General features: G+C 39.9%; 1 protein-coding gene and 2 long non-coding RNA genes across 5 annotated transcripts; 1 reads left to right on the top strand and 2 right to left on the bottom strand.

Annotated features, from left to right (window-relative positions):
- The first annotated feature begins 24,813 nt into the window (after positions 1 to 24,813).
- On the top strand, positions 24,814 to 67,722 carry LOC113078659 (membrane-spanning 4-domains subfamily A member 4A-like). 2 transcript variants are annotated; one of them, XM_026250993.1, is made up of 8 exons: positions 24,814 to 24,925; positions 47,216 to 47,402; positions 47,753 to 47,863; positions 47,955 to 48,023; positions 49,603 to 49,740; positions 59,661 to 59,777; positions 66,618 to 66,695; positions 66,892 to 67,722. In XM_026250993.1, exons 2-8 carry the CDS (start codon positions 47,241 to 47,243, stop codon positions 66,967 to 66,969), a joined length of 753 nt encoding a protein of 250 aa, XP_026106778.1. In that variant the 5' UTR covers positions 24,814 to 24,925; positions 47,216 to 47,240; the 3' UTR covers positions 66,970 to 67,722. The 2 variants fall into 2 exon arrangements, with proteins under 2 accessions (XP_026106778.1, XP_026106776.1); XM_026250991.1 differs by lacking the exon at positions 24,814 to 24,925 and adding an exon at positions 31,848 to 31,981.
- On the bottom strand, positions 33,947 to 35,480 carry LOC113078661 (uncharacterized). The gene is made up of 3 exons (XR_003281591.1): positions 35,458 to 35,480; positions 34,535 to 34,569; positions 33,947 to 34,113 (listed from the first exon to the last, which is right to left on the bottom strand). It is a non-coding gene; the product is annotated as an uncharacterized LOC113078661 (long non-coding RNA).
- On the bottom strand, positions 36,043 to 37,599 carry LOC113078660 (uncharacterized). 2 transcript variants are annotated; one of them, XR_003281589.1, is made up of 3 exons: positions 37,577 to 37,599; positions 36,656 to 36,690; positions 36,043 to 36,234 (listed from the first exon to the last, which is right to left on the bottom strand). It is a non-coding gene; the product is annotated as an uncharacterized LOC113078660 (long non-coding RNA). The 2 variants fall into 2 exon arrangements; XR_003281590.1 differs by lacking the exon at positions 37,577 to 37,599 and adding an exon at positions 37,399 to 37,415.
- Positions 67,723 to 72,089: the final 4,367 nt, after the last annotated feature.

Below are 72,089 nucleotides of genomic sequence, written 5' to 3'. Positions count from 1 at the left end.
GATAAATCTAAGACATATAAACTAATCTAACACATAAAAGCACGCACGCACACATTCACACAAGTTGCAGGAAGATCGGAAGTTAGGGAAAGATGAGTTTAAGAGAATGAAAATTTGGAATCCCAAATTTGCAGCAATACGTGAAATTGCATCGGCATGAACAGCCATTAATCAATTAATTTCTCAATGAGGTTAAAATTATATTAGATACACCAGTACAGATGAGAGTCTGGAGGTACTACTTGTGTCTCCTGTGTAAAGGGGTCCCCTGTTGTCGTTGAAAGGGGGTATCCCAAGGTAGTCGCTGAAGTGACGTCTTGGGAAGCCCGTGGTTGGGCGCTGGCTGACGATGTGGATTTGTGTGGGCTGGTTGAAATTGAACGGGCACTCGAGGTCAGACTCGGAAACACGGCATTACAAAACTTAACTCAAAACACACTCAGAAAACAGATTCAAACACATACATACAGTATTGTTCAAAATAATAGCAGTACAATGTGACTAACCAGAATAATCAAGGTTTTTAGAATATTTTTTATTGCTACGTGGCAAACAAGTTACCAGTAGGTTCAGTAGATTGTCAGAAAACAAACAAGACCCAGCATTCATGATATGCACGCTCTTAAGGCTGTGCAATTGGGCAATTAGTTGAAAGGGGTGTGTTCAAAAAAATAGCAGCGTCTACCTTTGACTGTACAAACTCAAAACTATTTTGTACAAACATTTTTTTTTTCTGGGATTTAGCAATCCTGTGAATCACTAAACTAATATTTAGTTGTATGACCACAGTTTTTTAAAACTGCTTGATATCTGTGTGGCATGGAGTCAACCAACTTGTGGCACCTCTCAGCTGTTATTCCACTCCATGATTCTTTAACAACATTCCACAATTCATTCACATTTCTTGGTTTTGCTTCAGAAACAGCATTTTTGATATCACCCCACAAGTTCTCAATTGGATTAAGGTCTGGAGATTGGGCTGGCCACTCCATAACATTAATTTTGTTGGTTTGGAACCAAGACTTTGCCCGTTTACTAGTGTGTTTTGGGTCATTGTCTTGTTGAAACAACCATTTCAAGGGCATGTCCTCTTCAGCATAGGGCAACATGACCTCTTCAAGTATTTTAACATATGCAAACTGATCCATGATCCCTGGTATGCGATAAATAGGCCCAACACCATAGTAGGAGAAACATGCCCATATCATGATGCTTGCACCTCCATGCTTCACTGTCTTCACTGTGTACTGTGGCTTGAATTCAGAGTTTGGGGGTCGTCTCACAAACTGCCTGTGGCCCTTGGACCCAAAAAGAACAATTTTACTCTCATCAGTCCACAAAATGTTCCTCCATTTCTCTTTAGGCCAGTTGATGTGTTCTTTGGCAAATTGTAACCTCTTCTGCACATGCCTTTTTTTTAACAGAGGGACTTTGCGGGGCATTCTTGAAAATAGATTAGCTTCACACAGACGTCTTCTAACTGTCACAGTACTTACAGGTAACTCCAGACTGTCTTTGATCATCCTGGAGGTGATCATTGGCTGAGCCTTTGCCATTCTGGTTATTCTTCTATCCATTTTGATGGTTGTCTTCCGTTTTCTTCCACGTCTCTCTGGTTTTGCTCTCCATTTTAAGGCATTGGAGATCATTTTAGCTGAACAGCCTATCATTTTTTGCACCTCTTTATAGGTTTTCCCCTCTCTAATCAACTTTTTAATCAAAGTACGCTGTTCTTCTGAACAATGTCTTGAACAACCCATTTTCCTCAGCTTTCAAATGCATGTTCAACAAGTGTTGGCTTCATCCTTAAATAGGGGCCACATGATTCACACCTGTTTCTTCACAAAATTGATGACCTCAGTGATTGAATGCCACACTGCTATTTTTTTGAACACACCCCTTTCAACTGAATCTACTGAACCTACTGGTAACTTGTTTGCCACGTAGCAATAAAAAAATATACGAAAAACCTTGATTATTCTGGTTAGTCACATTGTACTGCTATTATTTTGAACAATACTGTACAAAACACGAATATGTATCCTTAAGCTATCCAATAGTTATTAAAAGACATACACAATATATATATTTTTTTTTTTTGATTGATTGATTTGTTTATTTAAGTGTCAAACACCAAGGTGCCCAGCCCTCATGGGCTTATTAGACACTACAGTAATAATTTAACAATTATCTCCAGATACGTGACGATACGTGACGCCACGTGACGTAACACAGAACCCAACATAACATAACTAAACCAATAAAAATAAGTACACATACAAATAGAGATGGCTTGTCATATGGGATACAAAATACTTTGCCGCAAATACCAGGCCTTTTCTATAAATTTGGCCAAAGCAAAAACATCATTTTCAAACGGCCAAAACAAAATCTCCCCTTCATATTTCCAAAATATATCAGGATTTTTTAACTGAATTGATTCAAAAAGAGAGTTCCTTAAGTCACAATATAAAGGACAATAAAAAACAAAATGAAATTCATCTTCAACAACTTGGAGATCACAGAATTCACACAAACATAAATATTCTGGTGTACCTTTAAATCGACCCACTTCCACTGCCAGAGGTAAGGTACTAGTTCTCAATTGAGCACAGAGGGACCTCTGCCTTCTCTTTAGATTAAGGAAAATATAAGGTTCTGTAACATAATCATTCTTAAACTGAACATAATTTCTTAATTTTGGCTTCTTCCATATATCCTGTTTCCATTGATCTTCAAATTTACTTAACAATCCTTGTCTGACAACATTTATATTACATTGGAGATTATTTTGATACATTATATGCAAGTCAGACGCAAACAGTATTATTGAAACCTCTGCAGACCAGGGGTGAAGCTTTACTCTGTCCCAATTAAAAATTTTCCTAATTAGCCTTTCCTCTGGCAGACTGACAAGACGGTTCCACAATTGCACCATTTCACACCTTTGTTTTACAATACATGGATCCCATCCTGCATCCCCATTAACAGCTACCTTTGCTGCATATTTATGCACACCAAGAAAACACCTTAAAGCACCTTTGATTGAGTTACAATCAAAAACCTCTTCAAAACCCCAAACTCCTGCAGCATAAAACAAAACTGAGTCAACCAAAGATTTATACAATTGTGTAAATGTAGAAAAACCAAGATCTGTACATAGTTTCATTTTGCTCAACACGGAACCTAATGCTCTTCCCGCAGACTCTGCTAGTATTTTCCTTCCCTCTATAAACTTCATATTTTCATCAAAAACAAAACCGAGATATTTATAATGACGGGTATACTTTAAGGGCACAGGGCCAAACTGAAAATGTATGAATACTCTGTAATTCACCTTTTCCCTGAAAATGAACAACTTGTGTTTTTTCGCTATTAATAGTAAGACGCCATTTACTACACCATAAACTCATTATATTCAGCATATTTTGTAAATTCACTTCATTTTATGCTATCAAAACAATGTCATCTGCATAAAGCAGAATATTTAGATTCATGTCCTCAATTGGCACACCAAAATTACCCTGCATAATTTCTTGAGCTAGATCATTTATATAAAAAGCAAATAAGGAAGGGGAGAGTTAGTCTCCCTGTTTCACCCCAAAAGGCGTTGGGAACCAATCCATTCTTAAATTATTGATTTGTACACAAGCAATGGGGTCTTTATAAAGGGCTTTTATAGCATTATTAAATTTTCGGTAGCACTTTATTTTACAGTCCTGTTCCTCATGTACATACTATTTACTTATTATATTAATTACAATAACTATGTAATAACTAGGTACTAACCCTGAACCTACCCCTAAACCTAACCCTACCCCATGTAGTTACCTTGTATTACCAGAACTTTCTTAGATAAATACACTGTAAGTACATCATAAGTACATGTTAGTACATGTACTGTAAAATAAAGTGCAACCAAATTTTCCATTGATACCCGATGAAAGTAATTTAAACGGCAAAAGATCTCGGTTAACACAATCAAACGCCTTTTTGAAGTCAACAAAGACTGTGAGGTGTCACTATGTCATCAACAACAGCTTTGCCCCTTACAGAAATAGAAGTAAAGTTGTCATTTTCAGGATTTAACCTCCCTTTAAGTATACAACATCTAGAGTCCTTCAAAAAATTCCATTAAGGTATGACCATGCTTATTTACATTTGTGTCCAAAACTATTCAAGGAGCAAGGTCATCTCCTTCCACATAGTCCTTAAGCGCCCCGGTTCGGCTGTTAACATCCCCACATATATTAAATTGAATCCACCTGGTTGTAAACAGTACATAGCAATGCCAGTAAATGGCTCAAGTAGAAATCTGCATTCCTTCCCCAGACAGATGATTCTGGGGACAGGTAACATGAAATTAAAATAAAAGAATATTGCGATTCTCTATGCTCAAAGCGTAAACAAAATATTCCATCAAATGTTTTATCAACAATGTTAACTGAATACCGCTCCAACACAGCATTTTTAACCAAGAATCCAACTCCACCCGAGGCTTTAACAGCCCTCTTATGAGCAATACGATTATGTCCAAACCAAGTAAATCCAACAAAGTCCAGTGTATCATTGCATAAGTGAGTTTCATTAAGGGAAATAAAGTCAGGGTCTAAAGACTTAATTAGCAGTCTCCTGAGTTCACAGTTTGACAACGTCCACCCATTAACATTCCAGTGGGCTAACAAAAACTGTTCATTAACAAACCGGACGGGCTGGACAAGCCCTTCTCAAGCATGACCGCCATCAGCTGCCAATCCCTCTCTCGTCCCACGTCGAGGTAACTGCGTCCGCTTCGCCATGCATCCATTGGCTGCCAAGTAGAAGTCCTTCCCAACTGCATTTTCACGGATCAAAGTTCTAAAATTAAAGTCCATCATCCGTTCGGCATGTGATTTCGCTGAAGACAGGTATACGTCCTTAAAGCTGTCGTTATCTTTTAGCTCCGATTTTCTGCGCAACACGGCCACTTACTCCTGAAACAAGCTCAGCTCCACTTTAACAAGTCCCGGTCGGTCTCCACGCGCCCGCATCCGCTCCACCGCAGCGGGGCAGAGCGCAGTGTCACATCTAAGGCCAATGCGTAGCAGGTCATTCACTTTAGCCATTAAATCCTCTCCCTCTGAATGAGGAAGCCCCACAACAATCAGCAAAATATCTGGATCAAAACTCTTCTTCTTCGCCTCTTTCTTAGACATTTTCTGCTCGATATTTTCCATTCGTGCACACAGAATTCCCAGCTCAGTGTCAAGATTTGTCTTCATGTCTTTTATTGCGTCCTCTATCTCTTTCAGCACAACGTTCTGACTTTCAGAGATCATCTTCTCCATCGATTCACACAACTTAACAACTCTAGAATTGACTTGCTTTTCCATGCTATCAATTCTAGCGTTGGCTTTCTTTCCCATGTCAATCTGTATGAGGTCCAATCTTGAGTTAATTGCTTTCAGTTCTTTCATCACCGCAGCACTGCTGCAACACTCGGTGTGTCATTTTTGTTGCTGTTTCTGGAGGTTCGCCCTTGTTTGTCTTGATCCCCCATAATTTTGTCCAAAATTAGGCACTTCACCCCACAGAGCAAAGGTGTAAACTTTATAATTGCAATAATGATCAGTTTTAACCGATAAATCACGGATTTAGCTAAAGTTTATTCAAAAATTTGAAAGCATCAACACGCCAAAACGCTCAAGCGGCCATCTTGGCAAATCTCTATATTTATCACATGAAGTGATTATAAACATGATAGTCAAATGTGTGGATTACACATAAATGAATATGGAGTGAAGCGATGGACTGACATTCATTTATAAGTCTTTATGAGTTCATTAAAAGAGAGTTCTTGTGCCATACTCTGAAAAAAGATGTTCTGTGGGGACCAGAGGTTAAAAGGTCCCCTTAGGAATGTCAGTCTGGTTCTGCTGGGTGGGGGGAAGTGTTTATTACACTAATGGGTTTACATGTGATGTCCGGCGTTGCATCTTGATTACTTGCCCCAAATTTGACAATCTCTTCTCCGAATTGAAATTGCCAATAATTGTTCTAGTGAGGTTAATGTTGAAAGCTGTTCTGTGAAAGGGTTGGTTGGTTGGTTGGTTATCTTGCTTGAGACTTGTGACACGGAATGATTTACAACCTGTTGCCTTCCTTTTGGAATTTGGCTCAGATACGCTACACTGCGTATCTCCTCATATCTGTGTCAGTTCAAGTCACTTCAAGTCAAGTTGAGATTTACTGTCATTAAGCTACATGTGTGGATATAGAGTAGAACGAAATTTATTGTAGGAAAGGATCCTTGTTTCAGGAGCTAGGGTTTTGGATGAGGTTTCGGTGGGCGGTTAGGTGATTGAAATTGACTTCTTTCAAAGCCTAGGGGAAAAAGATGTTGAGAAGTCTTGCAGAGTGGACCCTGATGCTGTGTTACCGTCTTCCTGATGGCAAGAGCTAAAAGAGACTGTGCGAGGTATGGGCCAAGGTCCTTCACAATACTGTTGGCTTTTCTGGAACACTGTTTGCATCTGTGTTCACCGTCTGCAGGCAGGTCTTGATGGACTACAGTTCCCATACCAAACAGTGATGCAGCTGGTCAGCACGCTCTCAGTGGTGTCCCTATAGAATGTGGTGAGGATGGGTGGAAGGAAACTTGCTCTATTAAGTCAGTGCAGGAAATGGAGCCACTTTTGTGCCTTCATGGAGAGTGACATGGTGTCAGTGGTCTAGGTGAGGTCTTCAGTTATGTGCAAGCCCAGGAATTTAGCACTTCTTCTAAAGTAAATCACAAACTCTTTTGTCTTACTCACATTGAGGGACGGGTTGTTTGCACTACACCTTTCAACAAGTTGTGACACTTCCTTTCTGTAAGGTTTTTCAAGCAAACTTGATGGTGTGGTTGGAGGTAAACTTGGCATTGCGGTTGTGGGTCAGCAGCGTGAAGAGAAAAAAAAATCAAGTCCTCAAAGAGGTAAAGCTAATGAGATAATTAAGTGACTAATGAAATTAAGATTTGGCTTGATTACAAACAAATTAACTTTTCTTGTTTGTATGTTAGGATTTGTCATAATCAGCTCTGTGAAACTACAGCATGCAAGCACAGTGCTGCTCTAACTCTTGTCCAAATCATGCTGAACTTCTTCCTCTGACAAAGGACCAAGAACGTTGCATATGTGGCGGGGCGGTGTAATTTTTGGAACACAAGAGCGAATTTTTATTCCCTAATAAATAAAAGTCCGACTACGCCAGAATGTGGCGGGGTGGTGTAACTTTTGGAACACAAGAGCGAATTTTTATTCCCTAATAAATAAAAGTCCGACTACGCCACCCTAGGGGTTAGCCCCAGGGAAAATACTCAAACAATGAGCACAGCACACAGGTTCGATTTCCTCATAGAATTGAGCAAGAGACGGGAGTAATACAAAAATACAAATGTTTATTAATAAAGAAATACTTTAAAATGTTGAACACTGAAACCCACTTTTAAACTAAACAATAAGAGAAACCATGCAAAAAAACAGAAAATAAATACCGGCAGGCCTGGGGCTCCCAACGACAGGAACACTTCTACACGCACACACACCCCGTGTCACTTAATCACACAATCACACACTCAACAGTGTACACTGCACACGATAAAGGACGACCACCACCAGGAGGAGGAAGAGCAATCCACCCGTGGGACCCCAGCGTCTGCAAAATAAAGATAAGAAACTATAACAATGTTCATAAAAAAAAAAGAATAACCAGATGGACATCAATAAAGCAAATCCCCACAACAATAAATGTAAATGACAAAAAATAAAGAAAAACCATTCAAGCGCAGGAACATCAATTAGTTGGTCACCTAAATAATACAAGACAATTTTAGCTCAATAGAGGTTCACACACAAATAAAATTGTACTTATAGATGGTTGATCACATGAACCAAGCAATTAAATGGCTTAATTAAATATTACACGCCGTTTAATTGGCTTTACATAAATAAAGATGAAATAAAAATCAAGGTAACCAAACAAACTATACTTCCAAAAATTAGAGGTTAGTTAACAGAAAATAAACAAAAGAGGCTTCAAATCAAACAAAGACACAAAAGGGCAGCTAACTCCCCTAAAAGTGGAAGGAACCAAATAGTCCCCCACACAATCCAGGGTCAAATATAACGCCACAATAAGAACCAAACAAGCAGTCCCCGTCTCTTTAGTGATGATCGCGTCAGCGCGGCCGTATTAACCGCAGCACTTTAATAGGGTGAAGACAGTAGCAAAAAAATCACGGCATAGAACGAGAAGGAGAATCCATCAGGAGTTCACGCTAGATAGCACGCTTAAAACACCGATTGGTCAGTCATGCCCATCGGTTTTACAAGGGAATAGAGGGAATCACGCCTGTGAGATATCCGAAAGAATGTTAAACCCACACAGCCATTTCAGCACCATATCACGAGCTCTTAACAATAAACATTACCTGTGAGGTGAACAGTCATCAGACCCACTAAGCAGCACGGAGGGCACCGCACCAAAGCTGCACTAGTTGATAATGATTTAAAAAGTTATGCATAGGAAAACTCCAGAAAGAATCACCCATTAAACACCGCTCGCTTACCTACAACCACCGTCGACGCTAGCAAAACAAACGGGGAAATCGGACGTGACACATCCCAGGTAACAGCCAATCAGACTTAAATGCAAGGTACTACGTGCTGATAGGATGACACTGCTGTCAATCACCTGATACCGTTACACATATTATAACCTCAGATTTAGTGCGAGCAGAAGAAAATTTCGGATCATAAGATTTCTTAATTTTGCAGTGCAGTCAGCTGACCAAAAACTATGGCAATGAATAACAGAATGATATACAAAAAGTCCTTCACTTGCATGCATTTTATCAGATTTGCAACTTTGCTTCAAAAAAATTTGCTGACACTTGGAGTAGCACACTTAGTTTTAGCAGCATCCATGTGCTTTTTTGTGTGCATAAGCTGCGTAATGTCGCCTCGGCCTCCGTGAGCAATGGAAGAGCGAGTCCCGCAAATGTCGCATCCTAATTTAATTCCCTCTGATACTGACTCTCTTTTGAGAAATTTATTCTCTTTTTGAAGATCATCGTTAAATATACACGCATGCTTCTTTGACATCTTTGCACCTTAGGCAAGCTCATCAATCCTCTCATCTCATGTACTCTTAACTGTGACGTCAGATTCCGGCTTCATTAATGGTACGTTGATTATGGGAATTGTGATTGGATGGAATTGTCCTTCCGCCTTCTCTTATTGGATGAAATTTGTTTTTCTCTAAAATATACTATAAATATATAGAACATTTTTTTTTCATAATAAGTCGGGACACTAAAATTTGAGTTGAAATATGGGACTGTCTTGGGAAAAACGGGACGTCTGGTCACGCCCACATGGAAAAAACCTATATAAACAAATATGTTTCAATATGGGTATTTTATTATAATATATATTTTTTCGGCGCACAATTTTTTAGCGGATAGGGATTTTCATCCACGGATATGCCATTTTGGAAGAGTGAAACCGATGTTTTGAAACCGGGTCCCAGAGTAGATATATTTGAAGACGCTGCCTTTGCGTTTCGTCTGGACGGCGAATCTGTACATTTTCTGAAAATATAACATCATTAGCCCATGTCTCGCCCCTAGTCAAACACCACTACATCTCGTAACAGAAACAAAAACATGAACAAACACTGAACGGTTGTATTTTTTTAAACTAACATAAACACGGATTAATAAATGTATTGTTTCATGTTCGTTTGTGTACCATGCGCAAGGTTTATCAGCAAATCCATGTCTTCTCCGTTTTAAGTGTATCTCTGTGGCAGAATTAAAGCGCCACATGCTGGTCTGGCATGTATACTACATCGGTTTCGTGTGCACGTGGATATTTCTTGAGACGAGGGAAAAAAGATCGGGGGTCGGTCTCCGTGTGGATGGGCCGAAGAAGTAACAGGTACTTACGGTTATGGATAGAAATGTAGCGGAGTAATGAGTACAATATTTGCCCTTTAAATGTACTTGAGTAAAGTCATGAGTACTCCCCAAAAATTATACTCCAGTAAAGTACAGATCGCTCAAAATTTTACTTAAGTACTGTACTCAAGTAAATGTACTCTGTTACTGTCCGGCTCTGTATATCATGTTAATATATTGCCATAGAAGACATATCTTGTATGTATAGGGCTTATATGTGGATATGAAGAAGCAATACAGGAGACCTATATTTCCTGTATATGCACATATATGCACCTCAATTTTGCCTATATGTGGCATATATACGCATATATGCAGCATATATTGAGTATATATAAACATATATGCAGCATGTGACAGTCAAGTACGCCTCTGTGGACATTGAAGTCCACATATCAGTCGTAAGATTTTTCAAAGTTGCTTTAACTTTGTCTTTGCAGTCATCAAACATATCTAAAAAAGATGTTTCAGTCGTTTTCTTTCTATTAGAGAGTTTGTATCTTGGGTCAAGAGCTTTTACAAATGCCTGGAATCCCTCATCTTCTACTACATATATAGGATGGAGGTCCCTCACAATCATCTCTCCCAGGCTTCTTGTGAGTGCTGCTTCTCTTGGAAAATCATCTACAAACAACTCCGAAAAAGTTTGCACTCTGCAAGTGAACGATGTCTTGTGGTGCCATCCCATAGAAGTTCAAAGTCAGTCTCACGGACCTTTTCCTGGACTGTGCCCAGCTGGTGGAATGACCTCCCAATCTCAATTCTTACAGCTGAGTCTTTACACATTTTCAAGGAACATCTAAAGACTCATCTTTTTCGCCTGCACTCAACCAACTAACACTAGAACTTTTCCTTCTCTTGTCTTTTCATAAAAAAAATTAAATAAACAAAAATAAAACATGGCTATGCGTTCTATACTAGACTAACTGAGACTTGTCATGGCACTTGTATACTGTTGTTGTTCTATTGTTGACCTGACTGCTTCTATTGTTCTCATTTGTAAGTCGCTTTGGATAAAAGCGTCTGCTAAATGATTCAATGTAAATGTTAAATGTAAATAAACAGGGCAAACTGATTGATGAAGCCACACTACCCTGTATGATAAAGATAGATACATAAATATAGATAGACATAAACTTTATTTATCTAGAAGGAAATTCAAGCATCCAATAGCATATGAAACACAGATGTTAGTTAATTCTCAGCACATAGAGACTCTTTCACCTAGATATCATTCTATAGAGACTGTGTCTGTTCCCCAAACTAGAAAATACAAAAAACGTCTCAATTTAATTGAGGTTCAACAAATAAAAAACTTTTGGCTTATTGAATATCAGATCCCTTTCTACGAAAGCACTTTTTGTAAATAATATGATCACTGATCATAATATAGATGTGCTCTGTTTGACAGAAACCTGGTTAAAACCTGATGATTACATTACTTTAAATGAGTCCATCCCCCAAGATCACTGCTATAAACATGAGCCAAGTCCAAAAGGCAAACGGGGAGGTGTTGCTTCAATTTATAACGTTTCCAGGATTTCTCAAGTATAACTCGTTTAAAGTAATGGTGCTTCACTTAACATTTAAAACATGTAAAAAACGGTGGGAAGGCAGCGGGTCATTAAATGTGTATTTACAACACACTCTTCCAAGCGAGGTCCTTTTTATTCCTGAAATATGAACTTGTGTAAGATACTTGTTTCATATAGCTATGGTTGACTGCTCACTGACAAAATCAGTCGTTCCTCCATGTTGAATGAGTGAATCATACGTGAACTCACATCTACCGTGTCGCGATAAATGCCTCATTTGCACCACGAGACCTCAAGACGCGCGTAAATGCGTCTTTACATTAACTTAACATTGAAATCGTTTGTGCCAGATGCTCTGTTCGCGTTTGGTGTGAACACAGCATAAGACTTTTGAATCCATTGTTCTGAAGGTCGGCTCAAATTGTTCCCTCACAATTATTGATTTATATGATTTATAAACCTACTGAAAACCGCTCTCAAATCATGGTAAGCCTCTGGTACATCCACCAAGTTAATCAGCTCCTCCTGCAACACAGAATGAGACTAGACAGGGGGATAAGCAGCACCCAAACACTGAGCTAAACAGAAAGGGCTATAACCCAGAATAGTTCCCTTTTGAAAGCTTCAGTTAATTCTGCGCTGCTCAGTGTATTGGGAAACATCTTATTCGTGACAAGCTGTGAATAATGTGTGTAACACGTCGATAGAATTGACCTGATGGTGATATAGCCTTGGTTGTTGACTTCGTTGGGGCGCGTGCCCGCAACACGGGGTATAAATAGATACGCCACAGGTGCATCAACAGGTCTTTTTTCTTCAGATGTGCATATGTGTGTCAGGAAGATTCTTCTCGTCGGCTACAGATGTTCGTAGGATGAGTCAAAGAAATGCTAAGTGTTGTGTTCCTCCATGCTCTCATCCTATGTATGAGCTGGATACACGTTTACTGTTTTGTTTGTTTGGGGGAAGAGCACGCAATTCTGGCTTTAGAGACAGGCGAGTGCGAGCATTGTGAACTGCTCTCAGTGAAGATGCTTCATGCTCATCTGAAATATTTTCAGACTGCACCCACCTTTTCATCTCTCGTGCTGATTTGCGTTGCCCTTTCGCTTGCGGTGTTACCAGATCCGCGCATGCCCTCTTGTGATCTCTAAGTGCGCTCTGGTGCTTCTTCGGTTCACGAGGAGGATGATATATCTCTTGGTTCTTCGGGCCATGAGCAGCCTGCCTCTGGGCGTTCATCTCACGAGAGGAAATCGGCCGAGGAACTGCTTGAGGTGGTTACTCGCGCAGTGGACAGGTTGCAGCTTGACTGGCCACACGAACAAGAGATCCCCAAACGTAGTTTCTGTTTGGTGGTAGGAGAGAGAGACCACAACATCAGTCTCTCCCCTTTTTCGAGGACCTCCATGATGAGCTATCGAAGTCATGGAGCAAACCGTATACTTCCCGCGTACCAGGCTGACCTGTGGAAGGACTTGAGTGTCGGCGGTACAATCGACGGCTACAGATTTGTCTCTCCGTGCGACCAAGCAGACGGCTCGTGCCATTGGCCAATCGATGTCAGCTTTAGTCAGCATGGAGAGGCATCTGTGGCTTAATTTGACGGGCATTTAGGAGAGGGAACGTTTGTTTCTTTTAGACTCCATCGGGCCTGTTTGGCGACTCTGGTTAAAACGATTGTCAACAGGTTTAAGGAGGTGAAGAAACATGAAGAAGCATTCGTTCAGTTCCTTCCTCGCCGCACTCAAAGGAAGAGACTGTCAGCCACCCAGCCTCGCCCTGGTCCTTCAAAAACCAGGGAGGTTAAGAAGCAGAGCGTGACGAACCGTGCTCCCCCTTGTAGGGATTGGGGACAGGTTCGCCGTCCTCAGCAACCTCCCAAGCCAGACATTAGGGCTGTCCTTGATAAGAAAAGGAAGTTCTGATGCTCTGGCACCCTTGCTGGTGGGGGTAGTCCCTCACGGGATGGTGCGCGCTCGAGAGCTTTTCGCCCAGCCCCCTGTACCCTCACAAAACTCCTCCATCCCCGCCACTTTGTGTGATTCGGGGGGAGGCGGTTGCCAGCGAGGTATTAGATGTTCCAGTGTTTTCTGACGTCATTCAGGACATGGAACATCTAACATCCCCTCAAAAGGAAGTATTAAAATTGGTACCACTCTCAGAGAGTCTGGCGGCTTGGAAACTTCTGCCAGGCATTTCTGCATGGGTGCTGGGCATAGTACAGATAGGATACAGGATCCAATTTATTCATCATCCTCCACGTTTCATCGGCGTGGTCTCCACTTCCGTGAAGCCAGAGCTGATGCAGGTACTGTCTCAGGAGCTACAAACTCTTGTGGGCAAAGAGGCCATAGAACATGTTCCTCTTCCAAGGAGAGTCGGGCTATTACAGCAGATACTTCCTGGTTCCCAAAAAGGGTGGGGGACTGCGTCCAATCTTGGATCTTCAATGCTTGAACCGTACAGTCAAAGTGATCAAGTTCAAGATGTTAACCATCAAGATTAAATTCGGCATTACAATTGGTTCATCACGATCGATCTTAAGGACACATATTTTCATTTAGAAATGTTGCCACAACACAGGAAATTCCTAAAGGTTCGCTTTCGAGGGCGAAGCGTACCAATTTTGGGTTCTTCCATTTGGCCAAGCCTTATTACCCCGCATTAACACAAAATGCATGGATGCAGCACTGGCTCCATTACGACTCCAGGGCATTCGCATTTTTTTTGAATTACATCACAGATTGGCTAATACTAGCACAATCACAGGAGATGGCGCTACAACACAGAGACATCGTTTTAGCTCATCTAATTTCTCTGTGAGACTCAGCACCGAGAAAACTGTTCTCTGTCCGGCCCAGAGAATGACTTATCTCTGGATCGTTTGGGATTCGATCACGATGCAGGCATAACTGTCTCCCGCTCGGATCGAGACCATTCGGCAGACCATGAGCAAGGTCAGGCTAGGCCAGGATCACACTGTTCGTCAATATCAAAAGGTGCTAGGTTTCATGGCTTCACACATGGGACCGTTTCAGTTGTGGCTAGAAGCCAGAGGATTTCAAAGTGACGCGCTGTTGGCTTCGTACACTATCTCTGTGGATCAGTCCCCGGTTCCTTGCCTTGGGTCCCACTCTAGGGGCACTGTGTCAGTGCCTGAGCTCCCTGATGGGCTGGGGAGCAGTCTTGGATGGGTCATCAGCTCGATTGGCACATCAATTGCCTCGAGCTGATGGCCGTATTTCTGGCTCTGAAATATTTCCTCCATCATTTAAGAGGCTGTCATGTCCTAGTACGGGTGGACAACACAGCGACAGTCTCTTATATAAATCACCAGGGGTTTCACGCAATCTGAGCAAGATAGCGAGGCAGATTTTTCTTTGGGCCCAGGACAGGCTCCTATCACTCAGGGCAGTTTACATTCCAGGGCTGGAATGTGGGAGCAGATTTACTGTCCAGACAGGCACCACCGATGGGGGAATGTAAACTCCACCCGGAGGTAGTGAAAAAGATTTGAAGAAAATTTTACAAAGCAGAGGTGGACCTCTTCGCCTCCCATCAGACAGCGCAATGTCCTCTCTACCTCTCTCTGAGTCACCCATCCCCCCTGGGTCTGGATGCGATGGCACACTCATGGCTTAAAATGCGAATGTATGCATTTCCTCCAGTCTCTCTGCTCCTGGGAGTCCTAGCCAGAATTCGCCAACAAAGGTCTTGCTTCATGTTGAAAGAAGAATTGTCAACAGGCACATGCCCTGCTACTCCTAAGGTTTATTTGGCCGCTATTCCGGCTTGCCACGCCTTGATTGACGGATGCCACACGGGAGACACCCTCTGCTCTCTCGATTCCTTTGTGGGGCCAGACGGCTGAGGCCTGCACTGAAAACCAGGATGCCTTCTTGGGATTTAGCTATATTTCTCGAGGGTCTGGTTGAAACCCCCTTAGAACCTTTAATGTCAGCGTCCGATAAACTTCTGACTTTGAAAATGTTTTTTCTCATGGCATTAACTTCTTTGAAGAGAATTGGGGATATGCAGGCTCTGTCTGTCTTACCATCATGCTTAGACTTTGCCCCAGGGAGAGTAAAAGTGATTTTGCATCCTCATCCTGATTACCTGCTTATGGTTCCGTTTTCGGCTGTACATCCGGTCATTCTAGAGGCCTTCTGCCCTCCGCCGTTCACAACGCCGGAGCAGGAGTTGTCCAGTGTCTAGTCCGTGCTCTTCAGGCTTACGTTCACCGCACTAGCCAGTGGCATAAGTCAGAGAAGCTGTTCGTCTGTTATGGTGGTGGTAACAGAGGAGCAGCCGCCACCAGGCAGACCATGTCTCACTGTGTCAGGGATGCTATTGCTTTGGCTTATGAGGCGCGCGGTCAAGCTTCGCCTATAGGTCTTAGAGCTCACTCCACAAGGGTGGCTTCCTCTAGTGCTTTAGCAAGAGGTGCCCCCTACAGGTTTGTGATGCGGCAGGTTGGTCCTCTCCGCACACATTCATAAGATTTTATAGTTTGGATGACCATGCTTCTCCGGGCTCTCGTGTCCTTGAGTCAACATCACAAGCTAATGTCTGAGGCCTTCTTGGGGTTTGATATCACACCTGGACAACCTTAGGGGTCCAGACATTTTTCAAGTACAGCGGCATGGGTATTCTTGTTCCCAATGTGCTGAGCAGCGCAGCATCGACTGAAGCTTTCGAAAGGGAATGTTCCCGGTTAGTTAACTGTAACCTTGTTCCCTGAGAAAGTGGAACGAGATGCTGCGCCGCAGCCTATTTATAGCCCTGTGTTGCGGGCGTGCACCAAAGCGGAATGAGATGCTGCGCCGCAGCCTATTTATAGCCCTGTGTTGCGGGCGTGCACCCCAATGACGCCATCAGAGGCTATATTACCATCGGGTCAATTCTATCCATGCTGGGAATATGGGGAACTGAGAGACCCCTGAACAATAAACATTGAAAATTAGAACTCAACAATACATTAAATTAAGAAACACAGTCAACTCCTTAGATCTTCACTCAGGGCAGCAATCTCTTTATCAAGGACAGCCAGTTCCGTCAACTTCTCCTTTATCGTGACCGCAAGTAAACATTTTAACGATTTCGGAGTCAGGGAACATGAAAAAAGCTCTGAGATACCCTCATTTCCATTGTAGGACTGATGTTTAGCGATTGTGTTAAGAGTCCACAACACCTTGGCTTTCATTGTTGGCGTGGACCCAAAAGCTGTGTGCAGATCCACTCTAGTTGCGGTCATAGCTGAAGGGTCTGCAGTGCTAGCAGCAAGCTGGCTATAAGGGGCCGTTCACATATCGCGTCTTTTGCCCACTCAAGTTCGTTATTTCCAATGTAGGCGCGCAGTATGCGCGTTCATAATGGAAGCGACGCGGTCGCGACGCTCACGCACCGCATCGAGTTAAAAAATCTCAACTTTTCAGAGAGCCCCAAGCGCACCACAGGTCATGTGACAAGAACTAACCAATCTGCTTCCTCCTTTCCCGTAACAACGTTGAAAGCTCAGCCAAGATGAAGGAACAGCTGATCATAGCTGTATATGGATTGCCATTTAAAAAGAATAAATTTAGTAGCAGAGCAACTGTGTGCGATTTTTAGTGCTGCAAATCCATTTATCCTTTGCTGAAATTTCTGCGTCTTCATGGAGAGAGCACGTCATTGTTGCCTCAGGTGCGCTTCTGCCCGAGCCCTTTGGAAAGAAGGAGAAAGCAGTGCGCCTAGTGTTTTCCACGTGTTTTTAGGCATGATATGTGAACGGCCCCTATTATTAGATCCTGCTGCCGCTTCAGGAACATTAGCAGCTAGCTGGCACTTGTTGGTTGAAACCATACAGTATATGGTTGAAACACGTAGGCGATGGAATTTGTTTTTATAAATTGAGAGCATTCATGTGCTTGGATTAGGGCTGGGATAAACGATTATTTTTTTAACGATTAATCTAGCGATTATTTTTTCGATGCATCGATTAATCTAACAATTAATTCTTTCCAGATCGATTCGATTTCGATTATCTCCCCATTAATTGGCAACTAACAATTTATACATGTTGATTTACATATCTTAATGAAAAAAACATGAATTCCTTAACATTGCAATATGTTTATTGCTCTTAAAATTACAAAATAAAAGACTGACTAAGAATGCATTACTTTGCACTTTATATATAAGAGATAGCATTTAATAAAACCTTGAAGCCTTGAAAACACATAGCTTACTGAAACAAGCTTACTGAACACATAGGGCCTAGCTTACTGAAAAAAAAGTTCTTCTTTCAGCTGAAAATAACAACAACTTGATGTCTAGCGTTCCGCCCTTTTTCTAATTTATATCGTGTCTATTGATTTTGGTTAATATGCACGAGGGAGAGAGAGAGAGAGCAAGACAGCGCTCGTGTAGTTTGAAGACTGTGAGCGCGCGAGCGCGCATGAAACTTCGGTGTTTCGCCCTTTTTCTATCGTGTTTAATTATTTTGGTTAATATGCACGAGGGAGAGAGAGAGCAAGAAGCGCTCGTGTAGTTTGAAGACTGTGAGTGCGCGAGCGCACATGAAACTTTGGTGTTTCGCCCTTTTTCTATCGTGTTTAATTATTTTGGTTAATATGCACGAGGGAGAGAGAGAGCAAGAAGTGCTTGTGTTGTTTGAAGACTGTGAGTGCGCGCGCAGCCGGGGCTCTCTCTCGTACGCGCCCTGTCAGGCAAGCAGTCATTCTATTATACATCACTCACCGATCAAATAAGGCTTTGACAGCCGCCAAAAAAAAGATCAATGCAGAAAAACCCCGTTTTGCAAATGTTTTTTAGAGAAATAAAAACAGGTCGACGAATCGATGAGCATATTTTGCGTCTACGTATTTTTTTAACCAGGCTGTAAACATGTTTTTTTCTGCTGTAAAGTTGGACATTTTAACATGGGGAGTCTTGGGACTGACTCTCTTCTGCAGCCAGCCTCAAGCGGCCAGTCGATGAATTGCAGTTTTAGTCACTTCCTTATTGGCTTCACGAGAGAGAGCGCGAGGTTGCCGCTCGACTGTGACCCGGGGCTGCGTTGCGTTCTCAATTACTGGTTCCGCCACTCTTTATTTATACTACGTCATTTAATCAAAATAATCGTGGTTGACAAATGAAACTTTTGAGGAAAATTACAATACATAGAAGTTACATACAGCACAATTTTTAAGACCCAGACATCAAAATTCAAGACTTTTTAAAGTCTTTTTAAGGTATTATTTCCAAATTAATAAATTCAATGCTTTTAAGGCTTTTTAAGACCCCGCGGGAACCCTGCTCTAATAATATGGGGTTTTGTTCCTGCAAAAATTCTGTGCATGCAAGATCATATTTTGACCTGTTTTGCATGGAAATGTTCATCTCGCGAATAAATATTTAGAGTGAACTAAAATCAATTTTGCACTTTTTGCAATTTTGCAAGAAGTTTATTTGGATTTGCACGTACATTCTCTTTCCCATGTGCAATGTCTCAGTTGCTTGCTCTCCTGATACCTGTGCACCCTCTATTTGCAGATGGCTCGCTTGCTCAACACAACCCAGCGTTACAATGTGCCATAATTCAGCCAATCAAAAAAAAACTATTGTGCTACAAGTATTGTGCAACAAAACTAAATAAAGATTGGATTACTAATCCTACACTATTTAGGAAAAAATGTTGAAAACAATTATGGCATCCATTGATGGCAACATGCATTGAGTTGATGCATTAGGTATCATTTCACGGCTCACACAACTAGGATGTGTAGCACGGAGAAGCTATTCTTGTATTTTATTCTTTCTTTTCATCTGCTGTAGCTAAAATATTGCTGTACTTGGTGGAGTGGATTGCTCCAGCCCCTGCAACCTTTGGCAAATAAGTGGTCAGGGACCACCAGGGTTTTATTAACTATACATTAGTTGTGTTCACAACTAATGTACAGTATTGTTCAAAATAATAGCAGTACAATGTGACTAACCAGAATAATCAAGGTTTTTATTATATTTTTTATTGCTACGTGGCAAACAAGTTACCAGTAGGTTCAGTAGATTGTCAGAAAAAAAACAAGACCCAGCATTCATGATATGCACGCTCTTAAGGCTGTGCAATTGGGCAATTAGTTGAAAGGGGTGTGTTCAAAAAAATAGCAGTGTCTACCTTTGACTGTACAAACTCAAAACTATTTTGTACAAACATTTTTTTTTTTCTGGGATTTAGCAATCCTGTGAATCACTAAACTAATATTTAGTTGTATGACCACAGTTTTTTAAAACTGCTTGACATCTGTGTGGCATGGAGTCAACCAACTTGTGGCACCTCTCAGCTGTTATTCCACTCCATGATTCTTTAACAACATTCCACAATTCATTCACATTTCTTGGTTTTGCTTCAGAAACAGCATTTTTGATATCACCCCACAAGTTCTCAATTGGATTAAGGTCTGGAGATTGGGCTGGCCACTCCATAACATTAATTTTGTTGGTTTGGAACCAAGACTTTGCCCGTTTACTAGTGTGTTTTGGGTCATTGTCTTGTTGAAACAACCATTTCAAGGGCATGTCCTCTTCAGCATAGGGCAACATGACCTCTTCAAGTATTTTAACATATGCAAACTGATCCATGATCCCTGGTATGCGATAAATAGGCCCAACACCATAGTAGGAGAAACATGCCCATATCATGATGCTTGCACCTCCATGCTTCACTGTCTTCACTGTGTACTGTGGCTTGAATTCAGAGTTTGGGGGTCGTCTCACAAACTGCCTGTGGCCCTTGGACCCAAAAAGAACAATTTTACTCTCATCAGTCCACAAAATGTTCCTCCATTTCTCTTTAGGCCAGTTGATGTGCTTTTTTTTAACAGAGGGACTTTGCGGGGGATTCTTGAAAATAGATTAGCTTCACACAGACGTCTTCTAACTGTCACAGTACTTACAGGTAACTCCAGACTGTCTTTGATCATCCTGGAGGTGATCATTGGCTGAGCCTTTGCCATTCTGGTTATTCTTCTATCCATTTTGATGGTTGTCTTCCGTTTTCTTCCACGTCTCTCTGGTTTTGCTCTCCATTTTAAGGCATTGGAGATCATTTTAGCTGAACAGCCTATCATTTTTTGCACCTCTTTATAGGTTTTCCCCTCTCTAATCAACTTTTTAATCAAAGTACGCTGTTCTTCTGAACAATGTCTTGAACGACCCATTTTCCTCAGCTTTCAAATGCATGTTCAACAAGTGTTGGCTTCATCCTTAAATAGGGGCCACCTGATTCACACCTGTTTCTTCACAAAATTGATGACCTCAGTGATTGAATGCCACACTGCTATTTTTTTGAACACACCCCTTTCAACTAATTCAACTAATTGCCCAATTGCACAGCCTTAAGAGCGTGCATATCATGAATGCTGGGTCTCATTTGTTTTCTGAGAATCTACTGAACCTACTGGTAACTTGTTTGCCACGTAGCAATAAAAAAATATACGAAAAACCTTGATTATTCTGGTTAGTCACATTGTACTGCTATTATTTTGAACAATACTGTAAAACCATTCATTACTTATTGCTACAAAAAATGCACAATAATTAATCATTTACTGTATATAAGACAACTTATTTTACCTATAATATATATAAACACATCACTTTTATTTTATAAAACTGTACATAAGTACCTACACAGCAAAATCACCAGAATTAAAATCCTGGTGTTATGGTGTTTTAGAGTGAAGTGTTAATGTTATGGTGTTGAATTAACACTGATGGTGTAAAAAAGGTTATTCTGGCTGGTGAAACTACTGAGAGTCTGAGCACATAAACACTGGTAGTGTGATTACACATCCGGGACATTTACGTGGTGCGTGCTTCAACCAGCCAAAACTCTTGTCGCTGACGCCATTTTATTTGTATCGCCACTCAAGCGAAGAAGCGCAGCACCTCTCATAGTTACTTTTTTCCAGTTTCTAAAACCAGGTGTTGAAACAAAAACAGTGTCTGGGGCTTTTGTTGCGCTAAACTGTTTACATGAATAGCAATATGTAGAATCCTTCATGACGATACTCAAACCATGGATGAAAATTATAGCAGTTTGGCCTGAAGCTCCATCTTCTGTCCCCCAGCAAAGAGGTTGGGAATATATTCAAGTTGGGCTGTACTGGTACATCATTCTTAGACTTGCTGATATCTGTAGAAAGATGTACATTAAACATAAGGCACAAACTACAGCATTTATTTACTTATGCATGTATGTCCGCATGTTTTGTATGCCATGAATCATGTATTCAAAATGTAGGCCATGTATTTACTTAAAAAAAGAAACAGAGCCATTTTGACACAAAAAAAAAAATTATTTACAGCAAAAAGCACCATTTTAAGGACACACAGCTGGCCTGCAATGAAATTATAATTGCACTGCTTTGCAAATAGTAAGAACCTTCTTCATCACAAACCGGATAGTGCAGTACTTGATCCACATGGATCCACTTTCTGTCCCTCTGGCTGTTCCCCTATCTTTCCCTGAATGTTTTCTTCCTCCTCACCCTCTTCTTCATGCTCCTCACCCTCTTCTTCATGCTCCTCACCCTCTTTTTCATGCTCTTCACCCTCTGGAATTTCTTCCTCCGTGTCAGAGTCCTCACTTTCATCATATGCCCTCTCTCCAACCTTCACCGACTCCTCTGGTTCTCCCTCTTCCTGCTCCTCAACTCTCTCAATACCTTGATTTGCTTCTCTGACTGTTTTGTTTACTGGGGCCAAAAAAGACGCAATGTCCCTTCCTCGTTTCATGATAACTATTAGAAGGAAAAAAACGCAGGGGCATGCATTACATTTAGCTGCCTAACCATCCCTCCCTACTTAACACGGAAGATAGCCTGTTTATTACTTTACTCAAATTTGTTATCGTACTGCAACAGCCAAGATGGATGAAGTTACGTGGTTAACATCACATCATTGTGTAGACCTAGCAACGATACTAACATTTAGATATTCGCTTCTGCTTTGATAAGTTTGCTGAAATATCAGGGATGTAAACAAGTATGGTCAAAAAAGAGAGACCTTCTCAGACCCAAGTCACCCAAACTGACGTGAAAAAAGCGGGAGGCACCAAAAAGCGTGCTGTTTGCATCCCTGAATATTATTACATTTTTTAAACATATCGAGACCAGACATTTACAAACTTGATTTCATTACCAGTGTGAGGAAGAAAAGTATCACGGTTATGCCAAGAACAACGAGTCACTTACGAGAGATGAAATAGTTTTGCTTACTTTTGACTCTTGCAAAAGAAGAAATCGTAGCTCCTCTCTCCAGAAACGATAATTGCTGAGCTCTCATTCACCGAGCAGCACCGCAGGCAACAGTGTTTGGGTGCGCTGCACTAATTTACCCGTGTAGAACGTTGCGTCGCATCAGTTGCACTTTAGGCGCTCGCGTGTACAATAAGAGTTGTTCCGATTCCGATACTAGTATCGGAAATATCACCAATACCACAACAAATTCTGGCATCGGCATCGGTGAGTACATGAACCCATATACCGATCCGATACCATTTTCTTAAACAAGACCTAGTTATGACCGCTAACTTTGCCTAACCGCTGCACAGTTCTTCTTCACTGCTCATAATGTATTGCAAACACAGGAAGTTGTGCTGTGTTGCCACAAGCAATCCCTGTTTAGAGCAGCGTAGAAGAAATGAAGACGCGTTAGCAGCACTGATCTATATATGACTGGATCACTCATCACGTTCTAAACTGCCAAAAGACAGTGAAGCAGCTTCTATATTATAGATCAGTGGTTAGCAGTATGTCTGCTGTTTAGCAGTATTTCAGACTGGACCAACCAGACAGTAAAACGGTGAGTAGGGATGCCACAAATACTGGCACTTCACTACCAAGTCGGTGCTGGTGATACCAGCATCTCTGTATTACCGGTAGTAAGTTACCGACTCCCGAGTATATTCGGTCCCCGCAGCTGCGTTCAGTCGCTTCCGTGTTAGTCTAAGCGCAGGGCTCCAGACTGTAGCCAAATATATACTAGTGTCTGCGAATATTAAACTGCAAAATACTATTTAAATATTACTCTACATCTCTGTGGGTGACAGGCGCAGATGCGTGGGAGCTCGCTGTTTTGTAGTATCTGCTGTGTGTCACTATATGAGGACACAAAGCCATAAACCGTCACTTCATGAGAATTTACCGTTTCATTTGAGAAAACTGTCATATCATAAACACAGACACTCAAAGATCTTCATGGCAGCCCATCAAAATAAATGTGTGTTTTAATGTGAGTAAATTGACAATATATTTAGCTACTGTTGCAGCCTACAGTAGATTCAGATATGTCTCTGTTTTGTTGTAAAGAGATTATGTGATTAATATATATTTTTTATATTCCTAGACTTATTTGTTGCAGTTTTTTATACAGTTATATTGTAAAACTAAAATACATTTTTGCTGCATTTTAAGTTCTTTTTCGCTTAAGAAAATAAATAATATTACTGTCAAATTCATGTCAGATAATAAAAAAAAACTGTAATAAATACAGTAGTTCACCATGTATTTGTTATTGTTTTATTAAGGGAAAGGTCTGAAGCACACCATAAAATAATTCTAGCAATTTACACAGGGCTAGTAGTGTATACAGCTGTATATACAGATACACACCCAGGTATCGGATCAGTACTCAGTATCGGCCGATACCCTGAGCCCAGGTATCGGAATCGGGAAGAGAAAAAGGGTATCAGAACATCTCTATGTAAAATCATAATACTTTTGTTTGTTTGTTTGTTTGTTTTTTAAAGCACGGGGGTGGCTGCAGGGGTGGCCAGGGACATGTCTACAGAAGCACGGGCCTCCCTAGGCCTCTATGTAGAACCGCCACTGCAAATAACTGAAATAACTGACGTTTCAAGCAAGGAAATTCAAACACACACATACTGATGATGAACTTCCTTTAACTGTCATTTTGCATTATTGACACACTGTTTTCCTAATGAATGTTGTTCAGTTGCTTTGAAACAATCTTTTCTGTTTAAAGCACTATATAAATAAAGGTGACTTGACTAAACTTTACATACTAAACATGAATATGAATCCTTAAGCTATTCAATAGTTAAAAGACATACACAACAAGTGATTAGAAACATGATAGTCAAATGTGTGGGTTACACAGCCAATCAAAGCCCACACAGCAAAGGAGTCCGTGGCGGACCCGCCCTCAAGCCGCCAGATCTGCCTGACTGTCAGATTCGTTTTCGCTGCACTAACAGGATCGGCCCCGCCTCCAGGATCGGCCCCGCCTGCGCTTTTAATCAGCGGACCCAGAACAGATCACATACGGATCCGCACTTCGGACGCGCCTTAGATAACCGCCGTGTGGGAATTGGGATCTCCTTCGCGTGAAGTTCGGCTGCCAAGTAAGTGTAACGTTAAGATATATTTTATTAATGTTATATCTGTCATTGAAATATAATCTATCGGTGTTACCTGCTTTGTCGAAGGTTTTGGTAAAATTTTCGTGGATTTTGGTTGCCATTTTATTAGCCGTTGCAGTAGGCTTGTGTAGCATAAAGTAGCCCATGCTTTTAATTCCCATTACCCATATTCGAGCTCTATCGCGGACGTCCTATGTTAAGTTGTTTTAATTTGGGAAAGTATGTAGTCTAATTCATTGCAGTAACTTGGTGCTAGCTTGGTGCTAATGTTAGTTCTTTTGGACTGACAATCTGAACGTAGCCTATATCGGGATAATAAATAGAAGGAAGAATTGCAGTAAGAGCTAGAGCTCATTCGGATCTTTACCACATAACCTTAGGTTATTAATGTTAGTTTGTCAAAATTTTGCACTCTTTCCTGCTTACCAACTACTTCTCTATATGATTTTGCAGCTTCCATGTGTTTTTTCGTGGTTTATTAGTGTACAAACACATATCGTCACCTTCCTAAAATAATTGCCTACGTCATTTTTTGACAAAAATGATTTATTTTGCATAAGATATCTTCTCGTGATGTAAAATTGCCCACATCCTCAGTTGAACAGATCGTGCAATTCTACCCCTGTAGTATAATCGCCTATGTCAAAAGTGTGACTTTTGTGTGCCTTATTTTGCCTAAGTCAAAAGAAGCAATTTTACAAGCTTTTCAAGATGGGTCCGTGTATCTTTTGGTCATTCGATTTTCTATTTAAAAATAAATAAAGATAAATGAGAAACGGTTTGATTTTCGTTTTTTTCGTTTTGTTTAAGAAACAATGGATTTTTCGTATTTTTGTTTGTGGGTAAAAAATGAGATTATGCTTTAATATTTGTTTGAATGTGTGGGCGGCGCTGAAACGCCCCTTTCATCCCCTCTGTACTGCACCAACAAGCAGCAACCGCTGCTCAGGTTATCTTCACCAGGAGAGAAGCGGCAGACAGCAGAGTTTATTAATAATCCTGCGAATTCTTTGCTAGTGGTGCTTGTAAGATATAATAATAATAATAATAATAATAATAATAATAATAATATTAATAATAATAATAATAATAATAATAATAATTAATTAATTAATTAATTAATTAATTAATTAATTAAATTAATAATAAAATAATATTATATTTTTCCGGGCTGCTTGTTATTGACAAAGCAGACTTGACAACTTTATTCATAAAACACCATTTGAATTTTACTTTAGCCTGTGATCTACAACGACATGGAATAAAATATATTAAAATGTATATTAAAATAAGTTAAGTTTTCCCCGTAATTAGTCTACTTTAAATGTTTTAATTATAGGCTATAGGCTACTTAGAATTATGAACAGAATTCACGAATTGTGTAGATGACCGAATATGGTGTGACATCATTACAGATAATGAGTTCAGACTGGAAACACTGCACCTCTGGTTGGTTTCATTTGAATTACATAGGCCTAAATATAAAATTATTGTTATTATTATTCTATTTAAATGGCTTATTTTAAAAGTAGACATGTCCAGCTAGACATGGTTCGTCTGATGCATGAGCCTGGTTCAAAAAGATTACATAAGAATGATAAAATTACTAAACTGATAATATGTAGGCCTAATTTTTATGATTAATGGTTAGTAATTATTATAAATTAATTTGACCAACGTTCTAAAGCATTGCTAGAGAAAACAATTGTTAATGCATCTGAAAGCTTAGCATTTATGACAACCTTTGATAAAGTAAAGGTTGTGTATCAAAAAGATTTTCAGTTGAGTCAGTATAAAGCAACATCCAAAGCATGCAACATGCAACTCCAAGGTCTTATGTTGACTTAAACAATCAGCCTATAATTTAAAGGTTATTTTAATAATATGCAGACAACTTTGGGAGACAGAATAAAGACACAAGAATATAATATTTATTTAAACAGCAATCACACACCTTTTAAAAATACTAATCTGTCAATGAACAGTTCTATATCATAGAATGTCAGCAACAACCCCCCCCCCCACCCCCCCACCCCAACACAGTAAACACAGTATCTGTTTCGCATGCGTGCTTTTGCTCGCTCGGTCTAGATTCTGGGAGATTTTAACTAATTTGCGGGTCTCAGGGAGCCGCTTTCAATATGCGGGAGACTCCCGGAACTTCCAGGAGATTTGGGATGTCTGAGTAGTTAAGCTTAACTTCGTTCAACTTTATTACCTGTTTGAAATAAATAATCCATAAAACAAAACGAGGCGCTCACGCTAATAATTTCTGTTCCACTCACTTGTATTTGTCGCCCCGCCCATGCTATGGTCTCGTGAGTATTCATGATAGCTCCACCCATTGGAACCAAATATTTCGAGAACCGAATATATTGTAACACCAGCTTATTTTCCCCAGCCAACGAAGTCAAAAGATGCCCAATCTGGCAACACTGATTAATTCCAGCCAATAACTGGGCAGCCCGGGCTTAAGTAGCCTACCAAATGCATGCTGAATTTAAAACCTCATTTTGTGTCTACAGGTGCTGTACGTGCAAATAGTTTGTGTCGCACAGCCACAGACATTCAACGTTATGCCATAAGATGGTTTAACTTGGCTGCAGACCGTGGTGCGGCAAGGAGGCGCCTGACCAACCGGTCTAACCAGGCTGAGGCAGATGATTAGGCTACTTATGGTCATGTTTTCTTTTGTTAAATAAAATTTTTATTCGTTTCAAATTGTTTCAGTTTTAATTTAAATAGTCTGTCGCAGGCTACATGTTGTTTTCCAATTCAGAGACCATGCCCTTTACAAATTCTATTGGCCTGGAGCCCAGTGTGTTTAAACCCCACCACGATCAACTGCAAGATAGAATACAACCAACTTACTGCTCCTTTTCAATAATCCGACTTGCATTCCAATACTAAAAAAACGTATGTTTGCTACTTATGTCTCATGTCAACTGTAAATGGTTACATACAACTTAACAGATATAAAACACATTCCCATTTCCCAGAATTTCATTATAATCAGAAAACATCCCCTCTTGTAGTACTTACAACTAGTCTTGCTGATCCTATCACTTAGAACTGACACTGTTTAAAAACAGCACTCACTGATGCTCTTTTTGTACTCTACATTATATATATATATATATATATATATATATATATATATATATATATATATATATATATATATATATATATATAATTGTTGATAGAATTGCCTTAAAAAGAAAACTGTGTAGGCTAGCATGTTAGTCGCTTTGGTTAAAAATGCGTCAGCAAAATGTAATGCAGCCTAATGTATCACATACCAAAACCCAGAGACACTAAAAGCCTCGGATTTCACAGCTATTTCTTCTCCTGGCATCTTTAACAAGGCACAGTTCAATCACGTTCACACACTGGATTCACAGCATGAATTTTGGATGAAGAGGATGTTATCAGGCAGTGTGGTGGAAAAAAGTGGCATTGCAGACGGAATTTTATGAACGGGTCCAAAACGGACCCGGGCCGGATACGATGCTCATATGACCGGGTCCAAAACGGACCCGGAGCAGATATGCGGCTCATTCGCGGATCCAAAGCGAAGCCGGGGCGGATGTACCCATTTATGTACGGATACGCAAAGGGACCGCAGCGGTGTCGGACCGGATCCGCGTGCAAGTGGACGCAGTTTCGGATCCGCTTTCTGGATCCGTTCCGGAGTTCACTGTACCTCCGCGGCGGATGCGTTTCGTAGTCAGTTTGCTGTCTGGGAGGTGTTGTGTGAGGCACTTTTTATTATGGATGGATGCTCTTTATTTAACTTAATTTGGACTGATGCACTGCAACACCCGCTGACTGCCATTAAACAACTTGGAAGATCAAAGACCATTTTTAATATACATTTTAATGTAAGAAGAAAGTCATATACTCCATTATATACCATTTGTAGGTGAACTAACCCTTAAATCATCAGCCAGTTGACTTGTGCACAGTTAATTCCTGGTTTGAGATAAGCCAGCTCAGTCATTTTTGGTCAAATGTCAATTCAGTGAAGATGTCGTTCTACACCCGCTGCCTTCAGGAATATGATATGAATATGAGGTGAATATCAATGATGTTTTGCTTATTCAGGCAAACTTGAAGCCTGCAGTTATTTGATACAAAATACAGCAAAAGCTGTAATATTGTGAAATATTTCATTTAAAATAACTGCTTTCTATTTGAATATATCATTTTTATTATTATATATACATTTTTTTCAGGTTTCTTTAATGCATTGGTTCCCAACCTGGGGTCCGCGCCAGAGTTCACAGGGGGGGCGCGGGAGCGGATTTGAGGTGAATAAAGATGCATAAAATGTTCTACTAATAATTTTATATAAAGATATTTTTTCAAAGTTTTTAAAAAAATCATATGCTAACAATGCCGATATCAATTACAATTTCGTTATTTTAAATATAGGCGCGTTGCGCGTGGCAAACGCGCTCATAATGTAAGATACGTCGGCGCGACCACAACAGTGCCCAACATCAAATGGCAAACATAATGCAAGCGGAACGAAACTGCGCGTTATTGTCAAGGGGCAAGGAACTCGACCGGAAGTTGAAGTCGGGTGGGGGCTGCCATCTTTTAGCAGAACTTCACTTGCGTTAGCACTCCCATTGACTCCCATTCATTTTGGCGTCACTTTGACAGCGAATAACTTTACATCTGAGGCGTTTAAAGACTCTGTTTGTCCATTATTCATTTCTAAAGATACACGACAATATATAAAGGGCTCCATTACCTTCTATGTTACATTATGGCCCCGTATAAACAGTTTTTGTAAAAAATAGGCTAACGATTGCGTCATAACCACTCGGCTCTCTGTCGCATTACCGTACAGACAGGAGGAGAAGCTCGCAGGCAATTAACTTAATATGGCGTACTGGCGTTACATTTTAAAATACTATACAAAATAATTAATCAGAATACTTACTCCTGCTCACTCACGACAAAGAACTCCCCGCTCAAGCTCGCCGTCTCTGCAAGATTAACGATGGCAGTTTTCACGCACAGCCACTAGAAGATTTACATCTGGCAGACAGGTTGCTGACGTCGTCAAGCTTCGTTTGAGTCTGCGCGTCAGAAACGGAAGTGCTAAAAACCGCTAAAACTGGGCTTCATTCGTCTCAATTGAGTTCCAATGGGGTCGCTGTGTCCATTTCTTTTACTGTCTATGGTTATTGTGTGGTTGATGGACCGTTTGTCAGTTTGGGCCAGTGCAGCGCGAGCTGATCGTGATCATGCGACGCTGTTACTACACAGCGCTAATAAGAGATCCAGTAAAGAAAGCAATTGAATTTGCCACAGAAGTAATAACATCGCTGCAAGATCTAGAGAGAAACATTCACATTTCTCTGTTATTAGCGGATCAAACAGCGCGTGGAAACCAGGAAGAAACATTGTGCCGTGAATGAACTATCCAGTGTCCAGATCTGCAACATTCACCATGTATTACTGTAGTAACATTAACTGCAACCATGAAAGTTTGGCAGAAATAGTAGGCTATAATGCCTTCAAGTAACATTACGTCGGTTTCATTTTGACATTATGAATACAATTGCTGCCCTCAAATGTTAATCTGAAATAAAATAAACCTTGGTTTATAACTACTACAATATTTCATTTTTTCCAAGAAGCTGTTTTGTTTTATATGCTCATAAGAAGAATAAATTATAGCTCCAGAATTACTCAAAGTAAAAAATATCACACTTTATTATGTTAGTTTTAATATCGAACCGAAGCGTGAATTTTGTGAACCGTTAAACCCCTTATATATATATATATATATATATATATATATATATATATATATATATATATATATATATATATATATATTAGTGCTGGGAAAAAAATTAATTGCATTCAAAATAAAAGTTTTTGTTTGCATAATATATGTGTGTGTGAACTGTGTATAATTATTTTGTATATAAATAAACGCATATGCATGTATTAATTTAATTTTTTTGCTTGTATATAATGTATATACAGTAGCCTAATACATAATTTATATTATATATAAATATAAATAATTTATATATAAATAAATAAAAATATTAAATATATGCATGCATATATGTGTATTTATATATACAAAATAATTATACACAGTACACACATATATAATATGCAAACACAAACATTTTTATTTTGGATGCGATAAATTTTTTCCCAGCACTAATATACATTATATATATATATATATATATATATATATATATATATATATATATATATATGTGGGGGAGGGGGGGGGGGGTCCCGGATTGTTAAATATGTACATGGGGGGGCCCCAAGGAAAAAGGTTGGGAACCACTGCTTTAATGAATACAAAGTTCAGAAGAACAGTATTTATCTAAAATAAAAAAATATTTTGAAACATTATAAATGTCCTTTTCATCACTTTTTATCAATTTAAATCATCATTGCTAAATAAAAGTATTAATTTATATAATTTATTTCGCAAAGGAATTTAAATCAGAAAAATTATACTGACGCTTTTGAATGGTATAGTGTATAATGTTACAAAAGCTTTTTATTTCAAATAAATGCTGAAACCTGGATATTTATATTCATCAATGAATCCTGAAAAAACTTTTCAACATTGATAATAATCAGAAATGTCTCTTGAGCAGTAAATCATCATATTATTCTGATTTCTGAAGATCGTGTGACACTAAAGACTGGAGTAATGATGCTGAAAATACAGTAATGTATTTTGGATCAAATAAATGCAGGCTTCGTGATTCAGTCACTTATTTTCGTTAAACACTCATTTGTTATGTTTCAACTACAGAAAAATGATGCACTCAACCCTATATGAGGCAATCACAGCCGTCTAGAGTCAGGATGGACCAATCACAGCCGCTTGGTTTCAGGATTGACCAATCACAGTCGGGGTGGTGCTCGTCAGAGCGTTTACAGGGGTTCACGTGTAATTCGAAACCAACACACAATCTTGTGATAAGAGCGCATTTCTGATCGCTGCAAACCAAAGCTTCTGTCTTTTATTAATCGGTAAGTTCAGTGTGTTTCTACTATCATAAATGTCACGATGTGTGTTTAGGAGACTGAACTCGAGTTGTGAGCTATTTACTCGAGGAGTCAGAAACACTTTAAACAGATAACGTTTATCACAAAATGTATTTATTAAATGCACTTCTGTGAATTCATATCAATTGTGAATCACATCGAAGTCAACTGTTATATTTTCATTTTCTCCCTTGCTTAAAGTGTGAGAGTTTTATTCAAAACAGCTCGTTTTGCTCGTTGATACTGCAAACTGGTGTTTCTTATCATATTATTTGAATGTTATTTCTTAATCATAAACACACTGGTTTGTAGCACAAACAGTTTTGCCGATTATTGCAATTTGTTATTCTTCCCGGAATTTTTTTTTATTCTTCCCGTTTTATAGTGGGGGAACTGGGGGCTATGACGTCACTTTGTAGGCGGGTTTTTCTATAGGTTTTTGGGTTATCACAAAAAAAAAAGTTCAGCCATTGTTAAATGAAACTTACGTTTTGTCCATAATGTTCACATAATAATGTAACTTCAATTTTGAAGCCTAAATAATTTAAAGCGCCAGAACTTAATAGCAAAATTAATTTTAACGTGTTCCGTGAAAAGGATTTACTCCCCAGCCGGCATTTCAACGTTGATTCAACGTTGAAACAACGTCAGGTACCATGGTTGAATCAACGTTGAAAAACCTTTCGATTTTGCAAATTGGATCAACGTTGAAATCACGACGTTGATTCACCGTTGAAATCGTGACGTTGATGTATGGTTGAAATCACAACGCTGATTCACTGTTGAAATCCCGACGTTGAATCAACGTTGAATAACCTTTCGATTTTGCAAATTGGATCAACGTTGAAATCACGACGTGGATTCACCGTTGAAATCGCGACGCTGTTTCACCGTCTTACCTGCATTATGGGTGAATTAGGGTCGTGCTGCAGCCCTGGGATGAAAGCTGAATGAGGTGTTGATTTTGAAAAGTTAATCAGCGTTGATAACACGACGTGGTTTCCCCGTCGTACCTTGCACCGTGTGTAAATACACCTAGATCCTAGTTGGCATTTAGATCAACAATGTACATGCAAGGCTAAAAATCTAATGACTGGCAGCAATGGCTTTACAAACAACTTCAATAAACTTCCACACGCTCAAAATTGTCAAACAGCAGTTAAATTTTGGAAACAGATGAAAATAATCCCACACTTTATTATGCAGAGTATGCATAGAGGTAATGCTAAAAACAGGTAGTAGAACAATCCAAATACAATAATATTTAAAGGTTTTTGTGAAATAATTTGGCACATAAATGCATATTTTTTTGCAGCACTTACAAGACAAACCCTTGTACCTTTATGACTGAAACCAGTGGATCTTTTATTTTGGTGGAAACCTACAGTTTCTGTCAAAAACATGTTTTAGTAATGTGTCTCATTACAAGAGTTGTGTACATTTGTGCAGTGAAAATGTGTTGAACAGTTCGAGAAGGGAACCTTCCACCAGTTGATTTCTAATGGGAACCCCCCCGGACTGTGTCTTCTTTACCGTGGGGAATGCAGAATGAGATTTCTACCGCAGGGCACTCTAAAATGTTAGAACCAGCAGCCTTAGTGTATACAGTGTGGTTGTGCTTCGGGTGATCCTTGAAAGTGTCCCAGCCCTAGGTCCTTTCTGACGCCGTCCCCTCCACTCTCTCCCACTTGTGCACTTTCTGTACCGTCCTGTATAAACATTTACATTTAATCATTTAACAGACGATTTTATCCAAAGCTACTTACAAATAAGAACAACAGAAGCAGTCAGGTCAACAAGCGAACAACAACAGTATACAAGTGCCATGACAAGTCTCAGTTAGTCTAGTACAGAACGCATAGCCAGGTTTTTTTTTTTTTTATATATATAAAAGACAAGAAAAGAAGGAAAAGTGCTAGCATTAGTTGGTTAAGTTCTGGTGAAAAAGATGAGTCTTAAGATGTTTCTTGAAAATGAGTCAAGACTCAGCAGTTCGGATTGAGATTGGGAGGTGATTCCAGCAGCTGGGCACAGTCCAGGAAAAGGTCCGAGAGAGTGATTATGAACCTCTCTGGGATGGCACCACAAGGCGTCGTTCACTTGCAGAGGGCAAACTTCTGGAGGGAACATAAGATTTAACCAGTTTGTTTAGGTATGTTCACAATGTTTCACAATAACTTTGATATTGTGAAATATATTTAACTGAAAACTGAATGCAAAATAAATCACACAATATTTTCACTTTACAGTTCAGTAACAGTGAGGTTGGAACCAAAGTGGACAACACTATTCATTAAACACTTATTTAATGTATTCAGATGAAAATGTACAATATTAACAAATTATTCACAAGCAGTGTTTTCAGAGCCCCTAGTTACACTGTTTTAATCAGAACACTAACATTACAGTGTAGTAAAACAAGTAAAATCAAATTCAGTACATTTTTATTAAACTAAGCACAACCAAAACCTATCACAAAAGGTCAAAGCATCTCTAGCAGAAGTGACAGTGCAATGAAGCAGATGAACAATTTCTTACCAATGTTTCAAGAACAAGCTGGATCCTCGATGACTCTACAAGGGGAAAGAAGAAATGGTTTACTGAAAAGTTCTTAAAAAGCAGAATTTCATATTATACCATTTCTTTAAACCATTGATTCTCAAACTTTTTATACCAAGTACCACTTCAGAAAATATTTGTTATTAAATATTAAGTTGCACCATAATGACCAACATTACATTTCAGCAGCGTAGTAGGCCAAACTATTCAGCTACAGCTCTACAGTTAAAAAATGAGGCAGTTTTATTCTAAGAAAATTAATTGTCAGACACTTTACCATGGTAAATACAGTTTGAACATTAACACTACAACTGTGCTTACATACACAGGTAAATGAAAAAAAAAGTTACAAAGTTACAAAACTGTACTGTACTTTAACTGTAACATACTTAAATGTGCAAAAAAAAAAAACTTACTCAAAGATTAAGTTAAAATGTATTAACATTAATTAGTTTAATTTAGTGATTCACCTGCAAAACAACTAGAGGGGGCCTGACACTTTGAGAACCATGGCTTTAAACAATCCTTTTTTTTTTATTTTTTTTTTTATTTTCATTAATTCATTAAAATTATATTATTTAAATAACGACATTTGCACTTATATGTTGCAGAAAACACTTTGAAACTATTATAAGAATACAAACATATATAACACACCTAATGCATGGGATTCATATCAGGAAAATATGGGAAAATCTCTAAAAGAGATTAACACATAACTTACCAGTAACACATTAGGTGAGCATCTAACTTGATCAGCTGTGATAAAGCAATGCAAAAATAGACACACGAGTATTTATTTATCTGCAGGTTACATGTCCTTTTAACTACCCATTTGTAAACTCTGGTAATACTTTACTATTTTCAAAAGATAATAAAGATAAAGTTAGCGATTTTCTTACCTCATTTTGACAGGATGTTTTCAGGACCTCGCAGAACACCTGACCTTTCTTGTGTTCACAGTTTTTGTACTCCATTGACAGGTCACGACTCAAATTCGCTCAAAATAAATAAAAAATGTACAGGCAAATATGAAATAATTCGGGACCTGTAATTGATTTCTAATGGGAACCCCCCCGGACTGTGTCTTCTTTACCGTGGGGAATGCAGAATGAGATTTCTACCGCAGGGCACTCTAAAATGTTAGAACCAACAGCCTTAGTGTATACAGTGTGGTTGTGCTTCGGGTGATCCTTGAAAGTGTCCCAGCGCTCGGTCCTTTCTGACGCCGTCCCCTCCACTCTCTCCCACTTGTGCACTTTCTGTACCGTCCTGTATAAACATTTACATTTAATCATTTAACAGACGATTTTATCCAAAGCTACTTACAAATAAGAACAACAGAAGCAGTCAGGTCAACAAGCGAACAACAACAGGATACAAGTGCCATGACAAGTCTCAGTTAGTCTAGTACAGAACGCATAGCCAGGTTTTTTTTTTTTTATATATATAAAAGACAAGAAAAGAAGGAAAAGTGCTAGCATTAGTTGGTTAAGTTCTGGTGAAAAAGATGAGTCTTAAGATGTTTCTTGAAAATGAGTAAAGACTCAGCAGTTCGGATTGAGATTGGGAGGTGATTCCACCAGCTGGGCACAGTCCAGGAAAAGGTCCGAGAGAGTGATTATGAACCTCTCTGGGATGGCACCACAAGGCGTCGTTCACTTGCAGAGGGCAAACTTCTGGAGGGAACATAAGATTTAACCAGTTTGTTTAGGTATGTTCACAATGTTTCACAATAACTTTGATATTGTGAAATATATTTAACTGAAAACTGAATGCAAAATAAATCACACAATATTTTCACTTTACAGTTCAGTAACAGTGAGGTTGGAACCAAAGTGGACAACACTATTCATTAAACACTTATTTAATGTATTCAGATGAAAATGTACAATATTAACAAATTATTCACAAGCAGTGTTTTCAGAGCCCCTAGTTACACTGTTTTAATCAGAACACTAACATTACAGTGTAGTAAAACAAGTAAAATCAAATTCAGTACATTTTTATTAAACTAAGCACAACCAAAACCTATCACAAAAGGTCAAAGCATCTCTAGCAGAAGTGACAGTGCAATGAAGCAGATGAACAATTTCTTACCAATGTTTCAAGAACAAGCTGGATCCTCGATGACTCTACAAGGGGAAAGAAGAAATGGTTTACTGAAAAGTTCTTAAAAAGCAGAATTTCATATTATACCATTTCTTTAAACCATTGATTCTCAAACTTTTTATACCAAGTACCACTTCAGAAAATATTTGTTATTAAATATTAAGTTGCACCATAATGACCAACATTACATTTCAGCAGCGTAGTAGGCCAAACTATTCAGCTACAGCTCTACAGTTAAAAAATGAGGCAGTTTTATTCTAAGAAAATTAATTGTCAGACACTTTACCATGGTAAATACAGTTTGAACATTAACACTACAACTGTGCTTACATACACAGGTAAATGAAAAAAAAAGTTACAAAGTTACAAAACTGTACTGTACTTTAACTGTAACATACTTAAATGTGCAAAAAAAAAAAACTTACTCAAAGATTAAGTTAAAATGTATTAACATTAATTAGTTTAATTTAGTGATTCACCTGCAAAACAACTAGAGGGGGCCTGACACTTTGAGAACCATGGCTTTAAACAATCCTTTTTTTTTATTTTTTTTTTATTTTCATTAATTCATTAAAATTATATTATTTAAATAACGACATTTGCACTTATATGTTGCAGAAAACACTTTGAAACTATTATAAGAATACAAACATATATAACACACCTAATGCATGGGATTCATATCAGGAAAATATGGGAAAATCTCTAAAAGAGATTAACACATAACTTACCAGTAACACATTAGGTGAGCATCTAACTTGATCAGCTGTGATAAAGCAATGCAAAAATAGACACACGAGTATTTATTTATCTGCAGGTTACATGTCCTTTTAACTACCCATTTGTAAACTCTGGTAATACTTTACTATTTTCAAAAGATAATAAAGATAAAGTTAGCGATTTTCTTACCTCATTTTGACAGGATGTTTTCAGGACCTCGCAGAACACCTGACCTTTCTTGTGTTCACAGTTTTTGTACTCCATTGACAGGTCACGACTCAAATTCGCTCAAAATAAATAAAAAATGTACAGGCAAATATGAAATAATTCGGGACCGACCGAGCAGTCAGTTATAACGAGCAGCAGCTCACAGTTAGCCGCCTCACTCACAGAAAGACGACAATAACGGTCATATTTTTAAATGTAGAAAAGCGCGAACCGATTCGTTGTCCAGTTTCCTGAATGACAGCCAGATTAACCAATCATGATAGAAGTAATAAAATAAAACTACCAATGGGAGTTGTTTCAGTGTGATAAAGCAGCGAAATGTATAGTTTTATTGTTGTTAATGATGATAATATTTAACATATACCTTTAGATTTTAGAATAGGTATCATGACTAAAATATTTTTAAATGCTATTAAAATAATAATTAATTTAAATAATTTAATATAAATAATTTAAAAGCTTGTTAACCTTTTTCTACCATTTAGCATTAAACATTTTTAACGTTGTTTCATTAAAACAACTGACCTTATTTCAACCATATTTCATTGTTGAAAGTTGGTCATGTGCTGGAAGTTTTTCAACAGTTCATCTTTAAACGTTGAATCAACGTTGTTTCAACGTTGAAACCACAACTGACCTTATTTCAACCATATTTCAACATTGAAAGTTGGTCATGTGCTGGATGTTTTTCAACCATTCAGCTTTAAACGTTGAATCAACGTTGTTTCAACGTTGAAACCACAACTGACCTTATTTCAACCATATTTCAACGTTGAAGGTCGGTCATGTGCCGGCTGGGTCTGTATGAGAATTTGATTCCACGCTACATTAACCCTTTGTAAATCGAAACTAAAAATTCATCTTGTGATAAGAGCGCATTTCTGATTGCTGCAAATAAAGCTTCTGTCTTTAAGTCCAGTGTGTTTCTACTAAATGTCACAATAATTGTGTGTTTAGGACACTGAACTTGAGTTGTGAGCTGTTTACTCGAGGAGTCAGAAACAGTTTATGAACAGATAACGTTTATCACAAAAAGTATTTATTAAAACATGTTTAGACAGTTTTACCGTTTACTGCACTTTGTTATTCTTCCCGTTATAGAGTGGGACGACTTTGTAGGCGGTTGTTGACACTGGTTCCGTCCAAAAAAAGGCTGTAGGATTTTTCCTTAGGCTTTTTGGGTTATTGAAAAAAAAACCTGTTTTGTCAGAGATATCAAGATAATCTTCACAAAATAATATAACTTTTGAATTTTGAAAACTAAATAAAACCTCCAGAACTTAATAGCGGAATTTATTTTAACCTGTTCAGTAAAAGGGATTTACTCTATATATGAATTTTAATCCACACTACATTAACCCTTTCATATAAACTGGAATAAATACAAAACTAGAGCCAAACTAAAACTGAAATGAGACATTAATAATAAATAGTAAAGTGAATTAAATAAATGAATGTATTAAAATTAATATTTAATATTTTAGTGAAGAAAGTACCACATTTCAGCTTTGTTAGGGTGGTTAAGTTACACAAAATGTTATTTTATCTTTGCTTCTAGAAAATCCTCAATCTATGTGCTCCGTAACAGCTTCATGTGGATGTAAACATTTAAATTTAATGTGGCTTTATGCATCATTAAAGTTTCACTTTCATCGTGACTAAGCCGGTAAATGTAGTGTTAACATGGAATAATGGTAATATGAGTTTACCTTAAGACACCTGAAGTCTCTGCATTAGTGGGAAAGCGATAAAACAATCATCTTCCATCCCAAGACTTGTGATGCATTTTAGGACATACAATTTTTTTTTAACAACAATATAAAATGCAGGAAAATATGAATTGGTTATTCTACAATTAATTGCATTACAAATTAAATTACGACTGGAAAATACTGTAAATTGATAAAAACTGTGATGCTGTTTTATGTCTCCGACAGCACATGTAGTCCCATTTAGCAACCTGCTAACAACCTTCTTTTTTAAGAAATGTAACGTTTTAAAAAAATCTTGAGTAGGGTGTAATTGGTGTGTTTTATGAAAATATCTTGAGGCTGTGTGAACCAAGGAACTTATTTAAAGGATTTAACCAAAATCCCATTCAAACAACCCATTGACTCTGGGACGATGGAACCAAAAGTGCTAAAATGCGAACTCGCTTCTGGATTTTTCCAACCAAGTGACATCATAGTTCCACCACTCTATTCCCTATATGTCACAGTGTCTGGGTTGTTGTTCCCCGGGGTTCCACTAGATGTCCTCCTTCTCACGATCACTTCCTGTTCCCTTATATGGTCACCTTCCTCCTTGTTACGTAATTGATTGTTCCCCCCACCTGTCTCCTGTTTCCCCATTATCCTTCTGTGTATAAATACCCAGTCTGTCTCAGTCTATGTTACGGAGTCCTTGTTTAATGTTGATGTCATTGCGTTTCATGTCTGTCAGTCTTGCCTTGCTTTGCCCTGTGTTCGTGTCCGGTTTATGTTCTGTTTGGATATCCTGGTTTTGACCCGGCCTGGACTGTTTATTCTTTTGGATTTGCCCTATAAATAAAGATACATACCTGCACATGGTTCTCTCTTCTAGTTCCTGAAACGCGTAACGTGACAGAAGGACTCCGTCACCAAGAGAACCAGCAGGTATGTCTGCCCATGCCTCATCCCCAGTCACAGAGCGGGACAGAGGCGGTTTCGAAGGAACTCGCCTGGTGGTTTTCCGTGGAACCAGGGGAGGTCGTCGAGGAGGAGGTGGGCGAGAGGAAGCACGGCGCAAGATGGCCACCGACCCAGCGCCGCTGTGGTGCGTAACCACCAACCCCGCACCACGAGGCCAGATGGAAGCCAGCCTCACCCCACAGGGCAAGATGGCTGCCAGCTCAACACCAACGCCCAAGAGGGCCGCTAATACCCTTCTCGACTACTTCGAGAGGCTATCGGGTATACTAGAAGTTCCCAAGACGGTTCACGTCATGGCCGCTGAGCCAGCGCCACAGCACAAGATGGCCACCAGCCCAGAGCCACAGCACAAGATGGCCACCAGCCCAGAACCAAGGCACAAGATGGTTGATTCAACGCCTGAGTCGCCAGTACAGGTGCCACCGACTCGCCGTCATAGGGGGCGGAGGACGAGGAGACAGGCGTCGACCGTCCCTCAAGGCCTGGAGAATGTTCCCGAGGCCGAGGCTGTTCCCGAGGAGGTGCTCGATGCAGTTCCCGAGGCGGTGCCAGATGCGGTTCCCGAGGCGGTGCCAGATGCGGTTCCCGAGGTGGTGCCCGATGCGGTTCCCGAGGCGGTGCCCGATGCTGTTTCCGAGGTGGTGCCCGATGCTGTTCCCGATGCCGAGGCACATTCCGTTGCCGTTCTGGAGGCCAAGGCGGTGCCCGATGCGGTTCCCGAGGCGGTGCCCGATGCTGTTCCCGATGCCGAGGCACATTCCGTTGCCGTTCTGGAGGCCAAGGCGGTGCCCGATGCGGTTCCCGAGGCGGTGCCCGATGCTGTTCCCGATGCCGAGGCACAGTCCGTTGCCGTTCTGGAGGCCGAGGCGGTGCCCGATGCGGTTCCCGAGGCGGTGCCCGATGCGGTTCCCGAGGCGGTGCCCGATGCAGTTCCCGAGGCGGTGCCCGATGCAGTTCCCGAGGCGATGCCCGATGCTGTTTCCGAGGCTGCTCCCGAGGAGGTGCTCGCTGCTGTTCGAGAGGCTGAGGCGGTGCCCGATGCAATTCCCGAGGCGGTGCCCGATGCAATTCCCGAGGCGGTGCCCGATGCAGTCCCCGAGGCGGTGCCCGATGCAGTCCCCGAGGCGGTGCCCGATGCAGTCCCCGAGGCGGTGCCCGATGCAGTCCCCGAGGCGGTGCCCGATGCAGTTCCCGAGGCGGTGCCCGATGCAGTTCCCGAGGCGGTGCCCGATGCAGTTCCCGAGGCGGAGCCCGATGCTGTTCCCAAGGCCGAGGCTGTTCTCGAGGAGGTGCTCGCTGCTGTTCGAGAGGCCGAGGCGGTGCCCGATGCTGTTCCCGAGGCGGTGCCCGATGCCGAGGCGGTGCCCAAGGTCGTTCCCGATGTGGTGATCGATGCCGTTCTGGAGGCTGAGGCAGTGACCACGAGGATGTGGTGGTCTTCCGCTCCGCCCTGGAGGGCTCTGACTTTGACCACAAGGCTGTGGTGGTCTTCCGCTCCGCCCTGGAGGGCTCTGACTTTGACCACAAGGCCTGGAGGGTTTTGACTTTGACCACAAGGCCGTGGTGGTCTTCCGCTCCGCCCTGGAGGGCTCTGACTTTGACCACAAGGCTGTGGTGGTCTTCCGCTCCGCCCTGGAGGGTTTTGACTTTGACCACAAGGCCATGGTGGTCTTCCGCTCCGCCCTGGAGGGCTCTGGCCTTGACCACACGGCTGTGGTGGTCATCTGCTCCGCCCTGGTGGACGCCTCAACATGTCCTTCATGGACTTCTACAAGGCCGAGGCTGTTCTCGAGGAGGTGCTCGCTGCTGTTCGAGAGGCCGAGGCGGTGCCCGATGCTGTTCCCGAGGCGGTGCCCGATGCCGAGGCGGTGCCCAAGGTCGTTCCCGATGTGGTGATCGATGCCGTTCTGGAGGCTGAGGCAGTGACCACGAGGATGTGGTGGTCTTCCGCTCCGCCCTGGAGGGCTCTGACTTTGACCACAAGGCTGTGGTGGTCTTCCGCTCCGCCCTGGAGGGTTTTGACTTTGACCACAAGGCCGTGGTGGTCTTCCGCTCCGCCCTGGAGGGCTCTGACTTTGACCACAAGGCTGTGGTGGTCTTCCGCTCCGCCCTGGAGGGTTTTGACTTTGACCACAAGGCCGTGGTGGTCTTCCGCTCCGCCCTGGAGGGCTCTGGCCTTGACCACACGGCTGTGGTGGTCATCTGCTCCGCCCTGGTGGACGCCTCAACATGTCCTTCATGGACTTCTGTTTTGTGTTTTTTGAGTTCTGTTATGTTTCTGTCTGTTCCCTTTAGTTTAGTCTGGCCCTCCGTCCCTCCCCCTCCTCCGGTCCTCCTCCGGTCCTCCTCCCTCCTGGTCTCCCTGTTTTAGGTTTACATTTCTGGTGTTTGTTCCCCATGTGTTCCTTTTCCGGCCCTCCGTCCCTCCCCCTGAGCCTCCACCTGCCCGCCTCCCTCCTGGTCTCTGTGTTGTGTTTTGTCTTGGAGCGTCTGGGAGCCGCTCCGTAGAGGGGGGGTACTGTCACAGTGTCTGGGTTGTTGTTCCCCGGGGTTCCACTAGATGTCCTCCTTCTCACGGTGTCTGTCCCAGATCACTTCCTGTTCCCTTATATGGTCACCTTCCTCCTTGTTACGTAATTGATTGTTCCCCCCACCTGTCTCCTTTTTCCCCATTATCCTTCTGTGTATAAATACCCAGTCTGTCTCAGTCTATGTTACGGAGTCCTTGTTTAATGTTGATGTCATTGCGTTTCATGTCCGTCAGTCTTGCCTTGCTTTGCCCTGTGTTCGTGTCCGGTTTATGTTCTGTTTGGATATCCTGGTTTTGACCCGGCCTGGACTGTTTATTCTTTTGGATTTGCCCTATAAATAAAGATACATACCTGCACATGGTTCTCTCTTCTAGTTCCTGAAACGCGTAACGTGACACTACAGCAGCAGATGAACTGTAAGTCCCGCACATGCACAGAAAACAGCTTGCTGCAGCTTTGAAAATTAAGGTGGATAGGGCTGCGTGATTAATCAAACCAGCCACAAACCAGCTATGCAACTGGGGAAGAGTAGAAAGAGGATGAAGGGGTCGAGGGAATGGGATGATGGTCAGGTTGATCAGGGCATCTTGAATTGATGGCTCAGGGAGACTAAGGGTGGGGGTACCGTCTCTAGCGTATATTTAGGCCAGACAATGAGGACCCCCTGATACAACCTGATAGAAATATAATGTGGGATAAGGTTGGCTGAATGGATGAGAAAGGGAGGGAAGGGTGGGTTCGAGAGAACGAGACTAGCAGAGCGGTGTGAGGTGGCCCGGTATATATGGAGGTTTGGAAGTCAGGTGATTGTTTGAGGCGTGGCCCTGCTCCCGAGCTTTAGTTAACCTCACTTAACCCCATTTCACTAGCTAGGACCACGCCACAAACCAGCTATGCAACTGGGGAAGAGTAGAAAGAGGATGAAGGGGTCGAGTGAATGGGATGATGGTCAGGTTGATCAGGGCATCTTGAATTGATGGCTCAGGGAGACTAAGGGTGGGGGTACCGTCTCTAGCGTATATTTAGGCCAGACAATGAGGACCCCCAAATTTGGGAAGAGTTGAGATATGTGAGCTCAGTATGCCTGTTCGTACAGAGAGGATGCAGAGGCTGATTAGTTAAGGCGTTAGATGGTTAACATGGGTTTCTGTTTTTCGAAAGCCTTTAAATATGAATGTGTTGGAAAGAGAGAAGCTGGGCAATCGCAACCAGTGGTTATTCGAAGGAATAGTTGATCCCTCAAGTAGGTTTAAATGCACGTGGGGATCTGAGGAAAGAATTAGAGTGAGATGTTAAGTTGAAGATATACAGTAGGTCGGTTGATGGGAAGGAAGCTTTAAGACAGTTCTGGCCGGAGAGGTATCGTGAAGATCATGCTTGGAGCAAGGTGATTAAGAATGGCTTCTTGGGAAACCTATTTGGTGTTTGGTCAGTGGTATGACCGGCGAGAGATGCACGGAGCCAAGTCTAACTTCTGGAATGGGAAACGAGACGAGAGTCGGTTTACGGGATTAAGGAGTCGTGGTATAGGAGTTGCTCAGAGAAGGGGTTGTTGTTGAGTAGATTAAGTTGGCCTATGCATGAATTGCATAACTGTTTACTGTCCCTTGTTTATTTTTCCAATTTCTACTGCATCGTCTGAGCAGATTAGTAGAATCGGACTATTCAAACCCCCAAGGATGTTATATTATGACTATGGGACACATTTCATAATGCTGTGGAGACTACTCTTGACTATGGATTGTAGGAACTGAATTCCGGAGGCTGTTCGAATCAACCGGGCAACCACCATATTAACTGCTGAAGCCTACTTAGGGTATTGCATCTGTAAACAGCTCTTCTAGCTAGTGGCCTGTCGACTATGTCACATTCTTGATAGGAGTGCGGAGGTGCTTTGCAGGTCAGTCTGCTGGTATCGTAGGGTTATGAGAGCAGGAGTTTCTCATGTGGCTCAATCACGGAATGCACAGGTGTGGAGGCGCCTGTAGAAGAGAGGCGGCCCTGACAGTGGCTGAAGAAAGGATGACGGGATGAAAGGATGTATTGAGTGGGGGAGGGGTTGAGGATGAGATGGTATGGGAGGGGATAGGGAAGGTAGGGAGAGAGGAAGGGTGGAAGAAGGGTTGTTGGGATGAGAGGATAGGAGGGGGGAGGAGATAGGGAAGGTAGGGAGAGAGGAAGGGTGGAAGAAGGGTTGTTGGGATGAGAGGATAGGGGGGGAGGAGGTAGGGAATGTAGGGAGAGAGGAAGGGTGGAAGAAGGGTTGTTGGGATGAGAGGATAGGAGGGGGGAGGAGATAGGGAAGGTAGGGAGAGAGGAAGGGTGGAAGAAGGGTTGTTGGGATGAGAGGATAGGAGGGGGGAGGAGGTAGGGAGAGAGGAAGGGTGGAAGAAGGGATGTTGGGATGAGAGGATAGGAGGGGGGAGGAGGTAGGGAAGGTAGGGAGAGAGGAAGGGTGGAAGAAGGGTTGTTGGGATGAGAGGATAGGAGGGGGGAGGAGGTAGGGAAGGTAGGGAGAGAGGAAGGGTGGAAGAAGGGTTGTTGGGATGAGAGGATAGGAGGGGGGAGGAGGTAGGGAGAGAGGAAGGTTGGAAGAAGGGATGTTGGGATGAAAGGATGTTTGTGAGTGGGGTGTGTTGCAAGATGCAGGGAGGGGTTGAAATGGAAAGAGGTTTGGAAATAGAATTGGAGGTTGAAGGAGACCGGCTGGTCTGTGTGAGCAACAGTATAGAACATGCAATGCTCAATAGGTCGCTTAATCACAGGAAGCCCCACCTTCTGAATGAAAGAGCCAAAATAGAAAATTATTAGAAAACATGGAGCCGTATTTCTGATAGTTTCTATTTACTTATTAAGCCATACCAGCATATGAGGCTATATGTCATGGCAAAATCAGTTAATACATAAAATCAATCCGTGCACAAGTCTTTAATACATACGAGTCAAGGGGGAAACAATTTAGACCGTTCAATTTGAACAGCCTGCATGTCTTTGGGCTGTGAGCCGTATTGCTTTAATCAGCTGAAAGGAAGAGTATAGGAATGGATGTTGGGATGAAAGGATGTTTGTGAGAGGAGTTATGAACGAAATGTTAGCATAGAGAAGGGAGATCGGTTGAATGAGAGTAGGTGGAATTATGTCTTGCCTGCCGCTAGGGGGCGCTGTGGTTTGATGCTGTGGAGGAGAATTCCCGTGACGTTACGTGTGACGGAGAGTAGAGTTGCTGGAAGTGCTGGGGGCTCAAAGTTTGTCATGAAAGAAGTTTAATTGAACTAAATATAGTTGAAATAACTGTTATCTGCATGATTGAACTGGATACCATGGATTTAATAGCGTGTTGAAGGCGACCCGTGGTTCAGTTGTCCTCGGCTCTGGATTCTAGAAGACGTGCAATGAGAGCGCTGAGGCAGCGTGAGAGAGCGGCCGCGACGGGAGCGGGAATTCAGTTTTGCGTTCACCGCGCTAATGAAGATGGCGAATTTGGCCCGCGGATCTCACTGACGGAGAGCAAGGAGGTTGGGCTCAGGATCCGCCTGAGATGATTGTGTGAGTGGGCGCTCGAGGCCCAGAATTTGGATTAACCTCACTTAACCCCATTTGTTCAAAGTCCACTTATGTTATTCTGCATGCTTAAGATGCATTTTTTTCTTAAGGGTTTTTTCCAATATTTTATTTTAGTTTTAGTATAACATTATAACACCATTCATATTCATATTTTTTTATCATGCAAATAATAAACCAATCCGATGTGTAGTTGACATTTGAGGATTAATACTAACTGACCCCTTTAATAGCTTTGGCTGATGATAAATTGAGGTCTTAACAAGTAAAAAGATCGTTCTGTGCAAGAAACTGAACATTATTTAGAACATTATCGAAGTGTTCATATAGGTCTACAGACCTCCTTTAGTATACCTCTTAATTGTGGAGTTCCACAGGGATCAATACTAGGGCCAGTTATGTTGACCCTGTACATGCTACCTCTGGCTTCCATTTTTAACAAACGTACAAATAATCTTTAGATAATTGTAATTCAATTTATTATGGGGTTTCTCAGTCTCACCCTCTCCTGTCTACAGCTAACGCAAAACACAGCTGCTAGAATACAATTTACTGGGTCCCGTAAGTATGAGTCGGTAACTCCTATTTTATATGCAATGGTTACCCATCAAACATAGAATTTATTTTAAAACTTTAAAACTTGTTTATAAAGCCCTCAACAATTTGGTCCCTTAGTACCTATCAAGCCTGCTCCATCTGTGTCTGTCTGCTCATCGTGCCTAGATTTATACTAAAAAAACGAGGTGATTGTGCTTTTTGCAACTTCAGGTCTGAAACGCTAGAACAATTTTGCTCTTCACATTAGATCAGCTCCCTTTATTTCTGATTTTGTACAGGTCATTTGGAGATTCAGAAACCAGAATGTCCAGCACTGTCATACCCATGACCTCTTCAGCGCTCATCATCCAGCTGCAACCGCTAACACAATCAACAAATGCTCCTGTTTATGAACAGCACGTGGCAGGAGTTTCACCTCTTCATGGACTTCAGGCATTTCTCAAAGGCCAGCCGAAAGCCCTTGGGGTGAGGAATGTCTCGTTACCCAAATAATTGGTTTTTATTTGTGCATGTCAGTGTGAGGGAAGAAATGTTCATGAATAAATTTAATTTTATTTATTCACACATTAACAAAGCAAACACATTATTTATTGAAGAATGTGACCAATATAAGATCAGGTTTATCATTTACGCAGTAAAACAGTTCAATTAAACAATGTTTTAGGAGTGGCAAACTATCAAAAAATGTACAGTAATCCAATCTTACATATCCGCTAATACAGTGACCGATGAATTTATATTGTATATATTATATTGTTTCCCCTCATGAAAGACTCTTATCCTCACACTTTCTGAATTATTTTTGTCCCTCACAGACGGTCCAGATTATGATTGGTCTGCTGACTCTCCTGTTAGGCATTGTGTCTACAGTTTATGCAAGTCATGGCTTTGTCTATAGTGGACTGCCTTACTGGGGATCTGTCATCGTAAGAAACAGTCATACAATTAAGTGTTCCATCTTTCAATACAAGTTACATATTCCAGCGCAAGCCTAATTTTTGGTCTTTCTCTTCTCAGTACATTACTGCAGGCTCACTCTGCATTGCTGCCGAAAATAAGATTAATTTACCCTCCAGTTTGTGTTTGGTATGTACACAGCACAGAGCTTTTGATTTTTGTTTTAATCTGTAGCACTTTGGGATTCTGCTCAAATATTAAGTGTGTTATAAATAAAATGTGTTATTATTGTTAGAAAAAAATTACATTTTGTGGATTAAGTTGTACTCTAATCTGTGAGCAAGAATTGTAAAGCATAAATGCAAACTAGGAATTGACGTACCAAAAAAGTTTTCCAGTTAGGGCTGGGACAATAAAAAACAGTACGTTGATGTAAAATATGCACATCGATTCGTCGACCTGTTTTTATTTCCCTAAAAAACATTTGCAAAATGTTTTACCTTATGTGCGCTGAATATACGCGATGGCCGGATCAACATTCTGTCCAATGTTATATAACCAATCCAGGGGTTTTTCTGCATTGATTTTTTTTTGGAGAGTGATGTAGAATAGAATGACAGGGTGCATAAGAGAGAGATCCCCGGCTATGCGCGCGCAATCACAGTCTTCAAAACAACACGAGCGCTTCTTGCTCTCTCTCTCCCTTGTGCATATTAATCAAAATCATTAAACACGATAGAAAAAGGGCGAAACACCAAAGTTTCACGCGCTCTCGCGCACTCAAAGTCTTCAAACTACACGAGCGCTGTCTTGCTCTCTCTCTCTTTCTCCCTCGTGCATATTAACCAAAATCATTAGACAAGATAGAAAAAGGGCAGAACGCCAAAGTTTCACGTGGAGCATTCAGAGATTTTTTTTTCTCTCCATGACAGGCTGCTGGCTCCCACTGTAAATTTTCTTTTAATTTTTTTTTTGGAAAAGCACTCTCTGTATTAGCTTAAAGCCCTCAAGTTTACATTGGTTACTGTATTCTTTCAATTGCTCTAAACAAGTATTTTGGGTGACCTTTTTTATTGAATGCTAGACATCAAGTTGTTGTTATTTTCATCTGAAAGAAGAACTTTTTTTTCAGTAAGCTAGGCCCTATGTGTTCAGTAAGCTTGTTGCAGTAAGCTATGTGTTTTAGAGTAATAAACATATATTGCAATGTTAAGGAATTCATGTTTTTTTTTTTCATTCAGATATGTAAATCAACATGTATAAATTGTTAGTAGTCAATTAATGGGGAGATAATTGAATCGGTCTGAAAAAAATAATCGTTTATCCCAGCCCTATTTCCAGTATAGTTAAAGCTAATTTTAAGTCCCATGTTGTCTAAGCTGAAATTTTGAGCTGCTCCAATGATAACTCCACACCTGCACACTCCACATCCTATGACATGTGATTCATCTAAACTTCACTTAAACCACATAATCTCATGATCACACACTGTATCTTAGACAGTAAAAAATTGCACAAATGATTGTTTTACTAACAGTAAGAGGAAGAATTTCCAGTTGTATTTTTAACAGTATATTTGTTGAAGATTGATTGGACTGTAAAGTCATGATGATTGCTGCTTAAGGCTATTAATGATTTATTTATTCTTCTCTACTACCTCAAGTAGTGTATTTGTAGCACTCTATATAATTTTCCATCTATGTTAACTCATAGCTTTAAAGTTTTTGCTAATTTATTAATCTGTTTTATGTTTGTTTTCTCCCTATAGGTGAATGCTTCACTTGGAATGAACATTTTCAGTACTATAACCGCCGGCATTGCCATTATTTTAACCTCTCTGGATTTGGTTATAGGGCCATACACTTACTGCTACCATTATGACTGTTCTTATGTAGGACAATATGAGGTATGTCATCAAATTGTATATTCACCCTTATTTAGTAATTACAGTTATATCACTGTGTGTTCAGCAGTACACAAGCCTTATTCTGCACTCATCTGTTCACTCTTTTTATTTGGCACTTCACAAGTAGTTTATAGGTCATTTACAACACAAGAAGGAGTTTAAATTATATGTTAATTGTAAACTCAGCCCCGTTTAACCTATAAGAGTCAGATTTAATAACAGCGTGTGTCAGCGCAAACTCTCTTTCGGTGTTAAAACCTAATGGCAGGATTTACTAAAGTGACGTGACATACAGCCAAGTATGGTGACCCATACTCGGAATTCGTGCTCTACTTTTAACCCATCCAAAGTGTGCACGCACGCATGAACACACACACACACGAAGCAGTGGGCAGCCATTTATGCCATTTATGCCTGGGGAGCAGTTGGGGGTTCAGTTCTTGCTCAGGGGCACCTAAGTTGTGGTATTGGAGGTGAAGAGAGCACTGTACATGCACTCAACCCACCTACAATTCCTGCCGGCCCGAGACTCGAACTCACAACCTTTCAATTGCGAGTCCGACTCTCTAACCATTAGGCCACAACTTCCCCAGACATGCAGCGAAACATCAGCCATGACAAGGACAGTTATTTTGGGGGCTTAACTTCTTATTATATTTGCATTTGTAAGAGTTTTCCTTTTAGACACAAAATTTACAGGAGAAGGGGGATTTAAATAAATTACACAATATAATTTAAGGTTTGCACAATTATTTTTTCATTATTCGTTTGTCATTACGGAAACGAGACGTTTGTTTCTGTGTTCTTTAATGAACTTTCTACTCCCACCATTGCTTTTATGGGATTGTGATCAAATGCCAATTTGCCCTGTTCAGTAAATTTTGCCTAATCATTTTATATTAAAATATGAAAAGTTTGGTACCAAACCGTGATAAATGCCTTTTTTTTTATTGAGTTACTACCAAAATCAGTATTGTGTCTGGTCGGTATTGAAAAGTAAATTTTTTTAGAGTTATTCTGTCATGTTTTCTCCCTTATTTTCTCTGCAGAATGTGATATATCTGCTCAACCAACCACAGCGCACCATTCCACACACTGTAAACAGTAACAACCAATCACAGCACACCATTCCACACACTGTAAACTGTAACAACCAATCACAGCGCACCATTCCACGCACTCTAGACAGTAATGGCGGTGCTTTGAATATATCCGACATCCTAGTTTTCCTCATCTACTTTGTGATAAACAAACTGGGCTGCACAATAAATTGCATGGTATTATCAAGTGCATCTCATCAGTAAAGCCGATTCTGTGATAAATCTTGAACGAGCTGTGTTCAACCAAGTCTCTACATTTCTCACACACAACAACCTCCTTGACATCAACCAATCTTGCTTCAGAAGTGGACATTCAACTGAGACTGCCTTGCTCTTAATCGTTGAAGCTCTAAGACTGGCAAGAGCGGAATCCAAATCTTCATTACTTACCCTGCTTGATCTGTCCGCTGCTTTTGACACGGTTAACCACCAGATCCTCCTATCAACCCTATTGGAAAATGGCATCTCAGGAACCACACTTCAATGGTTTAATTCTTATCTATCAGACGGTCCTTCAAAGTATTTTGGAGAGGTGAGGTGTCCAAGTCGCAACATCTAACTACTGTGGTGCCTCAGGGCTCAGTTCTTGGACCACTTCACTTCTCTGTCTACATGGCATTATTAGGTTCTGTCATTCAGAAATACGACTTTTTATACCACTGCTATGCTGATGACACTCAACTCTACCTCTCATTCCATCCTGATGATCCGACGGTAGCTTTTCGCATCTCAGCTTGTCTAACAGACATTTCTTACTGGATGATGGACCATCACCTTCAATTCAACCTTGCCAAGACAGAACTGCTTGTGATTACAGTAAACCCATCGTTTCATCACAATTTCACCATCAAGTTAGGCACATCAACCATAACTCCTTCAAAAACAGCTAGAAGCCTTGGAGTTATGATTGATGATCAGCTGACTTTCTCAGACCACATTGCTAAAACTGTCCGATCCTGCAGAATTGCTTTATTCAACATCAAGAAGATCAAGCCCTTTCTTTCGGAACATGCTGCACAACTCCTTGTTCTGTCCAGGCTGGACTATTGCAATGCCCTCTTGGCAGGTCTTCCAGCCAGTTCTGTCAAACCTTTACAATTAATTCAGAACGCAGAAGCAAGATTAATTTTTAATGAGCCAAAAAGAATACACATCACACTTCAGTTTATCAATTTGCACTTGCCTACAAAACTACTACTGGCTCTGCACCCATTTACCTAAATTTGTTACTTCAGACTTATGTGCCTCTAGAAGCTTGCGTTCTGCAAGTGAACGTCGCTTGATTGTGCCATCCCAAAGAAGCACAAAGTCACTTTTACGGACTTTTAAATTAAATGTTCCCTCCTGGTGGAATGACCTCCCCAACTCAATCTGGCCAGCTGAGTCCTTAGCCATCTTCAAGAATCGGATTAAAACACATTTCAATCAGGTCCACTTCCGTCAAGTATATTTATGACAATTATAATTGCATACAGTTAGTGTTGGTGGTATGGTTATGTTCTGGGCAACACTCCACACACCTGTCCATGCAGCCATGCTTGGACAGAGCAGGGAGAGCAGCAAGACAAACCCCCCTGGGGTACAGATCAGAAAAATTATAAGCATATATAATTACAATTCGCAATTACATGAGTTGTAAACAAAATGTGATAGAGACTGCTTCCAATGAAGACACTGTAAAGAAAGAAGTTAGATCGGATTACAGGTTCAGTTGGTGGAGTTGGGGTTGGAGGAGGGAGTTAATTGCAAGCAGCAATGCGATAGAAGAGACACTGAATAATGGAAATTTAAATAGACCGCAGCTAAGTCTAACATGATGAAAATCAACATTAAGGTGGGGGGTGGGAGCGTCACCCAAAGTTAAGCAATATTCAATTCAAGTTTATTTGTATAGCGCTTTTTACAATACAAATCGTTACAAAGCAACTTTATAGAAAATTATGTTTCTACAATATTTAGTAGTAGCTTATGGTGGTGACTGTCAATTTGTGCACGTTTGACAGGATTTTTAGAAAAAATTAATACAAGACGTAGTCAGCTAGACGATGAACATTATTAATATTATTAATTCATAATTATTATATGATGCAGAGACCCATGTAGCAATAATTCTTAGTTATGTTTGTTGATTCAGGGTTAGCATCATCTGAGGTTCTCTGAGGGTCAGTATTATCTCTTCTCAGGTGTTCTGGATCCAGACTGGAGCTTGTGTAAATCCTAGTTACCATAACATAGAAACAAAATAGAGACATCATTTGCATAGCTGCTGATCCAACAAAGTAAAATTAATTTAAAGGGATAGTTCACTTTCAAATTAAATTTTGGTATGTTTTAGCTTACCTCAAGAAAATCTAAGATGTAGGTTTCTTTGTTTCTGCAGTATTACCCATTTTGATATTTATAGGTAAACCGGTCTTGTCTGTGACTCATATAATGGAGGTCTATGGTCACCACCTCAAAGAGCATGCACAGAGGAGTCCAAAGTAAACAATTCCCCATCGTAAGTACACATTGATGACCTAAGACACAAATCGAGCGGTTTGTGTAAGAAAACGAATAGTATTTATATAGTTTTTACCTCTTGTACACAACCACATCCAACTGATCTCAGGGTGCGATGTGACGTGTGCGCACTCTGGCTTAGTCAGTGCAAGTGTGGAAAGTGCCGGAAGTGATCTCTTGCTCATGAACGCCACTCAATTTTTACTGTTTACCACACGATACGGCACCAATCTGCACTGTCTGAAATATAATGCAATAATTGTAGTTAATTAATTTGTTTATAATGCACCCTATAATCGTTGCGATTATAATAAAAATACAACACATTACTCACTCTATTGACAGCGTGCCATTGGGTCCCTCTAGCATTGGACGTCGCCTCCAGTTTATATGTGGCAAACTAAACACAACGTGCAAAACACTGCGTCTCAACAGCGGAGAAAACTCAGGATCTTCAGTCAGGCAGGTGTGCGATGCGATACTGTCAATTTCATCGCCTTGTAGCTGTGTTCCATTCGTGACAACATATGCTCTCCACTTGTGTTGGCATCTCACAACACTTGCTACTAAAACACCACCAATTTTGAAGAGATCTCTGTCTCTCTGAGGCTTGAAGACAAGCTGCTGCAGCGGATCGCTCCTGAGTACTTGATCTGTGTATTCTGGTTCAAATAAATATGGTTGTGAAAAGAATTAAACGTTGTCTGTTGATATATTGAAATTGTCTTCCATTGCAATTTCCTGTACGTCTAAATATGTTTAGATCTTCACAGTGAAAGGTAACACTTCCGAAATCTCTGTGTAAACCATAGACCGTAAGTGTAAACAATGAGTGATGTACACGCGCGAGAGATCACTTCCGGCACTTTCCGCGCTTGCCCACTGTGCAGACTAAGCCAGAGCGCGCGCTCACGTCACAACAGAAAGCACTCGTGCCCTCAGATCAGTTGGATGTGGTTGTGTACAAGAGGTAAAAATGATATAAATACTATTCGTTTTCTTACACAAACCACTCGTTTCGTGACTTAGGTCATCAATGTGTACTTACGATGGGGAATTGTTTAATTTGGACTCCTCTGTTCATGCTCTTTGAGGTGGTGACCATAGACCTGCGTTATATGAGTCACAGACCAGAATGGTTTGACCTAAAAATATCAAGATGGGAAATACTGCAGAAACAAAGAAACCTACATCCTGGATGCACTTGAGGTAAGCTAAAACATACCAAAATTTTATTTGAAAGTGAACCATCCCTTTAACCCAAGCTAATGAATAAAAATGCACATTTGATCAGATGCAACTACACTCACAATTTTAGAGATACATTATTAAAATGTTTGGCGAAAGAGATGCATTTTTAGTCTAGATTTAAACAGAGAGAGTGTGTCTGAACCCCAAACATTATCAGGAAGCCAAATGTGAGAAAGCTCTACCTCCTTTATTGGACTTTGCTATCCTAGGAACAACCAAAAGTCCAGCGTTTTGTGACCTTAGGGTGCATGATAGGTTGTAGCTGGAATCTCATGACCAGAGCAGAAAGCTGATTTAACCCCTTACTAATAACCCCTCTTTTTTGGCATGGAGACAGAAATGACATACCCAAAATAAAAAGGTTTCTGCTCATGATTCTTTCTGACTAGATACATAATCAACCTTTGTTCACAAAGCTGACACTTTAAAGTTTACTGTTCAGGAATCAGAATCACTCAGACTGTTATGATAATAGAGATATATAAGCTCAAACATAAAAACAAAAATAAAAATATTAAAAACATGTTTTAAATGTATTTTAAAAATTTTCGATGTAGGAAATGAGTTTGAAAACACAGTGTAGCTAAGGCCACAAGTCTTCCAAGACTTCATAAAAAATTTCATAATCGAATCTGTAAAACTGTGAATTTTATTAAATATTTTCTAAGGCCATGTCATGTGTGTTTTTAGAGAAGGCTAATCAGATTGATTTATGACCCTTTTCATCTCTGTAAGATCTCGAATGTAAACTCTCCTGTGTATTTTGTATGTGTGTTTGATTCATTGTTCTTTTGTTCTCACCAAACAAGTCTTTCACACCTCCACCAGGTACGACACATTATCCGCATTATTCTTTTATCATTATTCTTTTGTTTTCATTCCACCTTTATTAGCCTTTATTGTGGTTTTTCAGGCTTTACAAAGACACAAAGCAACGATCTCACTTCAGTCTCTGTTTGCATTTAGCCCTTCCCTTATGAAAATTAACCATGGTTTTACTACAAATAAAACCAAAAAACCATGGTTACTATAGTTAAACCATGGTAACCACAAATTAACCATGGTTTTGCTAAATTAACCATAGTTTGACCATGGTATTTGTAGTAAATCTGTGGTTATACAAATGGTAGTCAACACGCCAAAAAAACATGGGTTACTATAGTTTTTTTCTATAGTTATTTATCAAAAGTCTTACTATAAAAATAGAACAAAATAATTCACGTAAGGTCGTAAGAAAATGTTGAGTCAAAAATGCATTATGAAGAAGAAATGCACCTGCTATTAGTAGCATTGGAGCTAACGTTAGCATCAAGCTACATCAGACAATTAATGAAATTATTAGTACACTTTTACTCAAAACTCACTTTAAACCCCGATCGAGTGTTTCTAATAACTTCCTTTAGCGATCAGGGGTGGAATTTGGTCGTTTACTGTTGTAAAAATATGTTATTTGAAGCCTTTTACATTGCTGCACAAGTTAGCATTTCCGATGTAAAAAAAATTTTATATATAAAAATGCCCCAGATCTCAAGAAATTCTCATACCAAGCTTTACTATCGTAATCGCGGGTTTATTATTCGGATATTTCGTGTGTACAGAGGTGTTTCAGTGTTGTTTTGGCCAGATAACTACCAGGAAGTGTGCAGGAAGCATGTGACATGATGGGGCGGTGTCCATATATGACACTCTAAGATTGACATTGGGAAGACCCAATCGGAGTCTGAGTCACACACAGCACAAGCTGAAGGCACAGCAAACACATACACAGATCGCTGGAAGAGGCTGTTTATCATCAGATCGCGTAAATCCGTGGAAAATGAATAGAAATGACGATTCTGTCTGAAGAAATATGAAGTAAACATCAGTAAATATATCCATATATCTCCGCAGATATGCATCTTTTGTCTATAAATCCTTATTGACGCTGTTCAGTGAGTCTATGTGAACACAAATAAACCGCTGCTGACGTGACTGAATATGAGTGAGAGGTGAATTTCTATTCAAAATGTGGCATAATACGGATTTATTATTTTGCACTCCTGACATAAATCACTAAATATCTGTCACTGCAACAATGTTTTATCAAAATATTGGTCATATATCGAAGCTAGAGTCTTTAAACTTTCAATTGATGCACAGTTTGTCCAGATCAAGTGAGAGAGTGATGTTTAACGTGCTGTGAAAGTGAAACAATAATAAACTGGGGCCGTCGGCGATGTTTGCACGTAAAGGGGTTAATAAGTGAAGCACAATTAACTGATATTCAGCTTAGAAACAACACTATGACTGCATATGAAAACTTAGCCAGATGATTTGCTGCCTTGCTGTCTAATCAGTCAATGACTTTGCAGGCAGCGTTTTTTTTTTTTTTTTGAAGGCACCTCATGCAACGGATTTCGGACAGGCTTCTGAGGTGGAGTAATGGTTTAATGATCTACAAAATATCAAATATAGAGAGCTTGGTTATAACTAAGTGGATAATTCATTACTGCAATATTAATTTTCTTGCTAGAAATTACATAAGTGGAAAACGTTGTTCAGAAACATACATTTACACACAAACTGACCACCGACTGCAACTTTCAGACGCCATTTTTATTTTTTAGCTTAACGGTCACAGAATGGAATGCATGGAGACATCTCAGGAGACAGGAAATGAAGCTGACATTGATTTCGGACTTGCCTTGAAGCCTTCCTACCTTGGAATGCGACCTCCGAAGGCAGCATTTTTCAGTTTTTGGATGCAGCCTATGATAGTGAACAGCTCAATTAAAATTAATTGTATGAATTACAGATTCATAAACCCATTTGTAAATGTTGTAAGATAGCTCATTGCAAGCACTATCTGCATTCATAAGCTGCCCCCTCGTGATTCATGTTTTAACAAAACTTGGTGAGAATCATGTATTTTACCATTTAAATTTACCATTTACCAAAATTCCCTCTCACTCAACCGGACCAGAAATGTCCCGGTGCTCCCGATGGCATTTGATATTAGTCTGTTAATTCCAAGCAAGTACGAGCAGCTATTAAAAATATTAATGCAACTCCGTTTTTTTTTTTCTCCTCTCTCTAATTTGTCATCGTAGCCACTTATGACCCAAAAACTAAGCACGAACACATGTAGTACCCTAAACACCACATAGAATTAGATAACGTTTCATGTGGTCCACCGAATCTTTAAATCTGGATGAAGTAATAAAATACATGTAAATGTGGCTATTTTTGTCACGTTCTTATAACCCTATGTATAGCAGCCATAGAGCGATAAATGCCTGCTTTTGAAGCTGCGTGCATCGAAACACTCACACAGCTAATGTGACATCAATCTTAGAAATAAACACCAGTGACATTGATATTTCGCAGCTAAATACAACTAAACCCCCGTTGAAACATTTACATGAGAATGCTGGTCTCGTTTAACCCTGTTCTCATGGCTTAATCGGCGTGTCCTTAGAGCGATTGCATGCTCTAGCTGCGTATTGCTCCAGGTGTATGAACACAGATGTATAAATGCTGCTGCAAATATGCTTAATATTCGTTCCTGCAACCGATGCAAAACCATGTTAACCACCAGGCAATATACACAGCGTTATGGATTAAAAAGAATTCACTTATCTTAGACGCGGATTTCAGATGTTCTGAAACAAACTGCAACAGTTCGATTTGCAAGAACTGATGCAACAGTTTGATTCGCAAGCAGCGATAGGATCAGTTAATTGCAAGCAGCAATGCCATGGAGAGACACTGAATAATGGGAATTTAAATAGACCACAGGTGATAGGTGTCAAGACTGGATTGGTACACGTCAGGAACAGCTGACTGTCAGCTGATGCAAGCATGACTAACATGACCTGACTGAACTAACGCGATGCTCAATCTTTTCCATCTTTATTTGACCCTCTAACTGTAACACTCACTATTTCAATTCTATTCTTAAAAAAAATCGAACTACCTTTCTAATCTTTTTGTATTCTGTTTTCTTTTAGTTTATTATGCAATTGTATGTGTGTGTGTGTGTAAAGACCTCTAACACTAGCTTGCTCTACTCTTTTTTTTTATTCTATCGGTTTTCTTTTTATTTATTATATTATTTATTGTATATAAGACAATTGAGACTTGTCATGGCACTTGTATAATGTTGTTGTTCTCTTGTTGACCTGACTGCTTCTATTGTTCTCATTTGTAAGTCGCTTTGGATAAAAGTGATTAAATGTAAATGTACATTTAAAAGCCCTTGCTACGTGTACTGTGTTAACCTAACTGAGACTTGTTATAGCACTTATAAATCATTGCTCTTTCATTGTTTTTGATTGCTTCCACTGTCCTCATTTGTAAGTCGCTTTGGATAAAAGCATCTGCTAAATGAATAAATGTAAATGTAAATCTCCATTGCGTGCTTTCAGATTGAGCATCATTTAATACACAGAGCTGTGAATCAAGCTACGCAATATTGCGTTCATTAAATGAATCGCATCCGATTATGATATTGCTTAGCCTGTCAGTGTAAGTGTTTTACTATGCACTAGTCAAAAAAATGAATGTTAGTTACATGGCAAAGATGAATTCACTTTTGGAAGTTGAATGTAAGGGAAATGTTATTTTGGAATTTCTGTGATTTAATGTGATTTCTGTGGTTTAATTTCTGTAATTAACTTATATAATTAACAAGAGGACCCGTTGAATTCATTTTGGAAGCGATGACGGATGAATGTATTTTCAGTCCTGTGCCTGTATATAAGATTAGTATTGACCAGGTTCAGAGGCTGTCATATGTCAATCAACTTACGATGTTTTGTGTATTTTTATGTTGTATTTTTAACAGTTTCAATTTATTATAATCTAAAGATGATATGTGAAGGTTTGAAACAGATAATAGTGGTTTTCATCTTGGCACTTTCTTGGTAAAGAAAACACATTTGTACTGAGATGAATCTATATTGTTTTGGAACCAAACTCATCATATGAACATCAAAAATGGTTGATTCTGGACTGCTGAGCATTGTGAGTAGTAATAATCATTGTTTTTGGTATGATTAATTGTATTAATGTTACATTTTCTCTCAGACTCTCTTCAGGGGAATCAGAGGAGTGTTGCTGTTATTCTCTGTGCTTGAGTTTATCATCTCCATCTGTCTGTCAGCATTTGCCTGTAAAGCCACTGGCTGCTGTTTTTCTCCTCAGGTGAGTAATGCACCAAATCAGGGGTTTATTTATCTCAGCTGTACCCCCCAGACATGTATATAAAATGGGAATACTAACTTTTAACCCTCTGGACCTCTTCGGTTAGCCTGGTAATACCAGACTCTGCTACTTCACTTTGCTTCGTAGACAGAGTCTGGAATGGCACAATAGAGAAGTGTTTTCTCTCTCGCTAGGGGGCGCTTGTCTGAAGTTTAAAATCATTGGTTACCCGTAAGCTAATCAGATATGTTTAGTTATGACGTATGTTATGCACCTGTACAGCCGCATCGAAGCACAGACATCATGCATCGAACTCGAATCTATGATTGAACTTCCACTGTAAACCTGTTGTTAAACACTCTTCATGTTCTGGCTTCAGTTTGAAAAAGAGTTGAATGTTCTCCATAACAGAGCGAATTGCATCCCGTGTCTCGTTTCCCATTTCCGCGGTCGTTTCGGTTTTCAATTTCTCTAACCTACAATCTAAAACTCGGTGCTTAGCATCTACGTCACGGCTCCCAGCCTGCCCTCTGCTCGTTGATTGGCCCGGCTGTTTTCAGACCGGTGGCAAAAAGAAAGCTCTGACGCTGTATCAGACTGAGTACAGAAGCAAAATTATATTGAGCGGAAGTAGGAAGTCTGACGTAGTCAGGCTACTCTTCTGTCATTTTTGACCTAAAATATTTTATATTTTGAAATGTAAAAAATCGTAGCTTCAATGGAATGAGATGACTCTTGGTGACTTTTGTAACATTCGTAATATGAACACACAAAATATCATGGACATGATTTGGATATGTTAAAGAGTCCAAAAAAAAATTGTCCCACTTACCTTCTTCGCGGTAAAAAATGACCGACATAGGAAATGAATGGGAAATAAGAAAAAATTTGTATAATTTACAAATCTCTAAACTTATATTTTATTCACAATAGAATATAGATAACATATCAAATGTTAAAAGTGAGACATTTTGAAATGTCATGCCAAATATTGGCTCATTTTGGATTACATAAGAGCTACACTTTCCAAAAAAGTTGAGACAGGTAGCAATAAGTGGCTGGAAAAGTTAAATGTACACATAAGGAACAGCTGGAGGACCAATTTGCAAATTATTAGGTCAATTAACCTAATAAATTAGGTCAATTGTGTATAAAAAGAGCCTCTAAGAGTGGCAGTGTCTATCAGAAGTCAAGATGGGCAGAGGATTCACCAATTCCCCCAATGCTGCGGCGAAAAATAGTGGAGCAATATCAGAAAGGAGTTTCCCACCGAAAAATTGCAAAGAGTTTGTAGTTATCATCATCTACAGTGCATAATATCATCCAAAGCTTGAAAGAATCTGGAAAATCTCTGTGCGTAAGGGTCAAAGCTGGAAAACCACACTGGATGCCCATGATCTTCAGAGCCTTAGACAGCACTGCATCACATACAGGAATGATACTGTAATGGAAATCACAACATGGGCTCAGGAATACTTCCAGAAAACACTGTCGGTGAATGCAATCCACCGTGCCATTTGCCGTTGCAAGCTAAAACGGCATATTTTAACGATCTAAACGTAAAGTGTATAGCGCACTGTGCAGGTGCACTCAGGGCATGTACAAATCCATTTTTGCTATTTTAATGATGGAAAAATGGTTGTCCCTATTCTCTTAATGAGTAATGGGTGTTTTTTGGACATAATATGCAATAAACCAATCAGAGTCTCATCTTGCCTTCCATTTAAGAGCCAGTTGCGCTCGTGCCATGACGGATTTGCTATTTACACGATAGAATTTGGCAAGCACAAAGACCGAACGCGTCTATGTGATGAAACAGAGCTGCTCAAATAGATAATTCTATAGCCTAATTCTGATACATGCAATGACTATGTGTAATAGTCCATTATGACATGTTAGCATATATATATATATATTTATATATATATATATATATATATATATATATATATATATATATATATATATATATATATATATATATATATATATATTAATTTTTTTATTTAGCCTACAAATTTTTTGCTCTGTTAAAAAGCAGGGTGTACGCGTGTTGTGCACCCGCCCTTCAAATAACAAAGAAAAAACATTGCGCCAGACTGTACAGGTCCTTTTTAAAAATTAGCATATTGTGATAAAAGTTAATTATTTTCCATAATGTAATGATACAAATTAAACTTTCATATATTTTAGATTCATTGCACACCAACTGAAATATTTCAGGTCTTTTATTGTTTTAATACTGATGATTTTGGCATACAGCTCATGAAAACCCCAAATTCCTATCTCAAAAAATTAGCATATTTCATCCGACCAATAAAAGAACAGTGTTTTTAATACAAAAAAAGTCAACCTTCAAATAATTATGTTCAGTTATGCACTCAATACTTGGTGGGGAATTATTTTGCTGAAATGCGGCGTGGCATGGAGGCAATCAGCCTGTGGCACTGCTGAGGTGTTATGGAGGACCAGGATGCTTCGATAGCCGCCTTAAGCTCATCCAGAGTGTTGGGTCTTGTGTCTCTCAACTTTCTCTTCACAATATCCCACAGATTCTCTATGGGGTTCAGGTCAGGAGAGTTGGCAGGCCAATTGAGCACAGTAATACCATGGTCAATAAACCATTTACCAGTGGTTTTGGCACTGTGAGCAGGTGCCAGGTCGTGCTGAAAAACGAAATCTTCATCTCCATAAAGCTTTTCAGCAGATGGAAGCATGAAGTGCTCCAAAATCTCATGATAACTAGCTGCATTGACCCTGCCCTTGATAAAACACAGTGGACCAACACCAGCAGCTGACATGGCACCCCAGACCATCACTGACTGTGGGTACTTGACACTGGACTTCAGGCATTTTGGCATTTCCTTCTCCCCAGTCTTCCTCCAGACTCTGGCACCTTGATTTCCAAATGACATGCAAAATTTGCTTTCATCCGAAAAAAGTACTTTGGACCACTGAGCAACAGTCCAGTGCTGCTTCTCTGTAGCCCATTTCCTGCACACGCCTGTGCACGGTGGCTCTGGATGTTTCTACTCCAGACTCATTCCACTGCTTCCGCAGGTTCCCCTAGGTCTGGTATCTGGTCTGGTAGATTGTGGTCCTTCTCCACAATCTTCCTCAGGGTCAGGTCACCTCTTCTCGTTGTGCAGCATTTTTTGCCATGCTATTTCCTTCCCACAGACTTCCCACTGAGGTGCCTTGATACAGCACTCTGGGAACAGCCTATTCATTCAGAAATTTCTTTCTGTTTCTTACCCTCTCGCTTGAGGGTGTCAATGATGGCCTTCTGAACAGCAGTCAGGTCAGTCTTACCCATGATTGCGGTTTTGAGTAATGAACATGCTGGGAGTTTTTAAAAGCCTCAGGAATCTTTTGCAGGTGTTTAGAATTAATTAGTTGATTCAGGTGATAAGGTTAATAGCTCGTTTAGAGAACCTTTTCATGATATGCAAATTTTTTGAGATAGGTATTTTGGGTTTTCATGAGCTGTATGCAAAAATCATCAGTATTAAAACAATAAAAGACCTGAAATATTTCAGTTGGTGTGCAATGAATCTAAAATATATGAAAGTTTAATTTTTATCATTACATTATGGAAAACAATAAACTTTTATCACAATATGCTAATTTTTGAGAAGGACCTGTAGATCAGGTTTGAGTTGGTCTATGGTGCAGTCTATTTTCAGCTCCCTTAAAATATCCATGCACCTGAACACACCTCTTTTTTTAGACCAGCACGCCCATGGGCGCACACATGGTTGCAAATGCATTTGTTAATTAGATGACATGGCGCTGGACAAGAAAATGCGAAAAGCACTGGACTGAAACTAGCAAACACATTTGCGCTGTGCCTTGCGTCGCATTGCGTCGGGTGTATTATAGGGCCCTATAGGTCAAAAAAGAAAGCATATCTAAACATGATCCAGAAGTGCAGGCGTTTTCTCTGGGCCAAGGCTCATTTCAAATGGACTGTGGCAAAGTGGAAAACTGTTCTGTGGTCAGACTAATCAAAATTTGAAGTTCTTTTTGGAAAACTGGGACACCATGTCATCCGGACTAAAGAGGACAAGGATAACCCAAGTTGTTATCAGTGCTCAGTTCAGAAGCCTGCATCTCTGATGGTATGGGGTTGCATGAGTGTGTGGCATGGGCACCTTACACATCTGGAAAGATGAGCCCCATCAATGGTGAAAGCTATATCCAAGGTCTAGAACAACATGTGCTCTCATCCAGACATCATCTCTTTCAAGGAAGAATGCCAGGCCACATACTGCATCAATTACAAATCATGGCTGTGTAAAAGAAGGATCCGGGTACTGAAATGGCCAGCCTGCAGTCCAGATCTTTCACCCATAGAAAACATTTGGTGCATCATAAAGAGGAGGATGAGACAAAGACCTAAGACAGTTGAGCCTGTATTAGACAAGAATGGGACAACATTCCTATTCCTAAACTTGGACAACTTGTCTCCTCAGTCCCCAGACATTTGCAGACTGTTATAAAAAGAAGAGAGGATGCCACACAGTTGTATACATGGCCTTGTCCCATCTTTTCTGAGATGTGTTGATGCCAAAATCTAATTATTTTTCCTTAAAATGCTACATTTGCTCAGTTTAAACATTTGATCTATGTCATCTATGTTGTATTCTGAATAAAATATTGAATTTTCTTCTACATCATTACATTCTGTTTTTATTCACAATTTGTACAGTGTCCCAACTTCTTTGGAATCGGGTTTGTAAACAAAAACAAAAATGAGTATAAAAATAACACAATGATTGATGTAAATCAACTAGTAAACTGATAGCTACTGGAAACCATTACACTGCAGCTTGAATTCAAACTGCTTACATTACTATACAAAATGAACTCAAACAGAAAACATATAAAAAGAGTGCTGATGTAGAAAACATCTCAAAACGCCTATGCACTGTTATAATATAACAGAGTCATTTTACTTTTAGATAAATATATACACATGCATGTCATATGAATGTTAAATGTCTCAAATAACACACATCACATGTCATTAAGTGTAAACATCTGCAGGTATAACACAGAACACAACAGTTACATGTAAACTATCAGTTACAGTTACTTGTAAACACATTCAGGGTATAACATTGATTGTGTTTATGCGTCATGATCATTAGCTGGAGTGCCCACAAACTTCAGTAGAGGGCACTCCACTCAGGACCATTCCACCCATCAACCATGTCACCATATCATCACTTGGACACTAGCACCTCTCATCTGTTGCCCCACACCCAAACTACATCTCCCATGAGTCACTGCATCACTATCACCTTGCCACACCTGCACCTCATTCATCAGCTAATCTCCTTGCTACACCTGCACCTCATTCATCAGCTAATCTCCTTGCCACACCTGCACCTCATTCATCAGCTAATCTCCTTGCCACACCTGCACTTCATTTAAACACACATACAAGCAGCACACTCACTCCACTTGAAGTCTTGTTTAGCCTGTCTGACATTTCCAAGCGTTTTCCCCTGTGTTTGTTATTCCTGTGTTTGACCTTTGGACTGTGTGTTCGACTCTGATTTCTCTGCTGCCTGCCCCGATCTCTGCTTGTTTCTGGTTTCGATTCTGGTTATCCCTGACACACCTGACGCCATTCCTGGTTTCTGCCTTTGGAACGTTGTTAATAGAGAAGATGCGCAAATCCACTTCATTTTCATCGTTTTTTGGCGCATCTTCTCAGTTAACAACGGCTCTGTGTAGTAACAGCTGCTCTATGTGAAATCACGCACCTGATGGAATTAACCGCCGATTAGAGAACCGGCTTTACTGACGAGATGCGCATTAACGATCGGCCGATCGTGATCGGAGCACCCCTACTAAATGTAACAATTTTTTCTGGTAAAAGTAATGTATTATAAACAATAAAACTAATGTTACGCATTATAACGAATTACTGCAGAGGCGCAGACGGCCTGACGATTGTTTTTACATTTTGCTGCACAATCTAATCCTTGTTTATTGTTTACTAAACAACATTTACTTCAAACATCCACTGAATCTTTAATATTTGGTCATTTCTTTATGTCAGAAATGCTGCAGCTACTGTAATTTCTTGAATATGTGGACATCATAACGTGTAAAGGCAGACCGAGGGTTTAAACTTTTAATTAGAAATTGCAATGAACACTTTTCATATTAAGAAGGATACCAATTTCTTCTTCTGTGATTGCATAGGTTTAGAAATTATTTACCTTACAAATCTGATGAAACGGCGCATGTTGCATTCCCAGATGAATGTTGTTTTAAACCCTAACTAATAACAATATGCAGAGATGGAGTGTTAGACGCTCCACAAATGTGAAAGATAACAGTTTGTGTGGAGCAGCATTTACTGTGAATGGAGCTGCTCTGAGATGCATGTTACTAACACACATGCATGTAAATAATAAAAGCGCATATATTAAACCTGCATTACATATATTTAATTAAATCTAGCATTTATGAATTCACAATAGAATTATACTAAGTTCATTATTATTCGACATGGGCAAAATGTAACCAAGGATTTTTTTTATTTATTGAGTACTTAATTTGAAAAGAGAAATCGTGACCCTGTTTTTGTGGGATCTCAAATATGCCCTTACTCCATGTTTCGTCCCATTTTTTTCTTACACATTTGTTGTAGAACTGTTTTTTTACACATTCCTGATTCCAAAAGACATGTCCGAAGCATTTCTGTCTTTAGCTTTTTCTTATTCCTTTTGAAATACAATAAGGTTTATAAACCTGTGATACTGATGTATTTCTGGTATCTCACAGTAAGAAGGCATAAAGCAAGCATTTTCTCCCCCAAAGGTGCAGTTTGCTCAAGTTCTTCCACCACAGCCCTGTGATTTCAGGCCCAATCATTTCCACGATCTCAACAGCTCAGAGGTAAGAGAAACTTGTAACCCCAGTTTAGTTGCAGTTTGAGTAAAATTAGTAGGGTAAAATTAATTATTTGAAATTAGGGACGAGTATCCATGCACTGGAAATATGTTAGGCACTCAGTAATGAGTGCAATAATTATTATTTAATATTACCAATAAAAATCAGTCAATAAACTGATCATATCTCTGTTTTCTTGCAGATCCCTGTGGCCAGCAGCTCTTCCTCTCATCATTCTGCAGACGCTCCTCCACAATACAATGAAATAAATAAGTATTAAAAATTGGACAGTTGTCCCATATGAAAGAAAAATATATGGGAATGTTTTGGAAAATATAATGCAGTTTATTACATAAAACATTTCTATATATGGGAAACCAGCGCTTATATTTTTCAGTATTCTGCAGTATATTCATGGATCATGTTTAGATGTGTTTTTATGCATTTAAAAAAATACTTTTAATTTGGCATGAAGTAGCTTTATTGAAACATTTTCTCTTTCAAAAGTTACAGCTGAACACATTCATAACTTTTATATATTTTCCTTATAATTGTGTAATTTTCTAGTGCATGTACCTGTCGCAGTATATGTGTGTATGCATACAAACAGTTTATCATATGTTTTTCTATATATTATGAAGAATATTATTGAATACATATAGCAGTCCCTCCAGAAAAATGCGGATGTGCAGGATGGAATGGAATATGCAGGATATTTTTGCAATTTTTTGCAAAGTTCCCACCGCTTGCAAAAACTGCGGTTTGATGAAAAAGAGAAAAAAAGGTGATCCCCCCCCCCCCAACACCCTGTTCTCACTACTACTGTAAAGAGTCATTACTTATGACTAACTATGATAAGCAAGCATACTAAATCACATAATACTTAAGTTCTCATTCTGTTTTATTTCAGACCTTAAATAACACATGACCAGAGACAGTCTCTGCTCAAACTTACAAAACATGGAGTCAAACAAGTTCTCTACCTTTACAAAAGGAATATTCAACAACTTCTGTACAAATGAATAAATAAAATTGCTGTTTTACAGGAATTACAGTAAATTATTTTACATACTACTAATATACTTACAACTGTAAGGTTTTGGTACTATTCTGTAACAAAAAAGTGCAATCTGACAACCGTAGAGGTGCATCAACTTCTGAATGAAATTACAACAGTCCACTGTGAAAATGAAAACTAACTGCGTAGCTTCTAACACTGGCCTATCATTCGGCATCCTCATCCTCATCCCTCTCTCAAAATAATTTGCACCCACTGTCATGTAACACACCAGTTAACTGCTTCGCACGGTCTGTTGCGCTTATTTTGTGATTTGCGTGCTTCACCCTGGTTTCACCGCGGGTCTCGCAGATGATGTTCACGTTGTGTAATTACTTCATTTCATAAGGTTCCCTTGGGAAATATTGGCGATTTACTTTTCAACTTTCCGCTAAGATATATGTAAATTTTTTAGCAACGAAAATACAGGGATTGTAAAATCATGCTACCCCCGCATATTTTGCTGCCTGAAATCGGCAATTTATGCGGCGAAAGTGCTGCGTATTTGAAAAAATACGACCCCCGCATAAATATGCGGCCTTTGGCTGATTATGCATTAAATCAGGCGATCGAATAATCACGTTTTTCTGGAGGGACTGATATAGTCATTACAATACATAACTATATTTTCACACTTTCCCCAATGTCCAGTATCTCTAATGCTCTTTTCTATTCAAATAAAAGAAAGAAAAAGAACTTGCGATGTCTTGATTTACTACTAATGCGTAAAATAGAAAAGAAAATGCATAAAGGCATCTCCGACTGTTTTGTGTGTAGACCAGGCCTATGACGTTCACTAGAGGTTTTAACATATTCTGTTCTGTCCACTTCCGGTGACGTCAGAGTAATGGGAGGCACTTGAAAGCTAAGCTCAGTCGAATTTTTACAATAAATCCCAATTTGTATCATAAATTCAATTATATTAAGAGTTTTTCAGAATGAGTACAGCAACGAGACACAATAATACTTCCAAAAATGAAAACTTGAGAGAAAGAGACGATAAGAAACAATCTCCCAGCCCTGCTAGGCCTGCTAAATCTAGCCCGCGTGCTCTCGAACTTACTGAAGTGATGGAAGAACTGACATTGCTAAGAAAAGAAAATCAAGAGGGGCATACACAAACAAGAATATCACTGACAAAAGTGGAGACCTCGGTTGAGGACTTAAAAAACCAAATAAATGGTATGGAGAGTAGAATTGTGGAGACGGAGGAACGAATTAGTACTGCTGAGGAGACTGGGCTGAGACATGAAAGAGCGTTACGATATCTACTGGAACGTGAGGCGGATCGCACAGGTAGATGTGAAGATTTGCAAAATAGACTTAGTCGGAATAATCTAAGAATATATCAAGTTCCAGAAGGCTGCGATAGGAGATGGATATAAAGATTTTATGCAGCCAAGACCCCGTCGCACCCCCGAGATTGATAATAGTGAGATTCCTGGACTATGTGGTTAAGGACGCAATCTTACCAAAAGCCTGGTCACAGAAACAGGTCGTTTACAACACGAAACGGATCTTCTTGGCAACGACTATTCGCCTTTGCAGAGGAAGAGAACGCAGGTACGAGACGTAGTGAAACAGCTCAAAATGAAAGATATGCGAGCTTAATGTATCTATCCAGCACAGATAAGGATCTACCTGGAGACGTGAGTAAAAACCTTTCCTACCCTGATGACCATTTTGCTGAGTGGAAACCACTCTTGGAGGTGGCCATGTTTCAAAACTGGCTGTGCGCACTTGGTGCACTTTTGATATCCCAGGGAGTCAACGTCACAACTCCCTGCTCTTCTTACATCCTGATTTGGCCTACGAGACAAGAACTTGGCCGAATGGATGTTTGGAAGTCTTGTTCGTGTACATAGTTCCTGTTTTTGTGTTTGTTTACTTTAATTATCTACCCTTGACAGATAAAGGTTTTTTTTTTTTTAAATTATTATTGTATATTACTGGTACATATACTGGTGACTAGAACATACAATATTTTTACCAATGTCTATACATAATTGAATTTGTGTCAGTTATAATGGGAAAGGACTGAGTAGCCCAATTAAAAGAAATATAATATTTAATCAGCTTAGAAACATGCAATGCTCTATTGCACTGTTTCAAGAGACCCACCTCTCTGATGGGGAACATTTAAAACTGAGAAGGGAATGGGTGGACCAAGATTACAGTTCCTCATATAACAAGGGAAAGAGAAGAGGTGTTGCAATCATGTTTGCCAAGTCAGTTTTTTTAATATGGAGCAAGTATATATAGATAAAGAGGGAAGATACATCATGATAGTTGAAACAATTCCATGCAATAAAATCACTTTTCTTAATCTTTATGCACCTAACGAGGACTATCCACAATTTTTCAAGAACTTTTCCTCTCTTTCTTTTCCTCCTCAGAAAGGTGAGGGAATGTATTTAATTGGTGGGGACTTTAACTGTGTATTAGATAGTTGTGTTGATAGGTTACCAAGAGAAAGGGGACCACAAGTCAAAAAAAGTAAAAGCTCTTTTAGGAATAATGAGAGAATTAGGTTTAACAGATATTTGGCGTTATTTGCATTTTACCTTTATGTCGCATGTTCATGGTAGTTATTCAAGAATAGACTTCTTCTGCACATCAAGAGCAGATTTACATAATATCAGAGAATGTTACATAGATCCCAAATGGAAGCTTTAGCCTAAGTTCTACCAGGAACACTCAATCACATCGTCACTAATTACCTTCATCATTATCCAATCACGTCTTTATACTCCGTAGTTACATATCGTACTTACACATGTTTGAGTTCGCAGATGCCGAAGCGACAACAACCGCAGATTCCGACGCGATTGTTCCTTGCTTAAGCTGTTGTGTTTATTCATTTAATTGCTATAGTTAAGTTCGTGCCCCGCAAACTATCTAGAGTTTGACGTTCCTCTAAGATGCACACGGGATCGTTGGCTTAGCTCCGTGTCGCGGTGATTATCTGCAGTCGTTCGTGTTGGATGATATACATGCTTTTCTCGGCAGAGGATGTGAAACATTGGCAGATTTCCGTGTGCTTTCCAGGTTTTCTCAAAACCGCCAGTCACTACTAAAAATAGCCCAACCGCGTTCAAAAAAGATTTATCGGTAGAATTCACATTCTAGGGGCTATATATGACACTATTGGGGTCACCTCAAACCCCGGACAGAAATAGCAACCCTCATAAAAGGAAAAAAAAAACGGTCTTGGCAACGCTGGTGCTTTCCAAGGTGTCACGTCAGTGCTGCTTGGGTCTCAATCAACAATTATTCATCTGTACGCTCACGTGAACCTGCACGAATGAAGTCTCTCCGGACCAGCTGACAGAATCAAGGCTGCCGGTCTCTTCGGCATCTCGCCTCCATCACTTCATCAGTCTACAGCATTATAAGTATCATTAGCCACATTTCCACTGTCGGGCCAGTGCAAGCCAGGGCTTAAAGCGGGCCGGGCGGGGCTCATAGCCCCGGGCCAGTAGCACGAGGCCAGAATAGCGCAGGGTTTCCACAGAGGAGCTTGAAGCACCGCTGCACGTCACTAAAACACGCCCTTTACACGCCTCTCAGAACAACATCATGCAACCTCATTATTTCACCAACAAAGAGAAGTTATCAGAAAACTAAGAAATAAGCCACTGGAACATGCGCGATCACAAAACAAACATGATAAAAGCAGCCGTTTGTTTGCATGCTTTGTTATATATTCAAATTCAAAAGCATCGATGTTTTAACTATAGAATTGATTTAATTTATCAGGACTCAAAATTAATCAGACATAAATACACTTATTACTATTTTATTTATTTATTTATTTTTAACGCTTATGAAAAAAGCCTTCTTATTCAGTCGAGTCTGTTTCTGTTTATTATCCACAGTAGCCGTCACATTAGAATTAATGATAATCTCTATTTTTATAAAAACTCCCGAACAAAAAACATTATTAGGCTATATTCTTTTATGATAGGCAACTTAAGAAAAACTCTCGAGACGAGGCTTGTGACAGATAATATAAGTTACTTAATAAATACACGACTGTGATAGAGAATAAGAAACTGACGTCTGATTTCTTCAAGAGGTCATATTTTACCATGTTTACTATGGTAATGTGTTTAGCGTGCATATCTTTTTCATTGCTTATAAATATTTCTGCCTTGTATGGTGATTTTAATTCACATTGGATCAAGTTATTTCAAACACTCTCTGCTGACTGAAAGAGAGTTTTGAGCTCGACTTATTTAAAAAAGTGTTTAATGCTGGTGTTAAAGCTGTTATCTTTCTGAAATGATCCGCAGTGCAGTCTCGCTATTTTTATAAAAGCTGCCTTGTTTAGTGATTATAAT

This window comes from Carassius auratus, unplaced genomic scaffold (genome assembly GCF_003368295.1).
Source record: "Carassius auratus strain Wakin unplaced genomic scaffold, ASM336829v1 scaf_tig00026283, whole genome shotgun sequence".
Classification (NCBI taxonomy): domain Eukaryota; kingdom Metazoa; phylum Chordata; class Actinopteri; order Cypriniformes; family Cyprinidae; genus Carassius; species Carassius auratus.
Note: the sequence above shows the minus strand (reverse complement) of the source record. Positions and strands in the feature narration are given on the sequence as shown.

Bases quoted from the DNA above. Each gene is read 5' to 3' on its own strand.
- LOC113078659 (XM_026250993.1), top strand. From the start codon at position 47,241: ATGTCCAGCACTGTCATACCCATGACCTCTTCAGCGCTCATCATCCAG. The intron at 48,024-49,602 runs GTATGTACACAG...TTCTCCCTATAG, and splicing joins TACCCTCCAGTTTGTGTTTG to GTGAATGCTTCACTTGGAAT. The intron at 59,778-66,617 runs GTGAGTAATGCA...TCTCCCCCAAAG, and splicing joins GCTGCTGTTTTTCTCCTCAG to GTGCAGTTTGCTCAAGTTCT.